General features: G+C 40.2%; 2 protein-coding genes across 2 annotated transcripts in view; one reads left to right on the forward strand and one right to left on the reverse strand.

Annotated features, from left to right (window-relative positions):
• Nucleotides 1-8,233: 8,233 nt before the first annotated feature.
• drd2b (dopamine receptor D2b) lies at nucleotides 8,234-44,035 on the reverse strand. Its single transcript, XM_048238159.1, has 8 exons — nucleotides 43,423-44,035; nucleotides 24,073-24,367; nucleotides 22,510-22,619; nucleotides 21,950-22,086; nucleotides 21,351-21,550; nucleotides 19,806-19,892; nucleotides 9,652-9,994; nucleotides 8,234-9,522 (listed from the first exon to the last, which is right to left on the reverse strand). Exons 2-8 carry the CDS (start codon nucleotides 24,343-24,345, stop codon nucleotides 9,326-9,328), a joined length of 1,347 nt encoding a protein of 448 aa, XP_048094116.1. The 5' UTR covers nucleotides 24,346-24,367; nucleotides 43,423-44,035; the 3' UTR covers nucleotides 8,234-9,325.
• A 26,414-nt stretch (nucleotides 44,036-70,449) lies between these two features.
• Nucleotides 70,450-72,089, forward strand: part of nrgna (neurogranin (protein kinase C substrate, RC3) a) — a 4,946-nt gene continuing 3,306 nt past the window's right edge. Inside the window, exon 1 of the mRNA XM_048237484.1 lies at nucleotides 70,450-70,603. Coding sequence (XP_048093441.1) covers nucleotides 70,589-70,603 — 15 coding nt within the window. The 5' untranslated portion in view covers nucleotides 70,450-70,588. The remainder of the gene's footprint in view (nucleotides 70,604-72,089) is intronic.

Here is a 72,089-nt window from a genome sequence, read left to right on the forward strand (position 1 = left end):
ACTGTCCTGAAAAAGAAGATATAGGCTAGCATGTATAGATCGCCATTACAATGACCAAGATAAGAGCTTAAGTAAATGTAAAATTACACTGAAAATAGCCTATACTTCAAAGGGCTAACTGATCAACTTTATTTGTTTCTTTTGAATCTACCAATCCTATGGAGGACCAAAATAACTTTAAATAAAAGCAAAAATAAATGATGAAATGTCATTTGGAGATCATAAAGATCATAAAGTAGTTGCTCTTAAAAAAAACATACATCAGAAAGTGATACTAGCCTTAAAGGTGCTCTAAGCGATGCCATGCGTTTTTTAGGCTAAAACATTTTATGTCACTTACTGCAAACATCACCTAATCAACCGCTAACTGTCTGTGTCCTGAATACACTGTAAAAAACATAACAAACTGTTCCAGCAAATCACAGACGAGATGCGCGTTTAGGAGAGTTTCAATTGCACAGGAGCAGGGAGGGAGGAGGAGGAAGTAGCGAGCTAGCTCTCTGTTTTGTTTAAAGGTCAACAGAAGTGACATTACCCAGCATCGCTTAGAGCACCTTTAATATGATGACTAACTTACCGTGGTTTGGTCATATAAGACTGCTGCCATGGCTGCTATCAGATGCTTTGCTTTTTTGTGCCTTGTCATGCCTCTTCCTTTGTCCAGGTCTCAGCCAGTTTTGAGATGACATCTAATCTCTTGAATTAGCTTATAATACAGAAGTATGGCGGGGCACTGTGACACAACTGGCTACAACACCAGTACCATATTGGGGTCCATGTGCCCACACTATCATATTGGGGTCCTTGTGCCCACACTATCATATTGGGGTCCTTGTGCCCACACCATCATATTGGGGTCCTTGTGCCCACACCATCATATTGGGGTCCTTGTGCCCACACCATCATATTGGGGTCCATGTGCCCACACCATCAAATTGGGGTCCATGTGCCCACACCATCATATTGGGGTCCATGTGCCCACACTATCATATTGGGGTCCTTATGCCCACACCATCTCCACTGTCCTACACATTCCATGGTAGGCTATATACCGTACTGGTCTAATTTACCTAGTGGAATAAAATGTATAGGCTACAGCAGCACAAAGTTAGCCTTGTGAACCATACTCTTGAGTCTTGACTACGTTCTGCTAGCACAAAGTGGGCATCCTTAGTGAAACTGCTATTCTTAAGATGGTTGCTTTACCTAGTCCTTAACAAAGAATAAGGGCATGTGTAACCTGGGTCAGTATGATGTGCTCCTCATGTATTCAGATATAAAACGAGCAGTAGGCCAAGGACCTGGTTGTACAGTGAGTGACAGTTCTAGGTCAAGAGGCTACCCACTATTACAGAGCCCAGAGCCTGTAGCTGATTATATGACATGTAACATATCTCTATTTGATGCTATGTAATTTTACCTCCCTTTGCCTCAGCACCCAAGCAGAGCATTGATTGTTTTATGTACTATATGCCTATATCCGTGGTGACTGACAGTATCATCACTAAGAGCACTCCCCACCCCATTTGGCCCCTTTGTAAATGAGTTTAAATGACAGAGCTGCAGATAATGTGATGTGTAGTGCCTGTGCCTCCCGCCAAGTGTTCTGAGGCTCATGAAGACATACCAAACGGAAATGCTCTTATAGTAGATCAGAGCAGGGAGCCTATTCTGACTCTGCGAGCACTGTTCAGTTCATTAAGTAAACATGGGCGCCGCATATTTGTTATATTGTGCATGAGTTTTCCATATGTTAAGCACACGTCACTCTGTGAAAATGAATGCTGGAATACAGTTCAAAGACCTGGGCCTCTTGTGGCATTAGCTTTGCATGCAGAGCAGCAGGTTTTAGGTTGACCTCATTTGTAGGCCTACGATACATTTGAAGACAATGCGTGCAGAACAGTGTTAAAAAAATTGCATTGCTTTGCTTGAAATAAATATAAAATATGAAGGTTACTAAAACACAAAGGGTACTTTGGACAAATTATACTGATAAGATGCATCCCATAGGCCTACATAACTTCATACAATTATACCCATACAATTATTATGATGCAAAACCAACACACATATTATTCATAGACTGACCCTTTTCCACTATGGGGTAAAACCCCAGTGTCCCAGTACCAAGTGGGGTAAAGCCTCGGACTTTTTCTATTTCCATGATTGAGGCCAGCCCTGGTCCTTAATGGAAAAGAGCCAAGAGTTACCATAGTGATATGGTGTTCACTGTTGACATGGTCTATTAGCCTGGGCAAGAAAGATTTAATCAAAATTCTGTTTTCAAAACGGTTCTGAATTTTGTTCTCAAAAAAAAAAAGTCTTCAATGCAATTTTTTGCTTTGGTGAACATAAAAGACATTTCTACTGTGCTCTGCAAAAAAAAAAATGAAATCTGTATATTATCATTGATATTACTGTTATCACCATAATATGAATTGTGTGGTTAAAAAAAAAATGGATAGGCCTACCATTGTGCATGTAGGTAGAGCCGCCAAAACAGTAGCTCTGTGAAATGTAATCGATCAGCGCTCTGAAGGAGCACCTCATCAGCGAAGGAAAATAAGTGGCTTTAAAACCCCAGTCACTCTCCCTTCACTGTCTTTTTAATTCCTCAAAATTGTAGCTCAGGGGAATAGCCGCCCTCTCCTCTCCTCTGCTCTCTGCGCTGGGCGAATGAGGGGAAACAATAGCGTATGACTAATTATATGACCCTGGCAGTCTTGGCTGCTCCTTGGTGCTGTCAGTCTGTACTGTAGATGTACGATGAGGATAAGCCAAGGGAGCACTTCCAGCCCCAACGTGCAGATGGGCTGCAAACCAGTATGGTTAAGCTATCGGGATATGAACGGGGGGGGGGGGAGGAGTGGGAGCGGAGGTTTGTAACAGTGATAAATCACCGCTGCCTTCGCTGAGATAGATGCAGTCCTCAGCCAAGCCCTCCACTGTGCTACCAACGTCACAGACACACAAAGCACATCCATGAAAAGGAAACATTTCTCATTATGTTCTTTACATAGTACAAATGAATCAAGGGAAATTATTCACTGCACTACCACTATCACAGACACACAAAGCACTATCTATGAAAAAGGAAAGGTTTCTCACTGTGTTCTTTTAAGAGGACTGCTGAGGGACTTGAGTGAAGACACTTATAGCCTAACACGAGGTCTCATTTGTTATTTAAGATTTAGGCAAAGATGGAATATGTTTCTTTTGAGATTCATCAGGATAAGAAGAAAAAAAATAGGTGTCAAGGTGTCATTAAAAAAAAAAACTATTCGAATTGACGAAATGATGGCAAAACATAGAATATTATCTATTTAATCCTTTTCAAAATTAAACTCTTTTAACTGTTGACTTGTTCACATCCTACAGAATCGTTCTTTATGTGGGGACACTTCAGAAATATCTAGGTATACTGTTTTTGCCAAGTATTCTTGCATTTTAATGAATTTACTGCAATGAGAGCATGCACTGATGGAACAGAGTGCTTTATTATAGCAGTAGTTTCTAGAGCTTGTAGAGAAATACTGTGTAAAAAGTTCACATGCTGCCCACCTAGGCTCAAAATTCTTCAGAATGCTTTGTATTGTAATGTTACATGCTGGAACGTTATGTGACTCGGACCTCCGGAGATGATCTGTTTGTGAACATTCACACAGTAACACAGATTTTAATTACAGAGATCATCCTGCAGCAATGGGGACACAGACCAAGGGGGCAAGGATTAGATGAATATTACATGAAGGTACATGAAGATACAGAAAGGCACTTTGTCGTGCAGATGTTAACAATAACGTCATTAGCAAATAATAGCTGTTGACAAAAACAGAGAAAAGAGTAGATTAGAGAATGAAGGAGGCCAACGCCAACAAACAGCTCTAAATGGCACATTGTCACAACCATGGCTCCCGTTCCAGAATTGGTTCAGGGTAGTGAAAATCATCTGTACCTCTCCATCACCTCATCACTCAACCATGAATTGAATGGGGGGGGGGGGGGTAGTGTGTAACCATGCCAATCTCTAAAGGTCATCTCTACCTTAAACCCGGCTCTCCTTCCTCCATCAGGAACAATAATGGGATTACGGACAAAACAAATTCTACCTCTGCAGGCAAAACGTGGGCCCACCACTCAATACCAATCACTTTTTGCAAGTTGTGCTAATCACTCCATATCCAATTATAATGTCATTTCCACTCCCAGTTTCCGGGGTTTGTGGGTGTTAATTGTAGTTAAAGGTTTGTGGTCTATTGCATTTGCTGCGGTTTAGAGAAGGTGATGTGTCGAGATGATGACACCGTGGGAGACAAAAGATGTCAAGTGTAAGATAGAAGCAGATGAAGAGCTAACCAATCCCTTGCCTACCTACATATAGTAAAGAATACCAAAAATAAAATAAAAAAAATCACTGCTGTATTTTGATATGAACAATGTTGATGTGGTGTCATATTTTAGACAAAAATGGATACCCTAATGCCATGGCTAAGAAACATAGCAATTATAAGAGAGTGCTTATTTAAAAGGTCATCTGTGTTGATTATAGACACTGCATCTGATGCAGAATGTGTATGATATTTTCTTTGTCAGACATTTGTATTTGTACTTCCTCCGCTGGGTAATTTACACAATGACATAACTGGCAAAAGTATTACTGTCTAAGGTTCACTCCTTATTCTGAGTTGTTTCATCTAGTGTTCAGAATTCGAGCATTGAAAAAAAAAAAAAAATCCAACTGACTCTATTAGAGCAAATTGTATATGTGTTTATTTGTTTGCATGTGCACATTAATATTAACATTCTGGGCGTCTTCATCAATTGATCTTTTGGTAATACTTTACTTGAAGGTATCTAAGAGTGACATGTATAAGGATATATACTTTTTTGATCCCATGAGGGAAATTTGGTCTCTGCATTTAACCCAATCGGTGAATTAGTGAAACACAAACAGCACACAGTGAACACAGTGAGGTGAAGCACACACTAATCCCGACGCAGTGAGCTGCCTGCTACAGCGGTGCTCGGGGAGCAGTGAGGGGTTAGGTGCCTTGCTCAAGGGCACTTCAGCCGCGGCCCACTGGTCGGGGCTTGAACCAGCAACCCTCCGGTTACAAGTCCAGAGTGCTAACCAGTGGGCCACAGCTGCCCTATGACACTGTCATAATCCTAACACTAACCCTAATTTGTCATGACAAAAACGGAAAGACACTTGACAGAATCAAATGTACGTAAGCGTTATGTCATAAACATTTGTGACTTGTTTATAATGTTTATGACACGTTCATGACAGTGTCATGTCAATCTAATGTACTGTAGATATCTTCAAGTAAAGTGTAACTGATCTTTCTGTAAGCACTTGTGGGCCTTCTGAGTAGGACACTGAATTTATTTTATTGTCTTTAAAATCTAATACATCTAACGTGATTGCAGGTGTTGCTGATTAAGTCTCAATTTATTTACATAATGGTATGGCTATTATGTGTCTTATTAATGGCCTGTCTAACACAGGGTCCACACATACAGAATTTGTCATACCCACTTTGTCCTACATGTTAATGCATTCCATTAGAACAGGTGTACAACCTGTAATTGTAATGCCAGAACTATCACAAATAACACATGCATGATATGCATAAATGATGAAGATGCAGTTAGGATGTTATGGCACCAAATATCCTCCCACCTCCCTATAAGAAACGTATGACTTATGTCACAGTGGGCTTGTCTGGAATTTGGATTTGGATTTTTCTCTCCAATGCTGGCAATACCCAGCACTTCTAGATTGTGTTACCCTATAGAGATAGAAATATACTACAGCACAAGTTTACAATGGAAATGCTGATTAGAAATGTTATCTTTTGGAATTGTGATTCTGAAATGGGGTTGTGTTCCAGGAGAGCTGTCACATAAAGTGCCAGCCACTTTATACATGTCTGTAAAATCACTGTCACTAAGCTACAACAACAAAAACCAACACTGTTTGCATAGAATGCAAAAATAACATTGACTTGGCATGGTTTTGGGTGGTCACAGCCAACTCAGTAAGACAAGCATGGTGTGCCAAAGCATCATTATTCCTTTTGCACTAGGCAAGTTACTTTGTTCTTCTGTGGTTTTTCTGACACCAAAGATGGCCAACAGTATTCTCACAGCCAAATCATTTATCAGTGCATCAGTGAGCCAGGTTTTATTTATTTATTTATTTATTTATTTATTTTTGTGAAATTATTTTGACTGTCTCCCAGTCATAGCAGACGACTGTGGATTGGAATCCTACCCAGATCTTTCCCAAATACAGTCCTGACCTGGCCCAGATCTGGCTGTTACCTGTTCAAATTCGCCAACATAGGCAAACATTTGGAAAAATATTTTTTTTTTAGTTTGAGGAGGCAGTTCTGGTTGGATGGAATATAAAATGTACTGTTTGTGCAATTAGTACATAACCTATTCGCTGCCATCTTGCTAGGATTCTTCACAAGATGGCGATGACCTGAGCCTTTAGTTTTTGACCCAGACTCATAGTGCTATACTTAAAAGCACAGATCACATTTGCTTCTTGGAAATGGCAACATGTCACCAGCTATTTTGAATGTGATTCCTTGACTGGCATAGTATTATGAAAGAGTATCATGATAGACAGATACATGTAGAGTATATGTGTGAACGTCTGGTAGAAGGCCTTGGAAGAAAGTCCAGGACTGTTTTTTAGTCCCAATAAATTCCTGCCCAGTGTTAGAGTTCAGCAATATATGTGTTCACATGCTACAATGTTTAGTAAAGGCCAACAGTCATCACAAACTGTTAATAAGCAATTTAAAATCAAATGAATAATGACACTGTATTTCTTGTTAGTAGTAGGTCTAGCTTGGATGTTAAGTTTATGAATGTATTCTTTATTTAGCTAATTATTGTACTTCAGACTAGCCAGTTGCAAATGATTATGAGTGTCAGTCCCTTTCAGTTAATGATTGAGTGTCAGTCCCTTTCACTGAATGCACACTCTATACTACAGGCACCTTACACAATATGCACACTGCAGAGACAATAACCAGAACAAAAAGAAATCCAGTCAAAAATGTATTAAGAAATAGAATTTAGTGACAAACAATTTACAATTTAAAGCACAGCCTTATGACTTTAGCTTGCATGTGTGAACATATGACCCCTTGCCAATATGTGTTTTTTTTTATTTACAATTGAAAATTATACACAAAAAAAAAAAATATATTATACATGATAGTGAAAATGGTCCACTTGTCATTTTACATAGTTCACATACAGTAGCTTCATTAAAATATCAATGTTTTTTTTGCTAGGCAGCTGTGGAGGGACTCACATTGGCCAGGATACCATAAAAAGTACACGTGTAACATGCATGCTTGTCTTTTATCATGGGCTTGAGTTCCCAAAATGAAACAATGGCTTTCTGAATTTACTCCTACATGGCCACAAAAGGCCTATTACACAAAGCCAACTGACTTCTGCTCTATGCCCATTCTGGTATTTTTTGAGTATCATGCCAAATATAAAAGTATTTGATATGATGCTTAATTCTACAGCTTGAAGGCTGTCCAAAGTAACTCTCTTTAACATCTAATTGTGACCAAAAGCACAGCAAATCTGAATGAGGAAAGTGAGAGAGAAGACTAAATGAAGCGTCTGTTTAAGGTTTCATTAATTAGGCTTGTAGGCTCATGGCTCTCCATTCGCTTGGAGTCACATGTAACATTCATATTTGCTTGTGTATTTTCCAGTAGCAGTTGAAAACAATTATCTTAGATTAAAAGTATTTAAAGCATTTCAACATAATGGTGAATTTTACATATTTTGGCACACATAGTTTTGAGAGAATTAATAATGAAAATCAATGTATGACATTTGTTAAATAGAAATTAGTAGACCATCACTCTGTAATTTCAGGTTTTTCTTTTATGACACTTGTCATACTTTTATACATTGTTAATAGTCCAACTATGCTGAAATATGTCTTAATGGCATTTCTAAAACAGCAGATTACAGCATTGTGCAAATTCTGCATTGTGTGATGTCATGATTATAATATAACATCATGTATATGTATGTACATATGAAGAGTTCAGATGCAAAACCCTCTAAATCCGTCTGACCACATTTCTTTTAAATGAGCATTTAAAATCCGGTTCCTATAGGTTTTTGCATAGAAATCGATATTTCAGACCAGGACGAGTTTAGTATTTAGTGTGTTTTGAAGTTAAATTATTTGATTAACGTATACTATGTGAGGAGAGCATTCACTCACCATCTTTATCTCATTTTTGACGTAGGTGGCATTTAGAGGCTTTTGCATCTGAACCCTTCATATATAGACATATATTAAAGGCATGGTCTGCAACAAAACTGGTTGAGCATTAGAGTGTTACCTTATTACTGCAAACATTTAGCAAATCATCACTAATGCTGGGCATTCACTCTGTCCTTCACCAAGACACATAAGATCTGTGAGGTCCAGTTTTTGTTCTGAGTCACAACAGACACAGTCCAGTGTGTGTATCTTCATATAAGATCTACTCTGTGTCCACGTCACCTAGTCCCAGTAACGAGGACTCTGCTCTATGTTCAATTAAAATGCTGTTCTCAAAAAACACATGACATCTGACATGTAAAAATGACTCAATACATGGCAAAGTACCCATTTGAATTTAAAACCCAAAGGACGATCCCCATTTAGAAAGCCATTATTTGATTTTGGGCCTTAATTTGCAAAATATACATTTGTCTCATACATCTCTTTTGGCCATGATTTCACTATACAGAAAGCTCTTTGTCTTATATTTACATAGCCTGACACACCAATAATTTAACACATAACTTAATACTGAATATTCTGTGTTCTGCACAATGTACATCAAGATGGCCCTTACAGGGACATTGTAACATCTATATTGCTACAGAAAAAAAGAGAAGCTGACCCACTAATGAATCCCTATGATCCTCCCCATAATGTGGGAGTTTCCACTGAGTGTTCCAAAAATGGCCACTGGCTCCAATCACCAGTCCATTCATCACTTGAACTGTTTTTTTTTTAACTATATGGAGGGTGTTTTTACTGTTGAAAGGGAAAACTGATAAAGCCCTACTAGTACATTCAACTGAGGTGTGAGCAAAGTGCCGGTGTGTAATGAATCTGTTTGTCAAGTCATAGCTTCAACTCGCCTAGCGTTGAAATCCTGAGGTGATTTGACCTTCTCTTTTCAGCATTTCAATGGACAGTTGGTTGTTCTTCCTGCCTCCATGTTGATTCCCAGTACCATGCGTGAGCAGTGAGCTCTAAGCAGTGCTATCAGCAGTGCAGGATCTTTAGGAATGCTTTTCGGAACTCAATGTTGAAGGTGGTGTATATGATTGGGTTGATGGCGCTGTTCACGTACCCCAACCATGTGAAAGCATTGTACATCTCCATGGGGACAACACAGCTGGTGCAGTGGGTTTTCAGGATGTGTGTGATGAAGAACGGAAGCCAACATATGATGAACACACCTGCAGGAGAGATTACACAATGGAGTTGACATCTTTGAGTACCTGCCTCTTCAGGCAAAAACGGCAATAGCTGCAGCAAGGCACTTAGATCCGATGACATTGTGGCTGCAAGCAAACACTTCCACCTACCCAGGACAATGGCCAGCATTTTAGTGGCCTTTTTCTCTTTGTGCTGCGACATCTTTTTCTTGCTTTGCGCCTTGCTCACCGCGGTGCGGGTTTTGCCATTGGGCAAGGCCTGGGTCTCTAGAGCTTTGCCAGCTGTCGGAGACTGGCCCTCTTTGGTGTGGCCGTTCTTCTCATCCCCGTTGACCTGCCTCTCGACCTGAGAGGGGCCGTCCGCGTTCACGGCAGATGGCCGCAGCTGGCCTGTTTCTGGGTAAAGCGTTTTCTTCCTCTCCGGTGGAGAGGTGCTCACCATTAAATCCATCTCCAGCTCACTGCCGTGGAGAGCAACATCCTTGACGAGGAGCTGCAATTACAGGGGCAAGCATACATGAGGCAATGATTAGATGAGCAATTTACCAGACCAAGGAAAAGAACCCTTGAGAATTTAAAGATTAAATAGAACTAGAAATGTAATGCCAGAGGAATTACAATAGTGGATGGAAAGCTGCTGGGTTAATGTTGGTGGGGAGATTCCTGAAAAAAAAACATTGAATCACTTGATCTTTGCGTTCATACAAACCCTTGTACCAAAAAACCTTGTGCGTCAGGCATTCTTGAGATATCACACTCAAGGTTTGGCCTTGACATTTGACTTCATCAGTGAGTCCATACAAATGTTCACACCAAATTTGAAGCATGTGCGTCAAGCCGTTCTGAAGTTGTGACACAAGCATGAAAGCTGGCCTTTGGAAAATGTAATTCAGAGTATGCAATGCAGGACTACTGTACTGTAAATAATTGAATCAACGTCGCACTGCAACATTTATTCTCCATCACTTTTGCACCCTTCATTAATATTAAAGCAACGTTGAAATTCTAACTACAAATCAATGGGATTTCAATGGTATTTCCACTAAAATTAATATTGAAACAATGTTGAAATTACAACCAAACTAAAGATCAACGTGATTTCAGTGCTATTTCAATTGATATTAAACCTCAGTAAACCACTATTAGCCTAATCTGGCAAAATATTGGGAAATTCATATCCTGCTTTATCTACAGCCAGGATAAATTTGGGCCTAGGTATGTCTTGTTTAGGCTACACAAGCTTGCATAAATAACCATTGACAACTTGTTATCAGTTAAGCAAGTGCATTTATTCACTCTTCATCTAGAAATTCACGTGTACTGTGTTTTCCTGCCATCCATAGCAGTTGCAGTCAGCCTGATCCTTCAGTAGCAGAGTGAAGAGGCACCTAACAGAAATAGAAGGGGGGGGGCAGCTGTTAGATAAATATGTTCAACTGAGCAACAAACTAACAGCTAAGCCTACAATCAAGTTATTTTTTACAGTGGTTCTCAAACTTTTTTTCATTCCCCACTTAGATCAAGGGGGCATTTTTAAACCCCACCTGTCCCTCATCGCTCTAAGAAAGTGGTAGGTCAAACTTAAAATTGTCAAATTTATTGAAATAATGACAAGTTCCAACTAGAAAACGCAATTCCAGGGAATTACCAATGCATGAAAATGCAAAACATATGGTGTGAAATATATTGTTAAAACAGATGATGTGCTAATTGGCAACCAACATGATGAGGTTTAATATAGTTGGAATGACTGAATAGTTAAATAGGTGGATGGCTTAAATGGTTAAATTATTTGCTAGGTATATGAGGTTTAATATAGTTGGAATGACTAGACAGTTAAATAGGTGGATAGTTTAAATGGTTAAAGTATTTACTAGGTAGATAAGGTTTAATGTAGTTGGAATGACTGAACTAGAAATGCAATTCCGAGGAATTACACGAGGGGATGCAGTCTGCTGGTTAGGGTGTTGGTGGGGCTGTTGAGCTTGCTGCTAGCTGAGCTAGATTGTATGCTTAGAAGCTGAGACAGTTGAATTCCTCACAGGTGACACCTGTGCCAGTGTTCTGATTAGCCTGGGAACTGCTCTGAGAACTACTTAACGAGCACAGCTGGCTCTATTATGACATCACAGCCTCCATTCAAGTCTATGGGGGAAAAATACACTTTTAATTACAAATATCTATAAACTATAAACTTCTCAAAAAATGAAAAACGGATAGGACGGTAAAGCCTTGGAAGATCTACGGAACGGTGTTTGAACCAAATTTGTACGTTAAGCGGTTTGGGCTGAATAGCGCGCACAAAAAGGTAAAAAGAAAAATAATAATAATAAGAAGAAGTTTTCGGATTTCAATAGAGGGGATGCATCCCCTCTAACTAGGTAGATGAGGTTTAATATAATTGGAATGACTGAACAGTTAAATAGGTGAAGAGCTTAAAAGGTTAAACTATTTGCTAGATAGATGAGGTTTAATATAGTTGGAATGACTGAACAGTTAAATAGGTGGATAGTTAAAATGGTTAAATTATTTGCTAGGTAGATGAGGTTTAATATAGTTGGAATGACTGAACAGTTAAATAGGTGAATAGTCTTAAGAGAATGAGACTGTATGCTTAAAGCCTGAGAAACTGACAGTTGATCCAGGTGGCCTGGCCACCTGGCATAAGATTCTAATTGCTATGATGTCATAAAGGCCAATGTTAAGTCTATGGGGAAATTGTCAATAGTTTTTAATTAATGGTTTAAAAAGGATAAAAGTTACAAAGATGAAATGTACAAAGCACCCATGTCCTAAGTAAGACCTACGTAACATAGTTTGAATGAAGTTTCTACGTTAAACGGTTGAAGCTGCATTAACTGCGTTAGAATATAATAACTAGAAAAGCATTTCCTGAAGGAAATACAGTGCATGAAAATGCAAAAATATTATGTAAAATATCATACAGAGTAAAACCAAACTATATTGGTTGCTAAGTAGATGAGGTTTAATATAGTTGGAATGACTGAACAGTTAAATAGGTGGATACTTTAAATGGTTAAATTATTTAGGTAGATAGTTGATGATAACTGATAACTGACAGTTAGAATGACTCTAATGTTTGCTAGCAGTTATGCTAACTATGTTAACAAAGATAATAATGTTAACCAAGTTACTATGCTAACTAGCATGTAACAATGTTAAAATGTGAACTATGCTAACCATGTGACTTAGCTAACCTAGCTAATATTTTTTAGTAGTTATGCTAACTATGCTAACTAACATGCTAACATGCTAACTATGTTAACCATGTGACTTAGCTAACTTAGCTAATTAATTTTACAGTTATGCTAACTATGCTAATTAACATGCCAACATGCTAACTATGTTAACCATGTTACTTAGCTAATCATTTTTAGCAGTTTTATTAAAAATGCTAATAATGTTAGCAATGCTAACCATGTTAACTATGCTAACCATGTTACTTAGCTAACTTAGCTAATCATTTTTAGCAGTTTTGCTAAAAATGCTAACAATGCTAGTGAATCTTAACATGCTAACTATGCTAACCATGCTAACTAGTTACAGTGGGTAGGAGTCATAGTTGATGACAAGTAACAGTTACAATGGCTGAACAGTTAAAAAGTTCAGTAGTTTAAAGGGTTAAATTGTTTAACAGTGAAATATATTAGTGAGGACTTTTATTTTGAAAGAGTTTTTGGCAGAGGAAGCAGTTGAACAAGATGTGTAGTCTTAACCCTTAGAACCCGATTGACGCAAAGTGCGTCAAAAAACACACCCTTTCTTCTCTGTTACATTGCTCCGCGACTGTTCATCGCAACGAGATAAAACCTGTATTGCATGACAGAGAAGAAGTGGGGCTTTCCAAAGAGACTACGCACTTGTCTGTACGATCAAGTATGAAAATTTAAAAAAATCATGAAATTAAATCAAATTGCATCATATTTACAGTCTATACTTCTCTGCGTTCACCTGCGCACCCATTACTCTCGTTTGAATTACTCGCGAACCCGTGATCGCATAGATATGGCAAGCATATCAGATGAAAGAGGAGAAACAGGGCTATCCATTGGCACCATGGATATCGATCTTTCTGGCTTATAAAAACAGACGAAGTGACTGCAAAATATTAACGTCATGTACACAAACCAACGCTGCACACCCATTACTCTCGGAGTAATTACTCGCAGACCCGTGATCAGATATATATGCCACACATGTTAGATGAAAGAGGAGACACAGAGCTATCATTTGATACCAAATACATCCTTCTGGGTTATAAAACAGACGAAGTGGCCGCAAAATAATAACTTCATATAGCTGGACTTACCCCACGTTTTGTCTGTTTTTGTGGCAAAGCTTGTTTTTATAATCCAACGCTATCGTTTTTCTCTATGGCAAAACATGTTCATAATCCGGTTTTGAGATCCTAAAATTCCTGCATGGCATCCAATTCAAGGCTTTGCATCCCAATTTGTTCAACAAAGCACCTTTTTTTCGTTCATGGCAATGCAGTAAAAGTTGAGAATCATCATGACTGCATACACCATAGTCAAAACAGGCAAACTTGGTTCATAATCAGATTTTGAGTCACAATATATGGAGCCTAGAATGGTAATTTTTCATCGCCTAAAAATGGCATTTATTTCCGTAAATCAACACCACATATTTCTGTAAATTGCTCAGCCCCATTGCATCCCCAACATGGCAATTTGTTTCAGCCCTACACACATGAAATGCATGTAGAGCTATGAGCTTGCTGTGGTGAGATACAGGTCAAAATATAAGAATTTTTATAATATGATTTTTATATTTTAATTCTTTAAAAATTAAAATTAAAATCAATGCTAGTACTAATACATGAAATGATGGCAGATCTGGATAGCCTAGACTCTGCCGAAAAAAACAATATATAATATGTGTGTGTGGCACTTACAATGACCAGAATAAATCCTTATGAATAAAGGTAGTGAAAATGCCCTAAAAACAGCTTAGGGTTCTAAGGGTTAATAGTGCCAGTTTGTATGCTTAAAGCCTGAGACTGGCAGTTGATCCAGGTGGCCTGACCACCTGGCATAGGATTCTAATTGCTTAACGGCTCTATTGTGATGTCATCAGCCCATGTTAAGTCTATGGGGAAATTTTGATTCGTTTTTAATTAATAGTTTAAAAAGTATAAAAGTTACAAAGATGAAAAATACATAGCACCCATGTCCTAAGTAAGACCTACGTAACATAGTTTGAATGAAGTTTCTACGTTAAACGGTTGAAGCTGCATTAAACGCGTTAGAAGGAAGAATAAGAAGAAGCCTAGGAAGAACAGTACATTTTCATGCACTGTAAATATATCCTCGGCAGCAGTTAAAATCAGCTGGTGCTGCAGATATAATAAATAAATACATAATGTGCCATTGTAAATTAAACACACATATTTCTGTTTTCCAGCAACATATTAGGAAGCATAGGCCAATATTTTACAGCATTGTACAATATATTCAATGAAATACCAACATGCTGCATTAAATGGATCACTGCTGGTTGGGAAATATTTTTTAAATAAACTTTGCAGGGATGTGATGTAGGCCTACAGTGGCTCCCGAATCAGACGTTTCAGTGATTTCACTCAGATTCTCAAAGGCATAATACTGTCACGATCGAGGCGCCTGTCCCATACCTCAAGTTTTTTGGTGAATGCAGTAATCTTAGATCTGCTAGGTGAGGTAGGTGCTTGTCTTATGGTGCTTTCTATTTGTCTTGTAAATCATCGTACACCCACTCGTACAACATGTACGAATGAGTGGCTATAGGAACACGTTTCTCTCGAGCCACAAGGGGCATTAGCAGGAGGCTAGTCATTGTTATTGTTTTGTGCTACATGTAGCCTCTAGCTAAACGCCTGGAAAACAAATCGTTACATTGTATTGCAGGCACAGCAAAACCGTGCAATGCATGAATTGGCGACTGGATTGAAGCAGCAATGTAATCTAGTGTGTAAGAACATTACATCAACATTAACTCCGAGGTACTCCGAGGTAAAGTGGGCGTGCCTGCCCAAAATGCCGCAAGAAAGCTGGGTAATTTACACTTTCCAACTCGGACGGCGGATTTACGAGACAAATAGAAAGCACGGTTAGCCTTGTAACTGGAGATTTAACTCATTGAGCCACTCATACAAACGTAGTTTAAAACGAAGGCTAAGTTTCAGCCAGTGATTGTTTGCCATTTCCCTCGTCAGGCCAGCTATCGTTACGAAAGGCGGCTGGCTGGCAATTTGAGTGCTTAGCTAGCTGCTACCGCCTCCACTGCACACAACCGCGAACCTAGAAACATGAACTTACTATGTTGCTAAGCTACAAGTTTAAAGCTAACGCCAGCTTGCTTGCTTACTTGATTAGCCGAGTCGTTTTAAACAGACTTCACACACTCCATTCAAATACAAAACACAAATAATTGTAACTTACATTGGGTGTGGTAGGAAAACGTCCGTTCCGTCGTCGCTTGTTGGACGAACCAGACAACAAGAACGTAAACTTTCTTTAAGAGGATGCTTGACAGCAGCAGTGCCTGTAGAATCGGTAGGAATAAATGAGGCAAGGAGAACGTTTTACTGCGCATGCGCACAAGTTAATTACGGGATGTGTAGTTTTAGGGAGCACCAGATTGTATGCATTAGAAGCTGAGACCGTTGAATTCACAGGTGACACCTGTGCCAGTGTTATAATTAGCCCGGGAACTTCTCTGGGAGCTTGACAAGCGCAGCTGCCTTTAGGCCATTATGACATCACAGCCTTTGAAGTCTATGGGGGGAAAATGAGCTTTTTACCATTTTTAATCCCTTATTTCTCAAAAAACTTTTTTAAAAATCTGAAAAAATAACTCTCTTGCCCCACTCCAGACCTTCAGAACGGTTATTTCAACATGTCTGTACGTTAAGCGGTTAGAGTCGCATTAATTCTTGAAAAGGTAAAAAGAAAAGGTTATAATAATAACTAGAAAAGCATTTCCTGAAGGAAATACAGTGCATGCAAAGTTATTGCTGGGTTGGTTGCTAGGGTAATTATGGTAGTTGCTATGCTATAAAAGTGGTTGCTAGGTTGTTGCTAAGGTACTTAAGGTGGTTGCTAGGCTGTTGCTAAGGTAATTATAGTGGTTGCTATGCTATAAAATTGGTTGCTAGGTTGTTGCTAGGGTACTTAAGGTGGTTTCTAGGTTTTTGCTAGGGTACTTAAGGCGGTTGCTAGGCTGTTGCTAGGGTCATTTTAGTGGTTGCTATGCTATAAAAGTGGTTGCTAGGTTGTTGTTAGGGTATTTAAGGTGGTTGCTAGGCTGTTGCTAGGATAATGATAGTGGTTGTTATGCTATAACAGTGGTTGCTAGGTTGTTGCTAGGGTATTTAATGTGGTTGCTAGGCTGTTGCTAGGGTCATTATAGTGGTTACCATGCTATATAATGTGTAAATAGTAAAAAAATTGGGATAAATAGAGAGATAGATAGAGAAAATGGGATAAATAGAGAGATAGATAGAGAAAGTTATTGAATTTGGGATAAATAGAGATAGATAGTAAGTGAGAGAAAGTAAAGAAAAGGAAGTGAAAGAAAGTTGGGATGAGAAGTGAGCTATTCAGTTGAATGGAGAGGGACACAGAGAAGAGGTTCCATTGAAGTTGCTGCAGGCAGTCAGTGAGAGAGCACAGGTGCAGTTGATTGCATTCTAATTCCTTAATAGCCTATTATGATGTCATAAAGCCAATGTTAAGTCTATGGGAATTTTTATTTAATATCTCAAAAAGTAAAAGTCGTAGAAATATGAAAAGTCATAGAACGAAAATTTGGTTCAAGAGCTACATGTCAAAGTTTGAACCAAGTTTCTACGATAAGCGGTTTGAGTCAAATTAGGGCCTGGAAGAATAATAATAATAGAGAATAAAAATAAGTCAGAAGAAGCCCGTGGAATAACAACCAAGTAATAATGCTAACCAAGTAATAATGCTAACCAAGTTACTATAATAATATAGTGCATTTGCATGCACTATAATAATGCTAACCAAGTTACTATGCTAACTAGCATGCTAACAATGTTAAAATGCTAACTATGCTAACCATGTGACTTAGCTAACCTAGCTAATCATTTTTAGAAGTTATGCTAACTATGCTAACTAGCATGTAAACATGCTAACTATGTAAACCATGTGACTTAGCTAACTTAGCTAATCATTTTTAGCAGTTATGTTAACTAGCATGCTAACATGCTAACTATGCTAACCATGTGAGTTAGCTAACCTAGCTAATCATTTTTAGAAGTTATGCTAACTAGCATGCTAACTAAGCGTAAACATGCTAACTAACTATGCTATGTGACTTAGCTAACTTAGCTAATCATTTTTAAGAAGCTAATCATTTGCTAACATTAAACTATGCTAACCATGTGACTTAGCTAACCTAGCTAAGCATTTTTAGTAGTTATGCTAACTGGCATGCTAACTATGCTAGCATACTAACTATGCTAACCATGTGACTTAGCTAACCTAGCTAATCATTTTTAACAGTTATGCTAACTATGCTAACTAGCATGCTAGCAATGCTAACATGCTAACTATGTTAACCATGTGACTTAGTTAACCTAGCTAATCATTTTTAGTAGTTATGCTAACTATGCTAACTAGCATGCTAACTATGCTAACTATGCTAACCATGTGACTTAGCTAACCTAGGTAATCATTTTTAGCAGTTATGCTAACTATGCTAACCAACATGCTAACAATAGTAACATGCTAACTATGCTAACCATTTTTAGCAGTTATGCTAACTATGCTAACTAACATGCTAACATGCTAACTATGCTAACCATGTTACTTAGCTAACTTTGCTAATCATTTTTAGCAGTTTTGTTAAAAATGCTAACTAACATGCTAACTATGCTAACATGCTAACTACGCTAACCATGCAAATTAGCTACAGTGGGTAGGAGTCATAGTTGATGACAAGTAACAGTTACAATGGCTGAAGAGTTGAAAAGTTCAGTAGTTTAAAGGCTTAAATTGTTTAACAGTGAAATCAAAGATAATGAATGCGTAGCAAGATGGGTCGTCCTAGTTCATGTCTATGAGGGCAAAGTGGAGTTCAGTCAGAGACAGGCTCTGGTTCAGTTCCCGCCTGCACAGGGGCGTGTCACTGACGATGACTTACGCTTGAACGCCGGTTCCACGCCAGACAAGCCGAGTACAAAAATAAACTTGGTGTACACCTTCATTAATGTTGATTTTCTCCCGACTGGAGGGTCATACTATCACGACATTCTACTGAAATAGGGAGGAGGGTTTAGAGATCATGATACCGTGTCCAAAATGTGCATCCATTGCTCAGAAAAATAAGGCTTTGACAAATTCTGGGAAATTCTTGGATTCGGCCATAGACCTCAATGTTAAAAAGAGAGGCATGTACTGCTACCCTATTTGCATAAATTTCCAGGGACAGGAAATGGCCTCTCATGAAGTATCTTCTTAATCAACCATCTTTGGTGAAATATTGTAGTGAGGACTTTTATTTTGAAACAGTTTTTGGCAGAGGAAGCAGTTGAACAGGATGTGTAGTCTTAATAAGGCCAGTTTGTATGCTTAAAGCCTGAGACTGGCAGTTGATCCAGGTGGCCTGAACACCTGCCATAGGATTCTAATTGCTTAACGGCCGTATTATGATGTCACAATCAGCAATGTTAAGTCTATGGGGATTTTAAAAAAGTTTTTCTTTAATAGTTTAAAAAGTATAAAAGTTTCAAAGTTGAAAAGACATAGCAGCTTGGTCCGTTTGAATACCTACGTTACAAAGTTTGAATGAAGTTTCTAAGTTAAACTGTTCAAGAGAAATTGCGTACGGAGTGGTAAGCGGAATAATAATAAGAATAAGAAGTTGTTGTTGCCTAGGAAGAACAGTACAGTGCATTTTCATGCACTGTAATAATAAGTCGGAAGAAGTCTAAGGAATAACAATACAGTGCATTTGCATGCACTGTAAAAAAATTATAATAAGTCGGAAGAAGCCTAAGGAATAACAATACAGTGCATTTGCATGCACAGTAATAATAAGTCGGAAGAAGCCTGTGGAATAACAATACAGTGCATTTGCATGCACTGTAATAATATGTCGGAAGAAGTCTAAGGAATAACAATATAGTGCATTTGCATGCACTGTAATAAGAAGAAGTCAGGAGATTTCAAGATAGTGGATGAAGAACTTAAGCAAATTACATCGCAATTTTGTACACATAAATGTTGGGTTATAGGTCAAATGGAGGCACATTTACATACACCTTTGTTGTTATTGCTGGGGATAGTTCCATTGGTCTTGACGATTACTGTGCATAGCTTCACATCCTCTGGATGAGTGCACTTGTCCTGAATTAGAAGAGACATACAGTTCACATCTTTCGAGAACTAAATTCAGTAATAACACAGGAGATTAAATTAAAGAATACATTTCATATCCAAGATAATCAAATCTGTCAACCACCGGACTGGTTATATTCTCATATGAGACGGGGATACTTCAGTAATCTTAGAAGACATGTCTTATTTCAAATATATTTAAAGAAAGTACAGTTACAGTTAACAACAAAATTATTCATACCCCTGGCAAATATTGATTTAATGTTGATTTTCTCTTGACGAATATGTTTGTTTTGACTGAAAATGAAACTGCCACATGGCGAAAGGTTGAAGGACAATGTGGTAGAAATATTGAATCAAAAAAGAAGCATTTTCATCTTTTTTAAAAAAAAAAAAAAAATGGAATAGCATGTCCAAAATTATTCATACCCTTTTTAAATAATCAGTGGAAACATCTGTATTTGCATTCACAGCTCTCAAAAGTGTTAATATCTACCATGCCTCTCCATGCCTCCACAATGATTCTAGACCGCACCTTTTTGGCAGCAATCTGGGATTTGAGGCAGGAACGATTCTTTGCCATCACTCTGGCCTTGTGCTCCCTTTTTTGACGGATTGAGGCCTGGATTCTGGCTAGGTTGCCCTAAAATGTTGATATTGTTCTCAGTTAACCATTTATTGCCATGTCTGGCTGTATGTTTTGGATCATTGTGTAGTTTAATGGTCCAATGTCATCTTTTGGGGTAGGTCTCTCAGCACACTGCATGCCTGATCCTTTCCCCCAGAATTTCATGTAGCCCCTTATTTTAGTGTTACCGTTTACTTTGAGAATGTCACCAGGTTAAAAAAACAACATTAAATCAATATTTTGGGTTGAATAATTTTGTTCTTAACTGTACTTCAAACAGGCAAAAAGCAAGGCAGTCAACTGAACCTATTGATTTATCACGGCAATTATGACGGTATGCTGCCAAAATCAATATAGAGATAGGTCAAAGGTCAGGAGGCTAAACTGATCATTAATGCTATTTTTGTGCAGGCACCACAAGACACAGAAGACACAATAACAGTTTAAAAGCTCAGCATCTAAACCAGACAGTGGCATTCTCCTAAAGTAATGGACAAAATAACAGAATTCAGCACAGTGCATGTCTTCAGTTGTCAGCGATATAAATTCTGTACATGAACATAAATTCTATGTTATGTTAGACAGAGCACTTTGATTTTCTTCATAGCACCAGACCTGGATTAGGCTTCTAGTTATCATAGACAAAACACAAATGACAAGGAACACACACATTAAGTAACAGAGTACCAAATTTATGGGAGCCACTACCACCCAATACATAGTGATACTGATTCTGTGGTAATGCAACCAAACTGTTAATGCAACGTAAAGAAACACATCCATTCGAGGAGCCCACAATACACACCCGTACACTGGCTGAGATGGGGATGGCCTCTCACCTTGGGAGTGGCATGAGGATCAATGTCTGTTGCTTGGCAGCCGCGCTTGGTGTTGACACGTTTGCGGCGCTTGCGGAGGACTACGTAGATCTGCACATACACCAGCAACGTGATGATGAACGGGACGTAGAAGGACATGATGGAGGAGTAGACCACAAACGCCGGGTTGGCGATCTCACACACCGCGCCATCTCGAGTCGCTGCAAGACAATATACACGAGTTGCACAACTCTGTTAAACAACTCTGTTCCCATCCATATACTGGAGACAGATGGCTGAATATAAAAAAGGTGAAAGGACCTTAAAGGAGCATAATGTAGTTCCTTCACCTTCAAATAATGACTGAAGTGCACTCTCATTTTGATGCTACACTGACAATACAGACAATGGAGTTTCTGCCAGGAACGCCTGGTACTGCACTATACTATTTAATGTTGTTGTGGTGGGTAGGAGCACAACACTCTTTGTCAGTTTTAAACTAATTGGTCAACCCCTTAGTGCTAAATTGGTACCCACTATGTTGATGTAAATTGACAAAAAGGGGAATTTCTGCATTGTGCTACTTTAAATGTTCTTTGAGATTCCTTGTTGTCGATTACCTGTATTATTTAACCCAAACAATAGGGGGCAGGATATGGCAAAGGACAGGACCCAAACCACAGAGATCATCAGCGTGACTCGTCTTCTGGAGCTGTATTTTGTGTTGTACAGCATTGGCATGGCAACAGCGGTATACCTGCAGGTGTAACATCAAATGCATTTAACGACTCTAGGCAAACTATGGCTAAAAATAGTGATGAGCCTGTGAAAAACTGATTAATTTTCACACTGCTTTGCTCATATAATTTACACTGTGCTGAATCTATGAGCTAAGTGTCCAAATTGATTATGAAAAGGGCATGGACATCAATATCTGCTTCATATTCTGCACTGTAAACAGCTGGATGTGTGACACTGCTTGATGACTGAGCGATGATTATGGAATTATCAATAACACATTATTGCCTATTTTGAGTTCATAACCAAACCATCATGGATCCTTCTCTCCACCATATTGCTCATTAAAAGGGCCACGTTGAACACTAATGCACCACAGCCTCTCTAAGACCACAGAACATTTTTAATTTCATATTGATTTTATTTTCCTGCGGAGGATTACCTGTCAATGCTAATAGCGCAGAGATTAAGGATGCTGGCAGTGCACATCATGACGTCCAGAGTGACAAAGATGTCACAGTGGACCTTACTGAACCTCCATTCTCCCACCACCTAGAACATGAAGACACACAAAAACGAAGAGACCACGTTTAGAGCCAGAACAAGTAATGTTGTTTGTTAGAGTACAGAGGTCAGAACAAGTGCATCCACCTGCAGAATGGAATGTTAAGGTAGCTTGCTTCCCTATTGGCCAGCATTGTCCTGACTGAGAATGATTTTCCCAATGCCTTAAGGTACAGTATAAGACCTGGAACTTTCACAAAGTTATGAAAACAATACTTGCATGATTCCACAAATAGAGGACATGTTTAGTGCCAAAACAGGACTGGCATAATTAAGGTAGCTTGCCAGCATGATGCCTTAAAGTATGAGACTCGAAACTTTAACAAGCTATGAAAACAATTTGCACATGCTTCTACAAATAGAGTCCATGTTTAGTGCCAAAACAGGACTGGTGATATTAACGTATAGATTTGAACAAATGCACAGTAGCCTATACCAAACAAAAGGGGATCTGGTCGTAATGTATAGACCCTTTCAACAATAAAAACAAAAACAATGCTTGAACATTCTATTTGGTTCCCAATCTACTTCCTCTGCATTAAGATAACATATGGAATGTCAAAAAGGAAGTCTTGTGGGGCCAACTATGATGGCCCTTTAAAAGTATGAAAGACATGGGGCGACACTTTAACAACAATTCTTCCTAGTATGCACATCCATGATCGAAAGCTCAGCACAAAATCACAATGTATGAAAACAATTTTTCTATCACGCTGATACGAGCAAGTTGGCAAGCTAATCTTTTCTGATCTGACGCTAGCGTGTAATAACCCTATGAATTACTGACAAGCTAGCATAACATGCACCGCATGTGCCTCCTGTAGTTCCACCAGGCGTGTGGCATTGCACTGGCATCATAACTCACTGGTGTGCAAACAGCCAAATCCACAAAGCCTTAAATAACTTATACAACCTCCACAGGGATAGATGGCTAAAAATTGTGGGGACAGAATGGTGTCATCCCATTGAGAAGCATCTTACATTTATTTGAATCACAAGCAAAGTGGTAAGTAATTTAATCTGTTGCCTAGAATTTACAATGTAATCATAGCACATGTCAGCAAACAACCGGTTTCATCTACAGGCCTACAACATGCTATTTGAATAATTCCAGGGCCTTATGAAACTGTCACCAACACTGGATGCAATTACCTTGAATCAGTTGTACTACTAGTATTTGGTATCTTAGTTACACTGAACAAGATTACATCAGCATTTCCATTTAATGTGTAAGGATGCACAAAAGCCATAAATCACTTGGGAACGACATCTAAGCTGTACAAGCTCAATTAATTCTGTTCAAATTATGATGTCGGGGTTTACAACATCATCTTCCAGCCAGTTCAGTTCAGATATGTTTTTTATTGCAGTCGTAAAGAAACGGAGGGAGCCAGCTTCGTAAAGTTGACTCCGTGTTCCAACACTGAGCGAGCAAGCTTACCTCCAGATAGACCACCCAGGGCATGACCAGTGTGGCCACCAGGAGATCGGCCACGGCCAGACTCACTATCAGGTAGTTGGTGGTGGTCTGCAGGGCTTTTTCTTTGGAGACGGCCATACACACCAGCACGTTGCCGAAGACGATGACGAAGATAAGCAGCGTGAGAAGCATGGCATAGTAGTTGTATGGATGCTTGGGCTGGCAGGCCGTGCCGTTGACCGTCCCATTGTCATAGTACGTGTCATTGTAGGCATACTCTGTGAGGAAATCCATGAGCTGTAGCCAGACAGAGAACCTGGAGAAGAGCAAGAACCAGAACAAGATAACTCTTCAACTTATACATATAAAACCTGGAGAAGAGATCCACTGACCACGTGGTGCAGGGACAACAACCTCCTGCTGAACGTCAGCAAGACCAAAGAGATTGTTGTTTACTTCCGGAGAGGTCACACCCAACACCTGCCACTGACCATCGACGGTGCTGTGGTGGAGAGAGCGAGCAGCACCAAATTCCTGGGGTGCACATCAGTGAAGACCTCTCCTGACCACCAACACTGCATCACTGGCGAAGAGAGCTCAGCGCCGCCTGTACTTCCTCTGAAACTCAGGCGAGCAAGTGCTCCACCAGCCATCATGACCACATTCTACCGAGGCACCATTGAGAGCATCCTCTCCAGCTGTATCGCTGTGTGGGGCGGAAGCTGCACTGAATACAACAGGAAAGCCCTGCAGCATATAGTGAACACAGCTGGAAGGATTATTGGTGCTTCACCCCCTCCCGAAGGACATTTACACCACCCACCTCACCCGCAGGCTTACCAAAATTGTGGAGTGATGCAAGTCACCCTGCTCACAATCTGTTTGATCTACTGCCCTCTGGGAAGAGGTACAGAAGCCTGTGCTCCCGCACTACCAGACTCACCAACAGCTTCATACACCAAGCTGTAAGGATGCTGAACTCTCTCCCCCCTCCACCCTCAGCTCCATAACATCCTGGACATTGGACCCACAATGGCCGCCTGCACTACTCCACTTGCACACTTGTACACTTTACAACTTGTTGTTGTTGTCCTGAAAACACAACACTTCTGCTGCTCTTACATAACTTGCACCACTATGCCACTTTCTTTCTTACTTAGGTCAAACAGAACTACCCAAGCCTTTTATTGGCCTGACTTTGCACTAGTATTTTATTGACTGTCTATGCACAATTTCAACCAAATTTTGCTGCTCTTATTTTTTCATTATTATGTTTACTTGAATGTTATGTTTGTCTGTGGACTTAAATTGGTAAAATATGTCTTGTCTTCACCGTGGGATAGTGAGAAACGTAATTTCGATCTCTTTGTATGTCTGGAACATGTGAAGAAATTGACAATAAAGCTGACTTTTTGACTTTGACTTTGACTTTGAGAAGAGATAAAGTAGCATATGATATGGGACCACAACAAGAAAGCTATTTAACTTATACATATAAAATACAAATAAAAAAACATCAATGGCCTTGTACAGCCATGGTGGAAGACTGGTATTTCAACCAATGTGTTTTCTTTCTTTCAGACAATCTGTGGCTGTTTTGCTCCATACATCATTGACTGAACATGGGCCACATTTCAGCTCAGCATCCTCACTGATAAACTAGTCATCTCACAACTAAATTGAACTACATTTGGCCAGGTAATTTCCATTTGAATTTCAAAAGTGTGTATCGAGCATTTAAATTGATTTATTTATGAGGAAGACATGCTTGCTTCCCTATTGACCAGCATTGTCCTGAGAATCATTTCCCCAATGCCTAACGGTATGAGACCCGAACTCTTAACAAGCAACGAACACAAATCTCACATGCTTTCACAAACTCCATCTGTTTTTATTGTACCATTAAAAGTCAGACTCTGTAGGCAGCCACCCCCGAGACTGTAATATCCCCATCTTTTTTAAACACAATACAATGGAGACATTATAGTGCCAGAAAGTCTGTTCTTATTTCGTGGTGACCTTTACATGGCATTTTGCAGAGGTGCAAGTGATTAAGTTAAGAGCTTTTCATCTCAAGGCCAGATGAGGTGAGGCAAGAGATTTGGACACACAAGTTAACCCACCTGCATGTGCTAACAACCAACCCTTAACATTTACCAACAAGCCATGAGTAAATGAGTAAGACTTGAGATAGACATTTCCTGGTGTACTCATTCGTAAGGAACTTAATTCTCACATGTGTTTTCAATAGAAATCTCCATTGAAGTCATTTAGTCTAGTAAGTGCAATCCATGTTTGGGAAAGCAGGCCTATGTGTTTGGTAGCAATCATGCTGACGTAACAGTACAGCGTTATGGCTTTGTGTTGTGCCGTAACAATGCTCTTATTTCACGATGCCAGCGTAGGTGTAGTAGTGGGGGAATATGCTGGACTCGCCCTGCCTCACGTGTGGAGGTTGGGACAGACGGCTGGTGTAATTCACCCTGTCAGCCTCTACTCTCACCTCTGCGGGATCTGGAGGTTTTAAGCCCAAATTGTAATTCTAAATGCCTTAAGCCATTATCGAGTCCTGTCGCCAACAGCACTCCATCACCCCCACCACAAGCACACACACACACACACACACACACACACGCACGCACACACACACACACACACACACGCACGCACGCACGCACGCACACACACACAGTCACCTGTCTCTCTCTTCCTCTTTCTCTCTCTCACAGCCACACACAATGTAATACAATGTAAGGAAAACAAATACAGAGGTCAAATAAATACAATAGCTATACACATGCACCATCTTAAAGAGGTAGACAGAAAAGGAGTCAGTCTCAAAAGCTAAATTAGATTTTATTTTATGGTAAGATACATTAAACTCCTGCTTTTATTTCATGGTTAATATTCCCACAGAAACATAATGTAAACGTGATGCAAAGTGGATTGGTATGGTTCAGGAATCCCTACCTTACCCATGGGAAATAATGTCTTAAAATATTGGCACACAAGAATTACAGGCTCACAACAATAGACTAGAGGAAAATAGGTAATTTCAACCCCTGCCAGGTAGCAATTACCAGCAGGATTCATGGGGCCAGTCGATAGTCTTTGGCACTTTGTCTTAATGAAGGCACAATTTGTCCCCTGTAACTTCTTTCCTGAAGGTCGTTGATTTGTAGATCTGGAATATTTGCTTTTTAGCTTCAAATAACAAATTAACTAGGATATAGTAACCATTGGGTATGTATGAAGCACCCATTACATACCTTGGACACTTAAATGTGTGCTAGTGCAGACTATGTGTTCCATTATGAGTACTAATTCAATGACCTTTGTGCATCTAAATGTATACTTATTCGGGGCAGGGTTTAAACCAAGCACATCTAAATGTATACTTATTCGGGGCAGGGTTTAAACCAAGCACATCTAAATGTATACTTATTCGGGGCAGAGTTTAAACCAAGCACATCTAAAATTGATACAAAATGCAAAACCCCCGGACAGAAGCAAACAGAGCAATGTCTTTCATAACGGACTGGTACAGGTGTGTTAAAAGACATTAAAGGTAATGAGATCAAATCTAATGCAATGGCTGAAACAAGCCCTAACACTGAGGAGTGCCATTAATATCCGCAGGGAAGCAGCTAATTTGTGATACAATATGTGTTAATCTGCAGGGAAGCAGTTCATCTGTGATAGAAAAGGAAAGGGAACTAGAATAAAGAGGAGAAACACTATCTGTCAGCAGATGAATAGCTCAGTAGAACACAGTGCTAAATGTGTATGGACTCATGAACTACATGGTGCATTTAATGCAATGAACAGTTGCATTAATTGCATTAGTTGAATAGCTTTGTCTATTGCCATGGCATGCCATGATATACAGCCATGACAAGACCTTTTCTAGCCAGAGACCTGGATGAGACAAATAGATTTGAGATTATTCAAAATAAACCAGGAAGATAATCTACTTTTTGGCTCATCCCAGTGACCAAAAAGGACAGATTTAAATAACAAAGGTCTGAGTTATTTTTATTTCACGGAATATATTTAACAACTTTACTCATGATCTGTGTTTGCAATGTTATTGGTCCTGGAGGTAGATCCTGGTTCCTAGAATTTGAAGTTCCTGAATCTGGCAAGTTGTGGAACTGAAGCAAGACTCAGGGCCTGAGGAAGGCAATAGCAGGTCATGCGGTATGACTCATAAATACCGCTGCTAGGTAGGCACGACATGGAGGGCATGACTATGGAACTGCTACTAAGCCAAGGCAAGCACACCACTACTAAAACTAGATGTACCGCAGAGCGGTACAAAATATGACCGCCGCCCAGTCCAGCACATTTTTTCCACAAAAATCACGCTGAAAGGCATATTTGATTCTAACTGTCTCACTGAATTGCATTATGCACACTCAATTCTCACTGGTATCTGCTAGACAACAAACACCAAAACATGATTAGTTCATAGATTTCACATGTAAAATACATTTTATACAACCCCACCCCCATCTTGCCTGTTCATACTTCTGAGAAATTCTTGAATTGTGTGCATGTGTGCGTGTACATGTTTATGTTTATGTGTGTGTGTGTGTGTGTGTGTGTGTGTGTGTGTTGCGCGTGTGCGTGCGCGTGCATGTGCTCGTGTGTTTGCCTGTGTATGTGCCTGTGTGTGTGCATATCAAAAAACATATCAATGGAACTGGTTACAGATGCATTTCAAAACTTAAGAATCATCCAGTAAGCAGTATTGGAGCCATTATCTGCAAGTGGAAGGAACATCACTGCATCATCAATCGGCCATGCACAGGATCTCCTCACAAGATTTCTGACCAGGAAGTCAGAAGTGTAGCCTAAGAGCCAAGGACCACTTGAAGAAAGCTCCAGAAAGACTTGGAGGCAGCAGGTTCAATTGTTACAGAGAAAATCATTGGCAATGCACTCCAGCTCCATGGCCTCTATGCACGCACACCCCGCATGACTCTATTACTGAAGAAAAACATGTCGAAACTCGTTGAAAGTTTGCTACACAACATTTGGACAAGCCTATTAAATACTGAGAGAATGTATTCTGGTCAGGCGAGAGAAAATGTTAACTTTTTGGATGTCATACTTCACACCATATTTGGAGGAGAAATGGCACTGTGCATCACCCTAAAAATACCATACCAACAATGAGTTTTGGAGGTGGAAGCATCAAGGTGTGGGGCTGTTTTTCATCTCATAGTACTGGCAGACTTCACACAGTTGAAGGAGCGATTTTTCCTGGGAGAATCTTGCACCAGGACGATGAGTATGAGACATGGCTAGACCTTCCAGCAGGACAATGATCCAAAGCATTCAGCAAAGGAAACTCTCAATTGGTTTCAGAGAAAGGAAATCAAGGCCCTGACTTGTAATCCAATTGTTGAAAAATTTTGAAAGTTACCTAAAGATCAGGATTTACAAGAGGGACCCCTGGAATCTTCAATATTAAAAGACTATCTGTTTAAAAGAATGAGCCAAAATCACACCTGAATACTGCAACTGATTAGTTTAGTCATACAGGAAATGTGTTGAAGCTCTCATTACAAATAATGGCTTTTCCACAAAGTATTTAAGAAATTTCAGTATGCGTGTTCAATATTTTTTACCTGTGGCATTCCATTTTTTTACTCATAACTCTACTTATGGACATTAATGTTTGGAATTTTTATATGTGTGGATTACCTAAGTTAATACTAATGTCTGGTGAAAATTTCATGCAAATAGCCTCACTGGAAGTACACTTACTGAAAAAAATGTTGACGTGTTCAATACTTGAATTGATTGATTACTGTGAATGTATGTGTGTGCGTGTGTATCTGTTTATGCACGTGTGTATCTGTTTATGCATATGGAATGGGTTTACATGACCCCTGGAGGCAAACATACGCAACAATTGGTCATCCTAGGCCCTACAGTTCTCAAGATATTCACAGAAAACTGTTGGTGTACGGTCACTAAATGTACACATAAATTAATTTATTGTATGGCCCCCCATCAACGAAAGTCCACGAAACTTGGTATGCATTCGGAGGGTGTCATAATGATCCTACACTTTCAATTTCGTGCAGTTTTGACCATGTCAGCCAGAGATATTGTGATTAAAACACCTAATTTTTTGCTTTTTAATTTTAAACTAGGTGGCGCTATACATGAAATAAGTGGTAATGGGATGGGTTGACATGGCCCCTTAAGACCAACATACAAAAAAAAGGTGGTCCTCCTAGGCCCTCTGGTTCTCGAGATATTCACAGAAAACTGTGTCCGGCCACCTACAGGCCAGTTGGTGTACAGTAACATAAATTAATTTATTGTATGGCCCCCATGAACGGAATTCCACGAAACTTGGCGTGCATTCAGAGGGTGTCGTAATGATCCTGTACTTCCAATTTAGTGCAATTTTGACCATGTTAGGTCACAGATACCTGCGATTACAACACCTCATTTTTACTTTTTTGTTTTTAACTAGGTGGTGCTATATATGAAATGACTGGTTATGGAATGGGTTGACATGGCCCCTTAAGATTAACATACGAAAAAAAGGTGGTCCTCCTAAACCCTACGGTTCTCGAGATATTCACAGAAAACTGTGTCTGCCCTACCCTCCTTTTGGGGGTCCAGTCCAGCGGGGGGGCTACAGATTAAAACAAAAAATGATGGTTCCATGCTATCCATGTGGGGCTACATGCCCACCAAGTTTCGTGTACCCCGGTCTTTCAGTGTCCCGGGAATCCTTGACGGAAAAGTGGCCATGCGAAAAAGAAAAAAGAAAATCTGAAAATCTGACTAAACCTATATCTTCGCTGCGCGGCGGTCATAATAAGCCCACTTATACAGTCAGTCAACTGAAAATCTGACTAAAGAAATCTCACTAAATCTCTAAATTAGGTGATAATTGGGTGATAACTATGATAATGATTAAATTGGGTGATAATTATGATTATGATGAATAGCTATGAACTTTATTGTAAAATCTTTCTATCTTTGAAATAATACATCTGCTACAGCTGTGGTTCATGAACATTTAATCAGTTATAAACAATACACGATATCCACTACATAGACTACTTTAAATAAAATACAGTTACATAAGTAATTGCATGATTTTTCACAAGGAATGTTAATTATTGAAGACCTCATCATTTTAAACGTCAACTGTCGTCAGTCTGCTGGACTGGGGAGATCTCTAAGATATTTATGATGGATTTAATGTACAATTCTGAATAATACATTGCGATGCCTAAAATATGCCTGGGCGACCCTGTTGAGGACAGGCACTGCTTTGGTCCCCTGATCTCGTCTGAAGTATCAGAGTAAAAGCCAATTTATTGGGTTTATGGGCTGGGATCCCCGGTCACATGATACCTCAGAATTGAGTGACTGTGATGGGTCACTAATAGAACTCTCAGGGCTCTCTTTTTCTCTGCCTTTCACTCATGATCTTTCTCTCTCTCACACACACTCTCTCTGACACACACACACACACACACTACATTACTACATGCACACTACTCACCAGTACCTACACACACACACACACACACACACACACACACACACACACACATCACAGGACACATTTTTATTCTGCTAGCTATGCCTCAAGGGCCACAGATCTGGCTTTGGCCTGCTGACGCCCCTGCTCTGTCTGCTTTCATTTGTCCAGTCAGACGGCCACACACACAGACACACACACAGACACACACATACACACACACACTCACACAGACACACACACATACACACACACACACACATGAGAGAGAGACAGAGAGAGAGTGAGCGTCCATCCACTCATCTCGGCTAGTGTCCAGAGACTTAAGGGCCCCCGTCGCATGAGCAGGGCACTCATGCTGCCTGACATCATTATCCATGTCCAAGGTGCTTCCTGGCAAATGCTGTAGCCACTTGAGCCATCGGCTAGAGTAACGACATCGGTCATCTGGAGTGGCACCATAGCACGACCTCTGTGGCCTAAACACACATGGCGTAAGGCGCTCAGTAAGTGAGACTGAGACAGTTCAGCTCGTGGCCAGTGTCTCCGAGCGCTGCTGGGTTCAGCTCCTGCTTGCTCAAGGGCTCTTGTTATGACATATTGCCTGAGCAAGCTGCTCTATGGGCTTGAAGTCTTCACACAGAGAACATGACAAGAGATGCTAGGAGAGCCAGATCCCAATCTCCAGAAAGTGGACGGCGTAGAGGTATAATCCTCACCAAGGGAAACCAGAAAGGTTAAAGGTTAACGCTTTTGTGCCCACTTCAGACGTATTTGTTTCGCAACGTGTGTGTAAAATTGTTGCGAGGTATGTACAAACAGGCCGCAATGATGTAAAAGCGCAAACTGCTTATTGCAGGAGCTGAAAATGGCAAATTGCGTTTTTCGTGTCATGCATATGCAGTCATGGGAGGATGCAGGCGAAAGTGGGAGCGCCTAATTATGTATTCCGCGGGATGTACAAAGATTGCTCGTCTATTCTGCGCCTAAATACTTCCGCCTTGTAAAAGCAGGTGTAAATCCAAATTGCAGTTCAATGCGTCAATAAGAGAACCTTTCAAAGACAACAGAATCGCTATTTAGAGCACCAGTTTTTGTACTATCAAAAGCAACCTTAACTCTCGTTGGCCTTTTGAATGTCTTACTTTCACTTTCACGTCATTCACTTAAACTTTCCTACTTGCTAGATTTGACCTTCCATAGGCCAAATAGGCCATCTTCCATAGCCTACGTGCACAAGTAGTTTGAGTAGAACTACTGATCTTCATGATCTCCCTGCTTGTTGACATCTTATCATGATTGCTAAACGTTTGATTCTTTTTAATGCTGTCATCAGTTAACTTCATTCAACTGTGCTTGTACATAGGCTATTCCGTTCAGTTGTGGACCTTCGTAAATTGTGGTAGGGGGCGGAGAAAGGCATAGAAAGGCGCAGATTACACTTAAGTTTGATAAATACGACATACACTTGGGTATTACTGCGTTCGCAATCTGCGTTTTTTCCATGGCGCTGATAACGCTACTTTCGCAAATGTACGTACATCTGTCCCAGAATGTCATATGTTATTGTGATGCCTCCTGACTGGAGATTCCCGAGGGCAGGAGAGTACAGGGTTATGTCAGAAGTACATGGTAAGAACTGGAGTCCAGGGGGGTCGCTGACAGAGCTCATACCATGTACAGGTCCGAGTGCCCACAGGGACCCAGGTTCATATCCGAGCTGCAGTAATTTCCCGATCCCACCCCATCTCTCTCTCTCTACTTCACACTTCACTTGTAAATACAGGCAAAAAGCCCCAAATCTACTTTACAAAAGAGAACTTGAGTCCAGCTACGAACGTCCTCTCTCCACACACCAGCACATACTTCATCATTAGGCTTCTGCATCCAGTAATGTGAACTGGGCATCTGTTAGTGGGCATCCGTGGCCTCCTGGTTAGGGACTTCAGGTAGCCAGTTCGATCGCTGACTGGTAGGAAAAATGTGGGTGGGGGGAGTGATTGAATAGCGCTCTCCCACATTCACATCCACGGATTAGGCACCTAACTCCCAACTGCTCCCCAGGCGCCGGATTAAGGGCTGCCCACTGCTCTGGTTGTGTGTGTGTGTGTGCTCCTAGTGTGCCCACTGCTCTGAGGGTGTGTGTGTGTGTGTGTGTGCTCCTAGTGTGCCCACTGCTCTAAGGGTGTGTGTGTGGGTGTGTTGTACACTACCTCCGGATGGGTAAAATGCAGAGAACTTGAATTTCCCCTTGGGGATCAATAAAGTATCTAAAATCTAAAAAAAAACCTGCTCTGTCCACTACCTATTATCTTACTAAAAGGACAGTAAAAGGACACAATTCTATTAGTTCTTACACTCACTGCAGGTCCTGCTCAATTGATTTAGCCAATGTAATATGGCATACGGTATGTAGAGTCTACTGAATAAATTTAACGCAATCTACAATATAATTACATATTGATTACATAAAACAATAAACAACAGAAACAATTAAAAACAATGCTTGTGTGTGCTTTGCTTGCCCTAAGTCTTATGAACAATATTTTCTGGCTTGAAGCAATGTTTGACCTATTAATAAAGGTTAACTGTAAGCATTACATTATTTTTTCATCTGTACTGCTGTAAGGCAGAATGTCGTACTGTAGCTATGAGTATTTTGCTAGACTGTTACTGGCCACCATCACCACCACCATGGCCTGCTCAGTAGTACTGTCTGTGGGCCAGGATAAAGCAGTTTATATGCTGTGGCTTATCTTGTGGCATTTACGATAAAAATGAATTAATGGCTTTCCATTTCATTTCAGGTACCACAATACAAGCGAATACTCAAGGTGATTTTATCCAGACATCACCAGCCTCACTTAAGCATGTCAAGCACACATAAAATACCACACACACACACACACACACACACACACACACAAACAAACACACACACACACACACACACACACACACACACACACACACACACACACACACACACACACACACACACACACACACACACACACACACACACACACACACACACACACACACACACACACACACACACACACACACACACACACACACACAACTGACTATGTCATAATTACAACCTAACCCAGAACCCGGTGGTATTCCTCCTTGTCAGCCTGTAGAAACACAGTCACAGTGAGGACAGCAGACAACAGCTCTCACAGCATCATCTGTAAAAATATCTTCTATCAGCACCTTAAGCTTTAACCCACCCGACCAAAACTCAGCACTGGAGATGATCCTCCCACGTCTGCTACAGCGACTGAACGTCCATGGGTCACTTCAAGATTTGCATAACGCAATTACATAATACTCTAATGGGCAGCACCAGAGGAGACAGGAGGCCGAGCCTGCTACTGTAAAACACGGCCCAGTTGTGTGGCCAAAGGCTCTGCATCATCCAGCCTGGGGCCAGTGCCTGCCACACAGAGAACAACTCAGGGAGGGAGAACCCTGTGCACTGTAGAGGGTGTGAAAAAGGTCCATAGTGCATTTATGGCCATTCACACCAAGAACTATAACAATAACGACAAAAATAAGTATCATTCTAGATCATAGAAATGACAACGTCCATACATGAACTGTAACCATAACAACTTGAAGAACGGTATCCTTAAGGATCACTTTCAGAGCAATTTTGAGAACGATAAAATCCATAAAAGTTTAGACTAAACACATTTGTCAACGCAACAAGAGACTTTCTCTAACGTTGGTCAGCATGGGCTGTAATGTTCTTATAATTATACTTATCTTTATAGTTATTGTTCCTGGCGTGAACGACCCTTTGCAACAAGTCCTTTAAAATACGTCATTTGGCTATGACATTATTGCCTTGAGCAATGTTCTGTTGTCATGGTAATTTTGCTCTTAAAATCCAGAGCAGAGATAAAGTCCCTGAGGGATTTTTTAGAATAGCCTACTCATCCGTCTATTCCACATACAAGAAGAGAACAACAGTAGGTAAACCTGCAACTCTACTGCACCAATGTGAATCCATAAATAAAGGAGTTTATCTTTCAGCCACATCAGCTCAATGGGTAAAATTAGAAAATGCATATGTAGGCCACGTCGACGGGGAATCTAAAACTATTATGGTGATTTATTACAAGGGGTAAAATGGCCAGCACTTAAAGATGTGATATAGGATGGTACTGTAGCTGCATGCAAACTATACTTTAATGCTCGCAATGACTCTGTAATAGGAGCTATAACTTGACTGTAATGAGAGTCGCTGTCATCTTTTTTGAAACAAAATGTACCAAGGTTATTGGACGTTTAAATTACCTGGCCTTGCCACTGGACACTTCATTAGCTAAACAACTGCAACAGCTAGGACCACAACAACAGCAACCACAGCCACCCACAGCATGTAGCTTCTTCACAGCTTCCCTTACATCCCAAATCTCATATATGTACAATGAGCACAACATAGTAATCATACAGTATCAGTATCAGCACAATCATCAGAGGATTTCTTAATTGAAATCTCTCTATTATCAGGAGAAGAGGACATTTTGAATAATGTGTGTGGTGTGTGTGTGTGTGTGTGCGTGCGTGCGTGTGTGTGTGTGTGTGTGTGGTGGTGGTGGTGGTGGTGGGGGGGTGTATCAGAGCTGATGGTACAAAGATAAGTTTAAGGATAAAAGCTGTGGATAAAAAATAAATGTGTTTTCATAGATGGGCAAAGGGTTTTTACCTCTATGCCTGAAGGTGCAAAGAGGCCCACATTTGAATTTAATCTACCAATTACTTCCATGAGGAAAAGTAATTATCTGGTTTCGGCGCGGTTCTGTTTCATCCATAAAATCAGCTAAAGGTCACAGCTCTATCACACACACGGCGTCCTTGCGGATAAGAGCCCTTTTGGTCGAAAAACAGCAGGCCACACCACTGCGTTACGTTAGAGGGCTTTGTGATAGCCCTGTGATAGTGCTGTGGTGATGCCACATCCGCGCGGTGCATTGATCTATCTGTCAGCCTATTCTCTGATGGCCTTACAGCCACTGGGGAAAGTGTGGAGCGTCTGTCTTCAACAAGCCTCCGCTGAGCTCATTAAAGCCCTGCTCAGATGCTCGCTCCTAACAACCAAAGCTCTCCTCAGCAGCCCGCCACCTCTTTACAGGGAGCAGGCTCGGCAGCCTTTTCCAGTTCCACTTCGAGCCAGATCTTTTTTGGTCTGCCGAGCAAAGGAAATGTGGCAAGAGTTAAAGGGCCGGCATGATATTCATATGTCCCCTGATGGCACGTTGGGTTGAGTGTTAAGGGCATTTCCCTGCTACAGCGGCTAGTTCGAAATGAACCTGAATTAAGCCTTTTTCCCTCATCCCATTTCCCCGTCTTTTTTCCTGTCTGAAATCCCTGTGGATCACAGGGACATGCCTGCTCTACATTCCCGGAAAAGGGGGTTGATGAGGCTGTTGGGTTTGTAAGGTCATTCAAGTGTTATCCATCAAAGGAACAGTTGGATGAGGAAAAAAACACACAACCTCAGAGAAAGATATAACCACTGTGAAATATACTGTAAACATGCCTCAAGATAAAATATTATATTCCATACACATTGGTTCTTAACTTTGTACAGCTGGAATAAGTCATCAAAACATGACAGCATGTCAATGGAGGCACCATAACATACATGACCTGTAAATAGAGTTAGGTTTGAATATGATCAGATTAAAGCAGGAAGTTGCTTATAGGGTGAAGAGTATCTGAACTACGTAATGTCATACTTGTGAGGGCTGCAAATAGTAAGGAATATCCTTGATTGATCCAGAGTGACTCAATGATGACTAATTGAGTATCAAGACAATGCCTTATATGCAGAGCCGGACAGTAACGGAGTACATTTAGTTGAGTACAGTACTTGAGTACAATTTTGAGGGATCTGTACTTTACTCGAGTATCATTTTTGGGGAGTACTCATGACTTTACTCAAGTACATTTGAGAGGCAAATATTGTACTCTTTACTCCACTACATTTCTATCCATAACCGTGAGTACCCGTTACTTAAAAAAAAGGAAAAAAGAAAAATCTCGGAAACCCTCAATTTGTTGTTTCCCTCTCAAACGTGATTGGATTGTGCAGGCGCCACTGATTGGGACAGCCTATCAGCAATCACCTTCAGCTTTTCGCCAAAGTCAACTCCATGGTCAGATTTAGATAAGAGACGAAACCACGGACGAAACAATGGATGAAGACACAGCAGGTCCATACCGGGAATGTGCCAACCTGTGGCCCCACCTCGCCAGACTATTTCAATTTTTTGAACAAGTTAATGATAGTTTTTGCTTCAAGTGTTTCAATTACAAAATAGTATTTTGTATTTGAAATATGTATGTTAAATACATGTATTAGAAATACTGCCCATCCCTGGCAACATGGTAAAAAGATGAAAATGACTTGATTTTACTTTCAATTCCTTTTACATTCTCCAAGGTATTAACATTAACATTTTTCATAACGCTATGTAGGACGTTTCTGTACATAAATGTAAGCACTGTGGCAGTAGTAATGCGATATTTAGAAAATGTAGGCTACTCTTGTACTCTTGATACTCAAGTACTTTTACTGAATTATACATCTGACTGTTGTACTTTTACTTGTACTTGAGTAAAATTTAGCAAAGGGTATCTGTACTTTTACTCAAGTAATGAAGCTGTGTACTCTGTCCGCCTCTGCTTATATGCCTTCCAACAATGACACCGAAAACTTTCCTCAATGAAAACTTTACTGAAAACTACTGAAGTGGACTAGATGAATAAGTCGGCATTCAGCTATACGGTGTTGTGACCTTTAAAGGATATAGTTTGGAGCCACCAGGGCAATGTTTCACTGTGAATGGGGATGGCCTCTGAGACTATAGAGTTGGCCAGGGCTAAATTAATCACCCCAGTCCCAGTGTCAGACACTTCCGATAGGTCTGCTATCTGAACTCCTCCAATTGATTGCCATTGTAACATACAAAAGAGTGCTCCTCTCAGAGCAGTAAGCCGAGACCTCTTCACAGAGGCTAAAGGCCCTGTATAATATATACAGAGAATGTGAACAGAAACTAGGCCCCTCATTCAGGACATACATTTATTCACTACATAGTGCACTACATACAGTAGTGAATAACCATCATACATTTATTCACTACAAAGTGCACTACATAGTGAATAACCATCATACATTTATTCACTTCACAGTGCACTATAGTGAATGAGTGGGCATCATGAACACAGGGTACTTGACTGGTCAAGTCTAGCAGCTTGCAGAAATGAAGATGAGTGTGAGGCATCGCCGTCTTATTGAAGAGCACATCTGCACTCCTGTTTTTTAATTATGATCATTTACACTAGCGCAGCAAGCCAGCTTATGGACCCAGCTGAATAGGTTTATTTTAATTGGGCAAAATGGAGCTATGGAGCTAGGGCTTGTGTTTAATTCCATTTAGGCTGCTGATAGCTGTATCAATGCTATTAAAAAGCTGTGACTTGTGTATGTACCACGTGTAGAAATAACAATGTAAAATGAGACACAGCAATTTTCGAGGCAGATACACACTTAGAGTTATATTCTCATGTTGGCGAAGCACTGCTATATACATGAGTTAAAAAAAGGTTTTTCAGCTGCTGCATGCGATCACTGCACTCAAGAGCGATGTTTTGCCAACATGAGAGTGTAGTTCCAAGTATGTCTATATATCTGCTTAGAAAATTGCTGGGTCTCATTTTACATTGTTATTTCTATGCGTGTGGTAAATGTGGTACACAAGTCACAACATGTACCCGTATTTTCCGGACTATAAGTCGCACCGGAGTATAAGTCGCACCAGTCAAAAAATGTGTCATGAAGAGGAAGGACCAGCCAAACTATGAAAAAAAGTGTGACTTATAGTCCGGAAAATACGGTAAGTGGAGTTGTTAGGAAGTTTATTTTGTGACTTCTGGGAGCTAGGTTGGTGTAACCTACTTCCAGTGCAGTGCGACTGGGTTACTGTACTGTACACTCAGAGAACAGAAGGCTGTGTGTCCTCCTATATAACTCTGGGGTAGATGGCAAATACGCTGATGTCCCTAAAAGGTTTGTGTGTTCCCTTCATTTTATGATGTAAAGTAATCAATCTTCAGTCTGCAGCTTATAACCAAAATGGAGAGCAAAAAGATATTGTTTATTTGATCACTATCATGGTCAACAAATAGACCAAACTCTACTTGTCATTGACTTGAAAATATATAGCCAGGGCTGTACCAATTTATCAGCCAAAAGCCACATTTCCTGACTCAGAAGCTGAGATATATTGCAATCAGATGCTGGCTTTTTAGGTTGTAAGTTTCAAAACATGACAGCAGTGGAAAGACATGACTTATTACTTCCTTGCTCCAGGTTCACATACAGGCCTAGCCTATGGTCCATTTGCTTTGTGCATTCACAGGGCCAAACACCTTTAGTGCAATCCTGTATGTGAGAGCATTGGGGAAATTGAACCCTGATAGGGTCCACCTACTGTACATCCAGGCTTGGTTTTATGTACTGTATTAAAGTAGCACTCCATTAACTACTTCTACTAAGTATGCACTCTGCACAGTATTATCTCTGTGAATGGAGATAATAGTTAAGTATACTTAATTGACAAGTAAAACGGCAGAGAATACTCCAACATACTCCCCCTAAGACCTCTGAGAGAAGACTGAAACAACAGATGTGGAAAGTCAGGTATTGCTGTGTAAGATCACAGGGAGTATGTCATCACAAATGACAGACTAATGACTATCATAAAAACATGTTCAGCATGTCATTCAGCATGTAAAAGGAAAAGACTCTTCTGAGAAAATGTCTCTAATGAGGGCAAGATCTCCCAAGCCGATCTCAAGGAAAAATACGCTCTGCCACAGCACCAGACAGAGGGTGCTCTGATACAGTCTCTTCTCCAGCCTTGCCCTCCCAGCTCATATATCACACTCTCAGTGTCCAGTGCAAAGAGCTCCTAGGCTCTAATATCATTTGGATCAACGCTGATTACCGACATCCCCCTAACAATAAGAATCTGATTCCAGACCAGCCTAAGCACAGTGAGGAGTCAGGAGTAACAGGAAGCCAGTGCCAGGCCAAGTTGAAGTAGGCAGATAGTACAAACTGTTCATGGTCAGAACTGCTCCTGCAGCTTGTGTTGTGGTAACTGAAGCATGGTTATCATAGAGACAGCGTTTATTCAGGCTCCTCTGTGATTATGATCTTGGAAATTATGCATGGTCTAAAGCCCCGTGCATTGTCTGAAGTAAGAGCAGGCCGTCCGTGCAGAGCAGAGGTCAGTGGAGGGGTGGGCAGCAGCCACATGGCTGTGGGGCACGCATTTGTTTTTTATGCAAGCAGGTCAAATGAGTGTGCCATAATCATGGCTTGCACTGGTGCCTGCTTGGCCAGGCGAGGCACCAGTGCGCTGCCCTCCTCAGAGCCCAGAGCAAGAGCACAGCGCCAGGCTGCGCTGACACCTCTGAAGAGGAGGAGGAGGAGGAGGAGATCATGCCGCACACGCTCTGAAGCTGCGCCTGCTACGCCCGCTCATCTCCATGTCTGTCTCTGGCCTTTTGTGTCTGCGTGCGGAAGGCTTTTTTCTATTCTTCCATTGCATCTCTCACTGTCCTGGGACACAGGATCATTGCATCATCTCAGTTACCACGGTTTCCTTCCTGTCAGCCTCATCTAAACTCTCTACAGTAGAGAGCTTCACACATTAAATATTAAATATTAAGTCCCATAGAGCAGAGAAACATAATAACACAAGTAATAACTGCCCTTAAATGGTCTGGAAAATATTCATATGCTCCTCTTCATTCACATTCACATTAACATTCATTAACTAAGCAGAAGTGGTTTTTTATCATGACGAGAGCACAGAATATGCATGCCATTTTAAGACAGTGGTCCTCAATAGTAGACTATTGAGATAAAAGAAAAACAGAGATTTTTCCATTTATGATGCGCCAGGAGGCTCTATTCACTCAATCTGACAGCTTTTAACTAAGCAACGACCAATAACTCCTATATAATAATGCCTATTAACACAGACAAAATAGCATCTAATCAATTATTCATGTAGGCATACATATGCATCTTATCAGTATAATCAGAGCACCTTCAAATGCCTTTGCTCTTAATGAATGTTCTTGTGCAGGCGGTACTCTAATAAAAGCTGTTTGCATAACGAGGTTGAGGGGGAAACAATATTTAAAATATCATTCATGAAAGACACTCTAGAATCTGTTAATAAACATACACTGAACAGTGGGGGGAATTGGTTAGGTGAGCCACTGTCTGTTTCTAAGCAACTACATACAAAATTGATCATGTGACGACCAAGGATCTTAAACTATAACTAATTATTCTAATGAAATAGTGGCTCTTTCTTTTCTGTTGCTGTGCATTTTCATAAAAAGGTGATATAACTTTCATTAAAATGTAAATTTGAATTAAAACTTTATGATGAAAAAACACTTGCCATTGGCAATATATTTACTTGCAGCGTAAGTGAGAGAATAGCTCTGGTGTAATACAGAAGACTGAATTGATGGAGAAGGTTTGCCTTGAAAGGGGTGTGACACAATTTCATGCTGCAGAACCTCAGACTCTCTTCACATGTTTGACACTGCACCATAATAAAATATTACATATCTGACATACATGTACTGCACAGTTTGACATATTGCTTCAATTTCTATCAACTTTGATACATTTAAAGGTTTTCCCATCTCTTCTTTGAGAGAGCTTTCATGGTTTTATATAAAGCTGCACAAAACTACAACACAGAAGGATTGTGTGAACAAAGACACCTATTTCTTGTGTTACGTGTAACAAACATCACTGTTACAACAACTGTGTTACAACAGCAGTGTTAGCTTTAGGAAAGGCATAAGGCGATTTAGAGCTCTACAACAAGCCCTTTCAGTATCAGTAACAAATATCCTATGTCAATATCCTAGAGTCCAATGGATTAAGGCATCTTAAGTATCACATTTACTGCTAAAAATAGGCACCTCATAATCAAAACACAAAGTGCAGTTAGACAGCACAGCTGAATTGAATCTAAGAATGCACTGATATAAACACATTATCAGCACAGATTCTATCAATGAAATGCTCATGGGTTCAGAAGGAAAGATATGGCTCTTTATATAAAAAAAAAACCTGAACAATTGGTTTGAAGGGTTTTGTGTGAGGGCGATTCCTAGCAAAACTGTCACATCCATAACGCCAACTAAATACCATGGCCTTGTGTTGGCGTTATGGATGTGACAGTTTTGCCTGGAATTACCCGTATAGGAATAGTTCTGCTAAATTACACCATGTGTCTGTTTATATCTTAATTTCTGTGTTGTGAACGGGAACCTATCAGATGTTTTCTTAGATAATATTAATGTGCAAGACGCAGCCAAAAACAACCAAATAAGTAGATGAATGTTCTCTTTCCATATCACCTAATCTATGACACTCACACCCAGCACTCCTGCGTGCCCCGGTTATATTTCTCTGTATCTATCCATTTATTTTCACGTAGGTTCTCTCACTCATTCACACACGCACACACACATACACGTCATATAAGTAGTTGAAGCTAATTGCCAACCTTGATTATGACTTTACTATTACAGTGTTATAGCCCACGAGCAAACCTCACAGCACAAACTATTTTGTCAATCATGTAAGTCCATATTCATTGTTCTAATGGACAAATAAGCTATTAGATTAATTAGAGCCAATCACTTATGTAATTTAAATGTCACAAAATTGTAAGCTATTAAGAGGAGGAGGTTAAAAAGCACTTAGTACTTTAACAGCCTACCTTCAAGCCATAGGATTGTTGTTTTCCTTTTCCTCCAGTCTTTGTTCTGCTTCCTACATCCAGCCCAATTTAAGACTCACTTCCCGCCGTTCGTACATCGTTTAAATGTTTTAAGCTAGGGTAAAAAACACATTAAAAAATCTTCATTGCACAGCCTATTGCCTCCTGGACAGGAAAGCGCGCTCGTGAGTTCTCCGCTCTGCTTGCGTACGCATGAAATTTCCTTCTGATAACTCACTCTAACGAGACCCTGAAGACCAAGTTCAAGCAAAATGTGAAGAAGTATTAAGTTGTTTTTGAGAACATCACAAGAACAAGCAGCTCTCTTGAAACATATGTTGTTGAGCCACTGGTTCTCTGGAACAACCCTCGCCCACCACGACAACAATTTTGCTCACGGTAGTTACCTAATTGTGCATGTGCAGGTGCTAAAAGGAGGCGGAGTTGAATGCAATCGATGGTTTTGAGGGTTTCATAATTAGGATGTTGGCTACCATCAAACGCTCATTTAACTTTTTAAAATCAGATTACGTTATTAAATCTAGTGCTGTGAATGATTGTGTCAGTTGCATCATAACACATCAGAAGATTTTGGCTGCTAAAGTGTGAGAACTGTTGTTTTAGGTAGCGTGTCGTTAGATTTAGAATAAGTGGTTGTCCCATTGCACAGATCTGAGGAGCGCATCATCTAGTTGACTCAGATGATTACCTTGGTGGCTGCTAAGCATTTGTCACAACAAGCACCAGCTGTTCATATGCCTGGCGTCAGCGCCTGCCTTGCATAACTACCCCAAAGGCATAGGGTATCCAAGACGCACGGAGCGATGTAGGCTATTAAGGCTTTGCCATTGCTTCAGTATGGAGTGATTTCCTGACGGTTACCTTCTACTTCCTTCCATGACTGTTTTCATTCACCTTAATTCTTTATATTACAGATATGAACATTCGGCACTGCAATTTGGCATTTGTACTTAGACCCATGTAATGCATGTATAAAAGCAGACCATTTGAGTGCAAAGGTCAAGATTTTTTAAACTCAGATTAGATTTAGATCAGAATTTCTCTAAAACAATTAATCATCTATAGTGTTTCCAACTATAGCTCTGTTTAAATTATGTTTTAGCTGAGAATAGCTATTAACAGTAAATCCCTTTTTATGTCTGCAAGGGCTCCTTGTTTTAAAGGGTGGAGACAGTGTAGTATTAGGTATAGGATAAGGTTTATGGATTCTAAGAGGAGATTCAATTGTCAACATAGCCATGACCGATTTGCTTATGTTCTTTGGCAAGTTACATAGTAATGCTAAGAAATGGTGCAGAAATTTGAATATCTAAAAATAAATTAATTTCCCATTCTTTTGTTCCCTGTTTGTTTCCCTGTTGAATTATATATTTCATGCCAAGATTCTGTCTATATTTATCCCTGGCTTCCAAGGAGAGCTGACATTTTCTCTGTTCAGTCCTGAATTGAAATAACCTTAATGCAAAAAAGCATTAACTAAAGCCATTTTTCCCCAACACATATTAGATGTCGGTGAAGATAGTACATAAGGCACAGGTAAGAGGCATTCATGCTATTACATCATAACAAGCACTAACAATAGCAATGCTAATGTGTGGACTTGTGTGAGTAATCACCATTTTGCCATGTTTTTTGCCAATGTTCTATCTGCATTTGCATATGTCATACAAACAAGCTGTTGGAGTGGTCAGTATAGAGCCAGTTTGAGAGGGAGATAGACAGACTGACTGACACAACTCAGACAACAATGGGTTATCATGTGAAGATATCCATCAAAGGGTTAGGGATATGGAGCTTCTATTCCCAGACAAAAAATTAATATGCAGCTGAGTAATCGTCTTGGAGATATTGCAATAAATGGCTGTAGGATGGGAAATAGAAATAGGGAACAGAATGGCAATCATACCACAAAAGAATAAAAAGGGAACAATGGATGTGATTGCACTGGGATATTGAGAAGCATCATTTTGTTACTGTTCCTTTGCAATAATGGTTCTAGACCTATGTGAATGAGGAGGGTGGGGGGTTGCACATATTCTATAGGTATTGCTATTATGTGTTGTATCTACAGATGTGATGCTAGTTATGCTATGCATATTTATAAGTCATATGTAAATATAAATGCATTTACAGAGCCAGCTCTCAAATCTTTTATCATCAACAATCACTCATACAGTATAGCTTTGGGGGGGGTTGCAATGTCCTTTTGTATGCAAAGAACATTCTTAAAATGAATGTGTTGGAAACAACACAAACTGTGTCATCCCAATATAGACATGTGTTAAAAACAATGCAAGTTGTCTTATTTTCAACACATACTGTGTACACTCTTGAAACGAATAACAAAAGTAATGTTTTGGAAACAACACAAACTGAATTGTCCCTATCTGGACCTAGATGTGTTAAAAAAACATTGCAAGTTGTGTTGTTTTCAACACATTCGTTGTAAGACTGTAGGTATTTTGTGCTAAGCCCGGTGGGAAGCACAACAATCTTTGGGACATTACCTCAACCAAGAGCAACCTAATGGTGAGCACAGCGCATGCCGCGTGTAATGTGATGTCCCCTTAAGCCAACAGAACACCTGACACCTTCAAACAAATATGTAGGTAATCTGCAACACTGAATCCAACTAAGAAGCGTGGAGCTGATGAAAGGTGAAATGAGAGACGTATTAGCAGCCTCACGCCACAAAAACTGAACCTGCTTAGGTTTGTTTAATTAGATAAGCCCACCCACCATGAAAAGGTGTGCCATTTCATAAGCCACACACAGGTAAAAGACCTGAGCCCCGACAGGACTGTTTAATCAGTCCTTAACCAATGCTCTTCCTAACAGTAAAAACTGGGTGTCCATCCAACTCATTTAAATTGAATAAAAATAAGCACAACATTTTAAACACATTCATGAAACTTCTGTCAAAGTAAACCCAAGTTTGGGCACAATTCTACAGGCCATATTATGCCAGATGAAAATGGACCCTCTCCCCATCACAAGAGGAGTTACAGTATGAACAGCTGCTTGTTCAAATACTGAGGTTATTTAGATCAGCTTTGATGGAAACATGTAATGAAATAATAACAACCCTCATTTTCATACAAATAAACCCATTTCCATCAACCTAAATCACACATTAGCCTAGTACCCAATGCAAATTGAGAGTTAATCAACCCACTCCCAGCAAATACATTTTGAAGTATCTCCCCTCAGGATTTCTTGTTTCAATATTCATAATTCACATTAACCCTTGTGTTATCCTCAAATCTTACCGACACTCTTTATCCTTGGGGTCAATTTCACCCCAGCTAAATAAACCCTCAGAAAATGATTATAATTAATATTGTTACCCAGTTCTTTTGTGACAGGTACTTAACAAGAGTGTAATAACCACCATCAAAAGCCCTACAAAACAATTCCACCCCCCCCACACCCCTTTATGAACCTTGGAGCCCTGGCTGGCAATATTGCCCATCCAGTGTCAGTAGCCCAAAGGCTTGCTGTTGCTTCCCCTTTTGACTTATACAGTCCTGCCAAAATGACTTATATGTACTATGTACTTGTGTATGTAATAATGATAATAATGTTCTCATACTATTCAAATAATAATATCCATAATGTGTCAAATATTTATGTATCCTATGTTTCATACAGCTGGGGTCAAACTGACCCCAAGGAACATCAATGTACAAAATATTTGTACAGGACATTGAAAACAAATTATTGTACAAATTTCATGCTAACTCTGTTGTAGGCCTACCCTTCAATTGAGGAAAAGTCATGAAACATGAAGCAAAAAAAAAAAAAAATGAACCATATATTTTATGATGTTAAACGTTGCTTGGGGTCAAATTGACCCCAAGGATAACATGAGGGTTAAATAATTTGGACGGAAACAAAAGCATAGAGTGCCTCATTCACCATCTTTGTATTTTGCTCCTTCAGCTGCAATGACTTATTTCCTCTCCTTCCTTTCTATGTGGGTCACAAGGTCGCTGAATTTGCCAACACAGCACAACACCTGTCAAAGCCGCTAAACAGGGACGGAGCATGGCTTGTGCCAAGTGTGCACGTGCACAGGGGCCCTCAGCCAATGGGGGCCCTCGGATTTAAAAAAAAAATTTGCCATGAATTTAGGCTAGATTATGCCCGGTGCTTCTGTCTGTTAATTTGCGGCACAACTGAATGGTGTTATGGAACCGCGGACCGAAAGAAAAATAAACTAAATGTTTTCCTGATCAATAAATACTTCTTAATTCATAAAATATAGAGGCATAACATTAGGTGGAAGTGGTAGGCTATGAGTGCTCATTCAATGTGTATGCGTGTTTGCGAAAGTGAAACTGACCCACTCGTGGGTAGGTGAATGAAGTGGATTCCTGCAATGTTCATGAAAACAACATAGCGATTGGATAGCCTAATAAATCGCGACTTGTTGTGGGCCTAACAGTAGCTTATATCGTAGCAAATAGCCTATGGCGATGCCGATGACAGATAGGCCTACACTTATTTCACTCGTCTCGCTGGAGTGAGCGCATAATGTGGGCTGTTGCGCAAAGAAATTAATTAGGGAGATGATCTGCATCTCCATTTACCAAACGCTATAGTTTCCACATCTCCACTGTTAACGTGAAATATGTATCCATGCAAGGTAGTGTCAAGCAGCAGTGAAGTGAAAACCTTATCATGCAGGTAGCCAATGTTCACGTCACCTGAGTCAGACAGAAAACGGGCCCTGCTTGCTCTGTTAAAGTTTGTATGCCCCTTCCAAACTGCGTTAAAAGGGTATATTTAACAGCCAGAATGTCGAAATTTTCCCGGGGGAGACACCCCCGAACCCCCCGTAATCAGAGTGTGAATTACCCCACCATAATTGGGGGGTACTGCTCTTTCACTTCTTCTATGACCATCATGGTCCACTACCATATCAATCCCCACCATGATCACCAAGTGCAACATGTGTTGTGCAACACACATACAAGGTCTAAACATGCGACAAACTGATAATCAGTAGTCTACAGAATATCTCATTGTTATATATCCAAAAGAGAACTGTTTTGATCAACTCTCAAAAGTTAGAAGTTAAGTGCACTGATATACCATTCTAATTACTAGTAAAAGTAATACCTTTACAAGCCTATTGCCTATTTCATGAAATATTGATTTGGTTTATTTTTAGATTTCATAAGACCTGGAGGTAAGACCCTAACCCTCTCATAAACAGAAACCAATTTTCCGTTATAGTCTATGAGTCCGTGTCAAATCAACACAATTGCTAGAGATATGTGAAACCTGAGCAATCTTTAATGTGATTAAGGAGCATACTATGAAAAAACATACTACCATAGAAAAACTAGCCTACAGAGCAGTAACCTACAAGAATCCGATAACCAGAACAAGCTGGGTGCCATTAACACTACAGTATCCTACTGTACAAATTAATCACATATACACATGCACACATACACTTTCCTTTTCCTCATAGTGTCTCTGTGAATAAAATAAAATCCTAGTTTCATTAAGATAGTATCAGGGTTCAGATGAAACTACATTTATTGAACTAAAAATATGAAATAATAGCTGTACTATTTAGCCTAGGCTACTTGGCTCTTTTTATGTTTCCACAGGTTTCACTGATGTTATGTAGGCTTACAGTAGCTACATCAGACCCTCTTGTGCTTAAAATAAAAACAACACAGGATCTGTGCCAAACTAATTTCAAAAGGTTACAATATTTTTTTCAAGATTAAACGAGAATGGACACATAGGCTATGGACTGGAGTTCATCTCCTTGGAAATGACAATAGATTTTACCTCGCCACAATGTAAAATAATAATAATAAATGATTTAAATAGAGAATTATCTTGCTAACTAACCTTGGTATCTAACCAAGGTCCACTTTACTAGCCTCAGTGGGTAAGTAGCAGGTAAGTAGCCGGTAATTAAATGTATGAAGACGTGACATGAGCTATGAAAGAACCAAACACGTTAATACATGAAGGTAGCCTGGCGGGCCATCCTATATCATTGAAATGTATAGTCTGGAATCGAACCATTCACCTCGCTTAATCCAAGGGGCGGGCAGAGAATTGTCTTTCAAACTGCCTAGGCATGCAATAGGCCAGCCTTCGACCATACCATTATCCGATTAGGCAAAACGGCAAATACATCCTTCTTCGAAACTTCGAACTCCTCCAAAGTTGACGCCAACGCCGATTCAAACAACCGCTCTTCGTTTGCTATAGCCAACTACCTTCCTTGTTGTTCACCGTCGCAGGACTGTCGTTATCCTGTTAAGCCCGCCTTAAGACTCTCTAAGAAAATAGAGCGCTGTGATTGGATGACGTCAACGGCGTCAGCCAATAGAAATCCCTATGGTTTGATACTAGATGTACAGGCTGAGCAAATTAATTTGCCGCCGCTAGGTGCGTCTAGATTTCTAGGCTAACATGAAGGTTGTAAAAAAGCACATTTTCAACAAGCTAGACGTCTGCTAGCAACTTATATTTACCCATGCACGTCAGCAGCAAACCGAATTTAAGCTACTGGAGGAATCTACCTACTGTAACGTTGACACTTGCTTGAGAAGTTGAAGTCGTTCTCTATCTCTGTTGCTTCTAGCGCCACGGTGGTTAAAAATGGTAAGGTCCATAATAGGGGTGTCTGAAATCGCTTTACATTAAATTTTCTCTAGTGAAAATATAGGAGTTGACTTGTATTGTAGCCAACTGTAATGATATTTTTTCACAATATCAGAAAAAATATCTGACCCCCCCAAAACTGATATTTCTGTCTCTTTGGGTCTTCATTGGGGGGTATAGTACCCCCCAGTACCCCCTGTAATTCAAACTATGCCAGTAATATGATCAGCACCACCTCTCACAAAATACTATCAACGTCCCTGCTACCGGTCCGTCAGAAATATGACAACTGTTGTCCGGTCCGTTAAGTGAAAAATGTTGCTGTAGACTGTATGGACAGCAAAGAGAGATTACAGCCTAATAATAAAAACAGCTGCTGGAATTCATTTCTGTGTGGGCCTGAGTTATAATATACTGTATGACATAATGTAGTACATTTTCATTGTGTGAAATTGTGCACCAGCCTGCACAGCGACAGCAAAGAGAGAAGCTGGCTGCACCGTCACTTACGCCACTTGCATCCATAAGCGGCGCCCGTCATGGGTCAGGGGAGGGGGCCTTTTGATATTGTGCACAGGGGTCCATATTTGTTTAATCCGTCCTGCCGTTAAAAGGATATGCATTCACAAACACATGCTTGCACAAGAGCAGTGGCAACATTATTCCTGAAGGAGCCATCTGTAAGTGTAGCCTTGTGATCAGTGTAGTCAAGACTGACGTTTAACACCAGATGACAGTGCTAAACATCAATTGGCTTAGCACTGTCATCTGGTGTTAAATTAAATTGATTAAATTAATTGATTAAAAAATCAGTATGCAGTTGGAATTAGTGTCTCAGAAATTGTTTGACCCAGTGGGTCAATAAACTGTCTCCATAACTCTTTTGTGGTTTATGTGGTGGTGGCTTCCTTGTTTTCGCTCTTCTGGCGAAAAGTATTACCAGTGCAAATTTGAGTCATCTGTTGAAAGTGTCAATTCTTAAGTCAAACACCCCCCTACATTTGTGGTCTAAAACAAGCAATTGAGGCCATTTAGAATGCCATTTGTGTCCTCTTAGGAAATAATGACACATCAATACTTGGAAATTGGTGCATCGCGCTGTCCTATTTTTGAGCATCATCTGGATGCGTGCTAAATCAAAAACTGTGCCTTTAGCTCTTTTTTGAGAATTAGAGTTATATGTACTTATAACTGGAGGCTAAGAAGCATATATATTTCATGAATGTAATCCTCGAGGGGTTTCAGGTACAGCAGTACACAAACCAGTATGTACTTCTCTCAAACTTGTGCCTCTGAAATGTTTGATATTATGTGGTTTAGATATAAATACTCGGCGGTGCGGGGCGGTGGTAGTGTAGTGGTTAAGGAGCTGGGCTAGCTGGGCACTTAACCCCAAGTTGCTCCGGGACAATGTGATCCCTTGTAATATAGCTGACATATGTAAGTCACTTTGGTCAAGAAGTGTCTGCTAAATGTAATGTAATGTAATGTTAAAATACTCGTAACATGAGCAATGGCAAACAAGCAAGTTGTTTCTATTGTACTTCATTGCTGACTGCGTTGGTATGTTTCAAAAGGCCATCAGCAAGGTCATAGCAGAATCTGATGGTAGCCCACACAGTCCAAACTGACCACGGGCAAAATGAAAATTGCATAAGGACCATTAAGGTTCATTCTCTGGCTGTTTATGACCCCAACACTCAGTTAGGGACAAGATCTGGGAGGCCATAATAATATCACGGCCAGTTACAAAAAAAGAGTGTAATTGTTGGACAATGATCTGTACTCATAACCAATGGGAGAACGTGAGACAAAAAGGGAGTTATTTCTGCTTTGGTTAGAATGCTTAGAAATAGGAAAACATCCAATGCTACACATTTCTTTTTAAAAAAAACATGAGAATGCCCATGACTATTCATTATGTACAGAGGTATGTGACTCAAAGGCCTATTCAGCAACTTACCTCTACACATTTCATTCAATTTCTATGCTAATGAATGGTGCGTACTGAGGCAGGTTGCTGTTCCATGTTTGTTGCTGTCGACTCTGTCACTATGATGAATGTCCCAGCGATTGTTTGACTTTAGGTGAGTTCCATGAGGGACCTAGATATGCTGAAGTGTTGTACTGTTCTCTCACCAGACAATCTCCACTGACACAGTCAAACAAGCCAGAGACACACTCAGATCCACAACATTATCAACCACATCCACACAAAGCAAATACAGAGATCACACCTTGGTACATTCACTACATACATGAGAAGGTTTAAAGATGTGCCCTCTATACTGTACATCATGTGTTTAAACTAGAACTTGGCATATTAACATCAGTGTTTGCAAGTGTATGGTATTCAGTGTAGAGAGAAAACCTTATAGGTGCTCTCTAGGGCATGTGTTATATTTGGTCTGATTCTTGGTTATGTTTTATTCAGGGCAGCAGTTCACAGGAAGTTCAAATAGACTTGGTCCAACTAAAAATATACTGTAACCAAGCCAGTAGGCCTACTAATATCACCTCCGGACACACCATTCTTCTCTGTTGTTTTTTTACAATGGACATTATGTACATAATGAGCTCTTGAAAAAACAAAATCTATAGATGGTGCAATTAATTAATTAATCAATTAATTAATTAATTGATTTTATTTAAATTAATCCAGGGCTCCCTTGACAAAGAGATGCAAGATCTCAATGGGACTCTCCTGGTTAAAGCAACACAAAAGAGCTTTTTGTACCTTAAAATAATGTTTCCAAAATCGTTTCAGTGGTTCATCAACTTGTAACAGGGTGAACGGCACTTCTGCATTTGCTTCGCAGCCCTCTATCGGCTATAACCGCACTATGTAAGTTTGCCAGATCGGGTAGCGGATCTGTAGTTCGATGGAATGAGACATAAGAAACTACAAATTTGACTTGCGTTTGATGTCGCAATAGGCCTACATCGTACTTTCATAAATCATGCAACATATTCTACCTTGTCTGTGGACATTGTTATTTGTAAAGCCGGTGCTGGATAAACAAATAGCTTGCGTGCGACAGAGGGAAAGTTCTTTGGCGTTGCTTTAAATAAAAGATAAATAAAAAATGAAACTATTAAAAACGTATACTAGACCTACTGTATAGCATGATGGAAACAGCTGAGGCAAAGTGACCTGTCAAACAGGATATATCACGATGCTGAACCACCCTCGTTTTAACTACCTTCACATCTGTCAAGTGACTATTCAGTGCATGCAAATGAAGCATGTTTGGTTACAGCAAGGCCATGTTGGTGACAAGCCTGTTTTTCTTTCTAACAAAAAAAAATGTACAAATTACTTGTTCTGAAGATTACATTTTGTTTGTATAATTGGATTTGTCTTTTTATTGTATTGATGTCTGAAAAGTTATTGATTCGCACACAAAAAGATGGGATAAGACCACAATCAAATAAACTGTTATAGTGGCAGTCAAGGTGTTGAGGCTTAACTGTATATAATCTGCATGCAAACAGCTCACTCTGAAGGGATTAGACTGGTCTCAGAGCAGTTTGATCATAATGGAAACAGAGGCCTTTGTCTCAAGAGGATTCTGACAACAGCAATCCAGCACGAGATTAGATTGTTTGATTATTTTATATATCGGAAACGACAGTGTTACGTGGGTTGGTAAATAATCTTGGAAATGGTCCTGTCAACATAAGTATTGTTTATTCAATTAACTTGTTAGAAGAATGATTGGTTTCCCCTTCACTACTTTATTTCTTTGATACGAAATATCTTCTCCACTTTGATGTCACTGAAAAGCATGCTCTCAATGAGATAATGCTCATCTTCAGAAGCACAGCCCCAAGGCAACACACACAGCTTTGCTATCGACACAGTTGGATGTGAATGGAGGATTTTATGTGCCTGGGTGTACACTTTAGAAAATAGATCGGTAATGCCACTCTATTGTGGACACATCATACCTATGAACCTGTGACAATCCCATAAAGGAAGGTTGTACAAACATTGATTCAGAACTGTATTAAAGCTCTATTTGTTCATTTTGGATTGTGCCATAAAGTCCCAGTGGTGGCAGGGTCAGGAAGTGATGGTGTTTTGTGAACTGTTTAACTGACAGGCTCTCCGGGTCACACAGTTCATTACCCAGTGCTTAGGGGCAGATGCCCTCAGCGTCCAGAGAACTGATTCAGCTGTGTAGGCATTTGGACGCCAATGTGGGATTGAAAGGAGCCAAATCAGCTGAGCTACAGTGCATCAACGTATTGCTCTTTCAGGCTAATCACATTTGGGCAAGTTCTCTATTTCTCTGACCGTTTTAACCTCCCATATGGTTGCAGCATGTATTTTCTTTGATCTTAGACTATTATGAGAATATAGCATCAAAGTGGAGCTTTTCAGAGTCAAGGTGCAAATCCTCAGCACTACCTCAAGGTGCACATCCTCAGCACTACCTCAAGGCTCAGCAGGAGACTGGATAATCAGTCCCTCCAGGAATTTGCGATGATGATGCACCAGAGACTTCCCTATAACTTGTTCACTCCTCTGCAGTTTTGATGACAATAAATAGAAGGCTAACGTTAATGACCTGCTTTACTTGCATCTCTCAACCTGGTGTTGCTAACCTAGCCTACCTAGGCTATGAAAGTAAGTTAAAGGAACCATATGTAAGATTGTGGCCAAAACTGGTACTGCAATCACTTTCAAATTACTGTAGAGCGATGTATCCCCTCTCCCTCCCCCTCTGACTGGCAGAGCTGGCAACCCGGATGCCGAAACACTACTGACTTTGTGATTAGTAGATAGGTGGAGGGTGGCGCATATCAGGCCAAAACACAACATGACATGACAAAACACAACATCAGTTGAGGGCTGCAACTTCACTTTTTAAAATGACAATATCCTGGCCGGACTGCTGTTGTCAGTGATATAAGTATTTGAAATGAACATGATTTCTTAATGTCTAGTGACATACCAGGGCCATTTTATGATTAATTGAAATACATAAATACATTTCTTACATACGGTTCCAAAGGTTTTGCGAGATCCCGCAAAAGTACATCGTTTTGTTTTTTTTCTTCATGTTTGTTTTTTTTTTTTTTTTTAACCCATGTTTTTTTCCCCATGTCACCCGGAGGGCTCCGTACTTTTCTGGTTTCTAAACACCAGAATTATCTTTTAAGTTGTCAAAATATATGTGCAATAATGCATTTGGACGAGAAGACATAGATGGTTGGAATGCCCATGTCATTCCATCACAGACCAGCTCATGAAGCATTGTTATGGCGGGATCCCAATATTGCATGGCTGAAAGGAGGAACCTTTTCCATGGATTTTTCTCTCTGCAGGAAGAGGCAAATGCTTCCTGGCTTTTTGTTATCACAGAAGTAAGGACCCAGATTAAGACGCCACAAAGCCCCTCGAGTGAGGACAACGACCACAGCCAATCAGCAGGGGAGACAGATTTATCATGTCTGCCCACCTCGTCACCTGCACTCTCTTCATGTGTCAGAAACCTCTCTCACCACATGTGGAATGGTGCTGCAGCAATGGACTTTATCTGAAAAGGGAATGTCACAGAGATACCCGTATGTTTTTCAGTCTGTTGGGAACAGAGATAAGCCTCTCTCTATGTCTGCTCTCTCTGAGAGTGAGTCCCTGAGGGTAGACCAAGCTGTTTACAACCAAAGCCCCATATGGGCATTCTCAAACCATCATGCTTTCCTCAAGTTAGACCAAATCAAAGTCAACATTATGGTTATATACATCTATGGGGATTACATTGTATACCTGCAACAATTTAGTTCATATTTACTTAATTCACAGTAATACATTTGTGTAGGCAAGACATTGAAAAGACGTGTTGATAGTAGTTTCTTAGTGTGTTTTAATGGTTATGGCAGTGTGAACCATCTGGAAAGAATCTCATTTATATGCACAAATGGCTCTTTGAAATTTTCCTCGATAAAAAATCTTTTAATCCAGTTTAACAATGGGGGGCTCCCAAGATCTCTTTTTAGAGGCCCTTCTAACCAGAGGCTTCAGTTTATGAGCCAATCAAGCTTCCAGAACAAAGCCTAAAGTGGAAGCATGGCATTGCAGGCAGGGCTTCTTTCATCCACGACTTTCCCCTGCATAGCCAATGAGGCTAGTCTGGATGCCAGCCGAACCTCGCCCCACCCACAACATTTGAGTTCGTGAAGTTCGGTCTGGACTTGTTCCGTTGTGGAGCAACTATGCCCGAACCAGAGGGGTTCAGACCAGAAGAACTCCTGAACGGTTTTGTTCAGAGCGGAAAATGCAAATGTGTTTGACAGAGGACAGATGTAGGTTGCTAGTTATAAAATATTAGCTTTCAGTATGGTACGATGTCTTTGTAAATTACGTTTAATTACAAAGTGTTTCATTCATCCCGGTTCTCCCTAACAAAAACGCTGTTGCTATGGTAGACATTAAGATTTCGCCATCACATCTGAGAAAATATTGACAGTGCAATAACTCTAAAAATGACCAGAAAACAATGTTAAGGCAATTGTGGAGAAGAAGGATTCTTCCTACAGGATTCACCCCCTGTATCGGTTAAAACACGCCCCCATAATCACATCCCAATGGAGCAGTATCACACTCAAACCCGACTTAAAAATCCCGACCTCCGAAAAGAGAGTGTTCATGACATCAGCTCGGAAAACAAATACAAGAAATGCATAAACAAGTTTTTAAAACTGATTACTATGGTTTAGCAAGCGGAAAATGTCTCGGGTGAGTGTTTCAATCTGTAGTGTTAATTTAGTGATAAATGACCTTGCCTATTTGCAATGAGAGTGAAATTTGCCTCTTGTGTTGTTGCAGGGGAGGCTGCTGTGGTTGCAGAATATGATAGTGATGTCAAGTCGGATACCTCGGGGCACAAGACTTCCGCACGAGTCTTCAAGTCATTTTTCCTCTATCAGAGATCGGAATTTTTGAATATCCGAGGTGGCATGAAGGCCCTAATATTCTGACTAGAATTAGAGTATGACGACGTCAGGCTACAATGAGGCGGGATTGTCAGTAAAAGAAACATGAGGTGTTAGAAGTAGGAACGCAAATTGAATTAAATGGCAAACAAATGTAGTCACGTCACGTGTGAAGAAAGCTCAGCCCAGCTCACATCACAGTGTTGCACCTGATGTGTCCATGCTAATGTCTAACCATTGTGCAGAAAAGAATGTCCGTAGAATATTAATGCTGTTTCTGGATCAGTGCAACCTGCTGGAGAGTACTGGGGTATTTTCTTGCACTGGGAAGATGACAATGACATGGATTTATGTGGTCAAATGAATAGAAATTCACTCCAATATGTTCATCTACAGTTCTACAGTTTACGTTTCATGAAATTATAATCAAATACAAGACATTGTGTTGTCTTGTGCACATATGCACACTGTGAAAATCATTATCTGTGGACTCTTGGAATGGCAAACGAAATGACATTCTAAAATAGGGGCAAACAAAACAAAACACAGCAACACTGCTCAGTCACATCCAACACTGGATCTTGTGACTTGCACATCACTCAAAATATTTATAGTTAGAGGACGTCATGGAACAACTGTATTTTCTGGCATCCAGCTGCTTCCATAGTGATGCCAGGCTGTAACACTGAACAAGAAATACTATGGTGTGTTTCTACACAATTTTCCCCTCAAAGCTTTTCACAACATTACTGGAGCACTGACTGACATGCGGCAGACAAGGTTCACTGACAGAAATGGTTTCAATATCTTTTTAGCAACATATCAGATGGCCAAAAATACAACATCTTGACTGTGGGGCCAGGCATCGGTGGTGTATCTATCAGAACATTGTAATATTTAGCAAATTTCTGATCTAGTCAAGAGTCTCTGTCAATACAGGTGATGCCCTGAGTGACAATCTCTGGTCTCATAATCTCTCATAAGATCTGCAACTAGGAATGAGGCAGACCCTAGGATCTAACCAATCAAGATAGCATGTTTGCAGGCAGAGAGGCAACATAAATTAGCCGCTATGATTCAGTGTGTAATTTGATTTAATGCTTATCCAGCGTGATTTAACTTCTTACTGTATCTTTAGCATAAACTCATCTTTCAGGTGAAGAATGTTCCATTTAAAATGGATTGTGAAACAATGCAGGTCATCACAGAATTATTACCAGCAGTTCAAGTGGGGATGTCCTGGGATAATATTACTCCTGGAATGCCTCTTGTCCAATCAGATATTGATACATTGTCACAACATGCAGTATATATTCCAACAGTTAGGTCCGGTTGAACTATTTATCAATATCTGATTGGACAAGAGTATATAGAGTATCTGATTGGACGAGAGTACAAGTATCTATCTGTAAAGGCATGTAAGCATAAGGACCATATCATTTCAATATTATTTGCAAAAAAGACCTCTGATTGGCACTAGGCCTTATTTTAATAGGTTTCACAGTTGTACGCATATTTAACCTTCATGACTGTAATTTTAGGTCAGACACGTAGTTGGAAATGGGTATTGACTGTGAGGTCAATGCAGTATAAGTTATTATTTATGGCACTGGAAATAATTAGCCTGGGTGAACCCAGACAAACCTGTTGACAAATATGAATTTGCTCTGCATGTCGGTCTGGAAAGGAGCCCATTGGTGTCCTTTTCCAAATCACTAAAAATCCAGGAATGTGTGCACAAATTTAATTTAATTTCACTGCAGGTTACGCCCGTGGAAGTCATAAAACGAGAAGCAGAGCAAATTCAAATTAGCTAACAGGTTCATCTGGTATCACCAGGCTAGGAAATAATACTATTCCTTTCCAGAATAGGTTAAATAAAAATCTGTTTAGCAGAGGTATGCATCTATTTATTTCTAGGGAATGTGGATCCCCTGGGCTTTACCTTTTTTCTAAATTAATTTGAAACATTTTCAGACAATTAGGTTTCCACCATAATCATTAATGGTGTTCCAAACGCATTTATGAAAGTAACATCAATTTCTGACTCACAAACCACTTGTATGTGACAATGACTTCTCTGTCATTGTACATGTTGCACACACACACCGCATGCTGTGTTGTCGGACGATTAAACATGTCAACAAAATTGCTATCCCCTGCCCCTTGAGCCATTGCTTTTTCCCCCTGTGTTGTGGGATTATCACTGTGGAGATATCCAGGTGTTCATTTATTTAACAATAGCCCTTGCGTCACAGGGTCCTCTAGACCATTTAGCTTTCTCAACATGCATAATTAGTGCCACAGCCTCGGCACGGCTCTCAGATGGAGGCTCATTAATGCTCTTTTTGTTTAAGCTTTCACTCTGTATGCACAGAGCTCACCAGGCAGCAGCAGCAGCACTCAAAGTCCTTCACATCAAACCAGACGCTGACCCACTGTAGCTGGAGCCACATGCATTCAATGGGATGCTGCTGAAGGACAGACACACAGACAGGCTTCAATCTGAGACGAGTTCACACTCTGTGTTTTATGTGTTTTACTTTATGAGATTTTTTTATTCATAGAAACTTAAAAGACTTAAAAGAGAAGAATATAGTGCGATTTTATCTGATTATATTTTTTGAGACAAAAATCTACATGCTCTACCTGGCCATATGGTAATGTTTCTTTGCTCCTTCAGAAGTGCCATGACCAACTGAAGCCTGCTGGGTATCTGCGTGGCACAATGAGGATGAACAAGTTGTGTTCTTGCATGTGAAGGGTAATGGTTTTTGACATTTATAGTGCTGACCTTGTCCCTGTATGCTCCTCTCCATTGTGTGGTCATGGAAAACACACTTTTACATTCACAAATGACTTCTGTCAATTTTGCCATTGGCAAGGTTGGGACCGAGTGGTGGCCACTCGTGCAGTAGGTGCAGCGTGACATTGACTGAAATGGCTATTTACGGTTCAGTCTCCTTTTACTCTGTGGTGAAGGCTACTCGTGAAGTCTACTACATAGTCAAATGCAAAGCTCACAGCTGATTATTCTATGTTTCCTTTTGCATATAGGCCTTGGATTTCCCAGAGCTTCCTAGTGGTACAGACACAGCTAGGTTACGTTGTTGTAAGCAACATAAAGATGACATACATGAATGGAATAATGTGATTTTTGATTCATGTATTGAAAACAAGAAAAGACTGCACTTTGCATGATGAGATGTAAGATGATTTTTTTATTTGATTTTCTTTCAGGGTATAAGTATAAGTATATATACTCTTTTGATCCCATGAGGGAAATTTGGTCTCTGCATTTATCCCAATCCATGAATTAGTGAAACACACACAGCACACAGTGTACACACAGTGAGGTGAAGCACACACTAATCCCGGCACAGTGAGCTGCCTGCATCAACAGCAGCCCTCGGGGAGCAGTGAGGGGTTAGGTGCCTTGCTCAAGGGGCACTTCAGCCGTGCCTACTGGTCGGGGTTCGAACCAGCAACCTTCCGGTTACAAGTCCGAAGTGCTAACCAGTAGACCATGGCTGCCCCTATTACCTACCCCTGGGTAATACGTTGAGTAAGGCCTTCTCCCATCCTTGTTTTTCCTAAGATCGTATACTTACAGTAACAACGCATTTTTTAGACTTTTAGTTAGTTGCTATGCTTTCCAGAACATAAATGTGGTAAAATGTTGGCAGAAGCAGGACATATGTCCAAGTATATCCGTATATAACCGTATGACCATATGATGAGGTGTTGTTGGACAACAATACACTGTGTGTGTGTGTGTGTGTGTGTGTGTGTGTCTGTGTGCGTGTGTGTGTGTGTGTCTGTGTGCGTGTGTGTGTGTGTTTGCGCATGCATTGAAGGGGGCATCAAAAGTCTTATTACTAGCAGAGATAATATCACATAGTTTTTCCGATGGCCATGCGGGAAGAGAGATATGCAGACAGCAGTTCTTCACTCTAAGCCTTTCAAATGAGTGCAGGAGATGAAATTGACTGAGGTTCATAGAAGATGATCCCGTTAAAGATAATGCCCTCATCTGAAGGGGCATAAAGTATTGTTAAAAAGTGCTTACTGAAGGGGCATAAAGTATTGTTTAATAGTGCAGTGTATGTCAAATCAATCATAAACTCTGTTGTCATAAAAAAGGATGATTAATATTAAAAACATCACAGTTCCTAAAAATGACTCAAATTTTATTAAAGCAACACCAAAGAGTTTTCTATACCTTAAAATAATGTTTCCAAAATCGTTTCAGTGGTTCATCAACTCGTAACAGGGTGAACGGCAATTCTGCATTATATCTATCGGCTATAACCGCACTATGTAAGTTTGCCAGATCGGGTAGCGGATCTGTAGTTCGATGGAATGAGACATAAACTACAAATTTGACTTGCATCTGATGTCGCAATACAGTCATGCAAAATATTCTACCTTGTCTGTAGACATTGTTATTTGCAAAGCCGGTGCTAGATAGCGTGCGTGCGAAAGAGGGAAAGTTATTTGGTGTTACTTTAAATGGTTTGGGCAAAATCAGATGGCTTTGAAAAATGGTGAAATGGCAGTATTTGTACTATTGTGCTTAATCTCATCACCACTAACACATTGAATAAGCATACACATTTGTATGGGAAATCTGCTCAATTGAAATATTTTTGCAAATGGGATTAGTTAGAAACAGAACAATATACACTATTGTCACATACAGTTCACATCCAAAATGATTTTGAGCCACTCAAACGACTGAGAAATTGGCTAAGGTGTGGTCTGCTCTCTGTCTGTTGATATTTCATATCTTTGAGTAGGCTATTATGATAAAGTCTCCACTCGAGTTTGCAATTTCTCAGCTTTGGTCCAGTCGATCTACAAAAGGTGAAGACCTCATCACACATTATCTCTGCCAATTCAGCCAGTCAAAATTGATTTTAAGATTTTATTGATCTCTGTTTAGGCCTTGCATGGGCTAGCTCCTATTTATATCCATAAACTGCTTAGCACTAACAAAATCATTAGATGACATAGATTCTAAACAACAGGTACTGTTTGTCATTGTATGAAGAGGTGCTTACAGCTCAGGATGCTTGTGTTCAGAAGCCTGTGCTACATGTCCTTTTATTCCCTTTTTGTTCTGTTTGCATTTTCTTTTAAAGCAACACCAAAGAGTTTTTTGTACCTTAAAATAATGTTTCCAAAATCGTTTCAGTGGTTAATCAACTCGTAACAGGGTGAACGGCACTTCTGCATTCGCTTCGCGGCCCTCTATCGGCTATAACCACACTATGTAAGTTTGCCAGATCGGGTAGCGGATCTGTAGTTCGATGGAATGAGACATAAGAAACTACAAATCTGACTTGCATCTGATGTCGCAATACATCGTACTTTCATAAAATCATGCAACATATTCTACCTTGTATCGTTATTTGCAAAGCCAGTGCTCGATAAACAATTAGCATGCGTGCGACAGAGGAAAAGTTCTTTGGTGTTGCTTTAAATGTGCAGTTTCATCTCATCAATCCTCATAACATTTTACAGATTTTTAGAAATGTGACTCTCCTTGTTTGAGGGCCATTCTGAATATGATGGGCTTGTTGCCTTGTTATGGAAAAGACCTGAGGACAAAAGGGTAGAGACTCCTTCTCTTTCCCCTCTCAGACAGCCAGCTGATGAACGAGTGAAAGGTAAATCCTTTCCTTTTTTATTTGTTACCCAATATGTGTTGAAAATAACACAACTTGCGTTGTTTTTTAACACATCTCTGTGCCCAGATAGGAACAACGTAACACATTAATTTTATTAAGAGTGTACTCATAGTCATATCATGACAACACAATGTTCAAGGAAAAGATTCATATCACAAATCTAACATGTTAGCATGCATAGCCTGCCATAGCCTGCCATTAAGATCATTGTGTATTTGTCAATTTGTTTATTGTCAACAGACCTGTCTCAGGCACATCAGATGAGTCCCCAAGGTACAGCTGTCTTTGATTCAACTCCTTTAATTGAAATGCGCTCAATATGAATGTGTCCCACTAGTGCAATTTCACCTGAATTGACCCACTCTTAGTTAAGATCTGCCTCGATTACAGAACAATCCACTAATCCTATAAGCAGGTCAACCATTTAACAAACAGGATATGACATATGTTGAGTGCCTAGGCACTCTGCCTTTCCTAACGTTTACACTGGAAAAAAGCCTCCGGGCCAAAAAAACAAAACAATTAGATGCTTTAAAGCGTTTTTAAACATCTGTTCCCATTTTAGTTGCTGTTCCCCATGGCCGTTCAGATGAACAAGGCAAATCTGTTTACAGCTATTCTTACAACCTTTTCTCAGGTGCCTCACACAAAGCTGGCATGACATCCTCAGCCTCCGTGAGAGAGGAGGGAGGAGAGAGGAGGGAGGGCATGTCATTGGATGGGGTAAAATGAAGTGTGTCAAGATGGATGTAGTGATCATATCCTGCCTCCTCCAACCCAACACACCTGACCAAAATGAAATCTCTAAATGAATAGGCTACAATAAAGCAACATTAGGCAATTATCTAGGTAGTTTAAAGATTTTAAGGTATGTTTTATATATAAGGTATGTTCTTATATCCTTCACCTCAAATCTATTCTGTGTTATGTTACGAGAAGCTGAACAAAAGCAGTGAAAAAAGCAGGGTATATGAGTGCAACTCATAACACTGTCAGTGTCCACCCACTCCTCACAGAGCTGTTTTGTTTGTTGAGCATCCTAATAGAAAGCCAAGCCACTCACACATACAGCGGTGTGGAAACTGTTATCATGGCATGTCTCAATCAGTAGAATCATTACCATACATCCAAGCATTTTCAACCAACCAACCACTCTGTCTACTGATTACATGCTTTCAAATGGAACAGTGCACACTGTTGTGGAGGTGAACACAACGCCTTCAGACTGTTGCCGTGGAGGTATGGCCATTATTTCTGTCTACTCTATGTGAGGAGCAGTCAAGGACATTCAGACTGGCGTGATTCAAGAAATGATACATACTGTAGACTACTTCATTGCGTGCACAGGATCACTCCAAGGCAGGCCTACAGCAAGTACCATAGCAGGTATCACTGGGCCAGACACATTCCAGATGCTTCTGGGTTAACTGTACGCAGGTGGGCCATCAGCTTCTGATGAGCGTATCTCCTCATAACAGTTCATCTGATGACTCTCAGTTTCTCGCTTTCCTTGTTTGCATCATCACCATTACACAAGAAGAAGCGTCTCCATTAGCGATTATGATGACTATCTTTCCGCTGAGAGAATGTCTAGAGAATGTTTTGGTCCTTAGATGTCTGTGGAACAACCATTCACTAAATGCTAATGTGGACGCATTCGTTCACTGAGTGCTATTGAAAGCTGGAGCTCACAGCCCTGTAAATCTGTTTGTCCCATCATGGCTCATTTGCTCTGCGGAGACCTTCACAGTGCTGGGGAGGCCCGTGCAGTCCTCATGGAAATCTGCTGCTCAACAAAGACAGAGCAAAGTAATGAAAGGACAAACAAGCTCACACGGGTGCAAACACACTTGGCTCTGTGTATCACAACAAGACACAATACACACATGCAGACTGAGTCTCTCCAATGAAATGACCGCCACATAATATCAGTGTGTGTCAAGTCAAGTCAAGTCATTTTTATTTATAAAGCGCATTTAACATGTACATAGTATAATCCAAAGCGCTCCACACACAAGACATTGACACATAAAGACAAACAATGCTGGACGGAGCGGTGTAGTTGCCAGCGTACCCGTGACATCAAGACATAAACAAACAATTTACAAAATAACAAAATATTGTGTGTATTCTGCCCCCTGGTGGAAAAGAGGCTGAGTTGCAGTGGCGTGTGAAGTGCTGCTCCCCCGAGAGGCTGCTTGTGTTTACAGTAGAGTTGGCGTTAGAGCTGCACTTCGCATCGCCATGCCAATGTCTCCCCGGAGGTGTCCATATCACGCCACACTTGGCTTCAGGCGTGTTGTCAGGAGAGCTGCCGCTGCCTGCCCCGCACAGGAAGTGATGGAGGGAGGCCGTGGCTGATGAGAGAGGTCCCAAAAGCCCAGGGCCTGGGGAGAGGTCAGACGTGAGAGGTCTTGGCACGGCGACATAAAGACTCAAAGCATGAATTCAGTAGAGCTTGGCATCAGTTGGTTCAAAGCAGAGGGTTTTCCCTTGATGCTGGAAGGGCACTGTGAAGAGAGTGCCTCGTTCCTGCAATGTCACGTTAATGATTAAATTGTTTGTGTTGAACATCATTTAAATATCACTGGGATCACATTTAACCCCACATAGCAGTGTGTTTAACACAGAGTATTGTCCAATGATTTTGGTTGTAAATGTCATTTGTAATTGTGAAGATATATTGCATTCCATAGATGTATATTTCCATTGGTTGCATATATTTATTACCATGGCTTCTACGCTTGTGTGAAGCTCTGTCATTAATCTAACTCAATGCTCAAGCCACTGTGCACATGATGGCTCATAAAGCATCACTGTCACACCACCTCTCCCATTACTGCAATAGTGCTCCACAGCCCTAGCCTAGCAGTAGCACTGGCTTTTGTGTTTGAGCTACCGGTACTGACAATAGTCTACTATTACCACTGCTGGAGGCTCTCTCCCAGGCTATTGTGGCATTACTGCATTGTTTTGAAGATAATACAATTTACCTTTTTGGGAGGCCTCCCAGATGTCTTTTGTAACTACTCAAGTTGTGCTGATATTGTACGGCAAGGGAGTTTTTATTGCACCTGAGAGTTTGAAATGGATTGCTTTATTTCTGGGAGGCTATTTAGCATAGAAACAGCGTGTCTCATTTCAGCCTGTGCTGTGCCTACTCCAAAAGGGCTTTATAAACATGCTGAGACCCCACATGCCCTCGCACACTCTGAGAAAGTGAAATAAGGGATTCCAACAGTACCAGACTGTTAAGCCCAAACAGCAACGAAACACATACAGAATGCCAGGACCTTTTCACTGAAATGCCTCATATCTCGTGTGTGTGTGTGTGTTTGAGAGAGGGAATGTGAGAATGTGGTGGGGGTCTCTGAGTGTATATTTTTGTAGCCTGTGTGAGAGAGAGATTAGGGGGGCGAGAGAGAATGAGTGGGGGTCTCTTTGTGCAGTGTATGCATTGTATGTATGTCTGTAATTTTGAAAAAAAAGGGAATATGAGTGTGTGTCTGTGTATGTGTTTGTGTTTGCACTGTATGTGTGTATGTGTATGTGTATGTGTATGTGTGTGTGTGTGTGTGTGTATGTGTATGTGTATGTGTATGTGTATGTGTGTGTGTGTGTATGTGTATGTGTATGTGTATGTGTATGTGTATGTGTGTGTGTGTATGTGTGTGCGCCCATCAGAGACAGACAGGGGTGAGTGGGGTGAAGGTGATTTAGTGGAGATGTGGGAGGTAATGGCTTTTATTAGCAGCATTTATCATCACATCCTCCTACAGAATACATATAGCAGAACCAAACAGTAGGTACCTTCCAGCCAAGCCAAGTCAAAACTGAATGGGTAAGCAGAAGTCATGTCAGCACAGAGTCTCCAAAACCGAAAGTGCTCGGAGCAGTCAGCTGCTTCTCTCTGTCTAACTTCACCTTAGAGATGAGGCCCTGGACACAAACACATAACAGGGCTGAAAAATGGCAAATCCCAAATTTGTGCTACTTTTCTTCGTTGTGGAAGGTAAGAGCTTAAGGCTGTCCATGCCATGTTCGGCTAATGATGTCTGATGCCTGAAACCTTAACATATAGAAATCACAGACGTGCAAAAAGGAAATAGGCTACACAATGTTGTATCGCTAAATATTTGATGCATATACAAAATATTACAGCTGCTTTTCGACTTCAGTTGGCTTCACATGTCAGTACTAATGTATGTTCATGTGTTTGCACCTCTAGTCACTGCAGTAAGGGTCTACTCTCCTCTCGGACTGATGGCTAGGCTTCCCTGTGAGTATGAGTTTGAGATCCTGGAGGACCTCAAGCAGCTTTCCCTTCAGTGGAAGAGCCCCAGTAACGAGCTCCTCTGCCACTTCATCAAGCACAAGGCCTATCAGAAGTGCACCCCGGGTTACTCGCTGGAGTACAGCCCCAACAACGTCACTCTGACCATTAGGACGGTGAGGCGGACAGACTTCGGGACCCATGTGTGCTCTGTCAGCAAGAGCCACGAGTTCTCCGACTTCAGCATAGATCTCATCTTGAAGTCTGGTGAGTGTGATCACTAAGCCACAACCAAACATTCTAGAGTGCTAGGCTGTCATCTGGGGCCACCAGTGCACACCACAGGCTTAAGTCATGTGAATGAAACATGTGAATCACATTGACCAAATATACTATGCACAAATATATAACAATATTGATAAATACTGTGTGTGTGTGTGTGTGTGTGTGTGTGTGTGTGTGTGTGTGTGTGTGTGTGTGTGTGTGTACAGTATGTATGAGCATGTGAGGCATCTTCAGTGCAAGTAACAAAGCTTATGTAGCATAATATATTTTTGTCTGTTTAGAATCATCTTCAAATTCTTCAGTGGGCAGTGGATGTGATTCAGGTAATGTGTAGGCTCTACTGTTACAATGAATTTTGCTGCCAAAGCAAAGCAAAGTCAAAGCAACATTAGGCCTACAATATCCACATATCTTTTTCCTCTTCTTTTAAGCTGAGACTCCACCCGAGTCCATTAGATCCGTATAACAGGGCACCTCGAAGGCCGTTATCCCCCTCATCACCTGGTTGCCACTATAGGCAATAGTCATGCCTTTATAGCACGCAAAGGAAACAAGCGGTTCCATTTAAAAAGAAGCCGACTTGTTCAGTTTGTTGTACAACTTTCTTTGGCCCTAACAGCGATTGCATGGACAGTTAGCTTGTTTACATATGACCTCATTGTTGTCCTACTATGGGTGATAAAGTATATTTATCTACAGTATGTATATATATATATATATGTATAATATTAATAATAATAATAATAATAATAATAATAAGCTTTATTTGTATAGCACCTTTCATACACAGAATGCAGTTCAAAGTGCTTTACAGTTGGAGCATGTAACACAATAATAGAGAAGAAGCAGTCATTCCTCTTTGTTGCTGTGGCCGTTTATGATCCAATCAGCCACATGTCAGAAATATAGATAAGAACATGTAACACAATAATAGAGAAGAATACATATCAGAAATATATAGGCTTTACTAACAAATGCTTAGGTCCCGTTGATGCGGACACTAAGCAGTTAACCTTAGTATGATCTTTTGTGATTTGTTCTTTTGAGTATTTGTTGTGATTGTATGACTACATACAGACGTTTATTTCGTACACAATTAGACAGTATGATATGATCACTTGATCACTTTGTAGCCCATACAAACCAACTCAGAAGAACCACTTAATTAATTAAATATGCTAAACAGATGTCTTTAGACCCATCTTATAAACACAAATAATCAAGATTCAATTTCAACGTGTGTAATACTTAAACTATAATGATGACAAAATGGCATAACTAACTCCCTTTGTTCTCTCTCCTCCCCTTACTGTAGGTCATGCACATCCTCTCTCCTCTCTCCTCTGTTTGTTTGTGATCATCTGGCAGTGCAGATGTCACAGTCCATAAACACAGTGACATCCCTAGTGCCTTTAATTATTGTTAATATTATTTCTGCTGTTTTATGTTCAGCAATACTTTTTTTATAGACTGCATGACAAGTAGGCCCCTTGGGTGAATGTTGTGTTTTCACTTCCAGAGGAATTTGTGTTTAAAATAAGTGTTTTGACTTCCAAAAGAATTTGTGTTTAAATAAGTGTTTTGACTTCCAAAAGAATTTATGTTCAAATGAGATTGTTGGCTTCAGTTACTTGTGTACATGTATTAACTGTTCAATTTAGTGCACAAATAATTCTACAGAAAACATGCTTGTGTTCATTATACATTGTTCCAAAACGCTATATCTCCATAAAAACATTAAAAAGTCATGTTATTTCATTGTGCATTTCAGGTAATGTCAATCAAATTGCAGTTGTGTTTTTTTTTTTGATTGAGTAAAGATAAATCAAATAATAATAGTTAATTACAGTTCTACTGAAATTACTAGTAAAACAAAATGTAAACAAATTATTCATTATGATGGAAGATTTAGCGTTTTGGATATAGCGTTTTGGAACCAAACTCTTCACATTATAATGATAATGTTATTGTGTGAATGGGGTTGGTTGATGATGCTGATTTGCTGATAGTTGATATCTTCTGATTTAAATGTCACCAGTAGGCTTTATCAGGCCTTTCTTCAGAATACCACTAGGTGGCTGCAAACACATCTCTGCATATGCTGGGTTGGGTTTCTCCTGAAACAGACTGAAAGATGCACTGTGTCACTTACGCACCCCACATACATTATACTGTTGTGTTATGCTTGAATGTATTTGTGAATGAAGGGTTTATTAAGACATCCAGTTCCACACACTGACTCCCTCAATCTGACACTCAGTCGGGCGTTTCATAGGAAAGCAATTCAGAATTTGCTATTGAGGGACGACTTATCTGAGTATTCAAACCTTCTCAGTTGAAAGACCAACCCTTCTGGTGCTAACAGCACTTCTCCGGGACATTTGGAAGGAACGTTTCAATGTAACACCAGGTCCAGGTCAAGATCACAACTGCGAACAACAAGTTATATTAATGATCAGATGTTGGCTGGGCCTTGCCCTGTCAGAGAAGGTGAAAAAAGAAAAACATTTGTGCATGACGGACCGAAATACAGTATAGTGACCCTCCACCTTGTATGAGAATTTGAAGAGTGGACACACACACACACACACACACACACAGATTGATGGATAAATGGACTGATCTGATTACAACAGGCTACCCTCTTCCCTGTTCTGAGGGCGAGAGTGTGTTGTGATCATACCTGTGAGAAGATTTAAAGAAGGTTTAAACTCTTCAGGTACCATCTCTGTGCTCATGTCATGTCTGACAAGTTGTTGGACTATATGGTTCATGTGAACACAAACATTATTGTTAAAGTAGTGGTGAAGTATTGCATGTTGATATGTTGGTGTAGTATGTAGGCCTAAACATCAGTATTTCCATCAGATACCAATCAATAAACGACTTCATTATCAATTATAGCCTACTCTTTCCATTCTTTTACAAAGACCAAAACTTGTTTTGCTAAAAATGTAGGCCTAGCAGGATGTGTATAGGCTACATTTACACTAGCAACCAAACTGAAGCATCTCTAAATCAAAATATCCTAGAATATATTATTGATGAAACCACTTATTTGTCACCTGAAAAGTGTTTGCAGCGTTTCAATCTTCGTGATACATTTTCGTGCAAATGTGGAATGATGAAATTACTGCCTGTCGTTGTGATTGGTGCCTCAGGTTGTTCTCACGGATGAGGGGAAAGAGCGAATGGGCGAGAGAGGAAGGGAGAGATATAATTGTCAGCGAGAGAACAAGAGAGAGAGAATTGTACAGTAACGTTGGCAGACAGGCTTACATTTGACCGCAGCTGTTAGGATCATCCCATAGCAATGGATTGTCGGAACGTAAGTACATTTTTGGATATCTATCTGACTTTTTGGTGTTCAAATCTATGCGGAATTGAAGTTTGTGGCCATAGATCAACTTTTATGTGAGCGACTTCGCCACATCGTCAATTTAAACCAACAAGAGGACGGTTGAATCAAATAACAATCAACCTTATCTTTGAGTCTGAAGTGATTTGACGTCTCCAAACTGTTACTGCGTTAAATTGTTCGTAACTTTCTTACGAATCACAAAACATAACTGATGAAGACACTTAGTTGTTTTGAATTCATATGCGATTGTAACTCCGTTTACAGAGCGTATTTAGGCTGCTTCAAAGCAAAAGCGCTCTGGGCTGAGCCAGTGAATAGACTGAGATGTGACACTTGTGGTTGCATGCAATCTACCAGTGAAAGTATTTTCCACATTCAAATGAATGCAAATGTATTACAACAATGCTTTCATTTCTGAGGAACAAGTTTGCAAAAGTATAAATTATCTGGAAAGTTGACTGTTTTAAGTTATTATTTAGACCCCATTAATAAGGGAATCATTAATCTGAGAAAGGAGTTTGGCATGTGTTTGTCCTGAGTGAATGGTCATAACAAATGTTTAATCATTTTTGCATTGTTTTCATAACATTGTGTAATCTAGCAAATTAATGATTTAGATAAAGAGGTGAATCTGAAGTCTAATAATACACTGGCTCATCTTGAACCCATAGCTGAAGCCTGATTGCTATGGAATGTTATTATGGTCAAAGTAATTGGTAAAAATCTGTTATGTAACCACAACCTCCCAGTGGACTCCAATTGGCCGTCCGTCCGTGCTGTTCTCTGGAATCTTTCTAAATTGTATGTGCAATGGCAACTAATAGGTGATGCTGAGTTTGAGTGTATACATCAGGAATGCATGCATAATTGTAATGTTTATGTTGTTGAAAGCGTTTTTGTTGTTGATTGTTACTGACCAGAATATCCCATTAAGATTGTCAAGGAACAGACAGATGCAAAGCCATTTACCAACAGAGAGCCAAAACAATCACACAGACATCACAGTTGATACAGCAATGTGTCTAATTGCATGAATTCTATTCTCCTCCACTTGATTAAAACATATGACCTGTAATGATGTGAGTGCCATATCCTGGTGAAATGCCAAGAGGAGGGCCTATTTAAAATACCAGAAAATATGAATTTATTCGACATCAGCAAATCCTAGCGACTAAAAACATGTTGTCATTTCGCATATTCAATTGTTATAACAAGGAGCTAACTACACCGGTGTACTGATTGCAATGTGCAGCTATACGATAGTGTATGTCACGTCGGATGAAAGTGCCAGATATGTGAATACATGTAGAAATGGCCCTCTATAGTCCTCTAATGGCCCTATGTGGTCAGGAAGTGGGCACTGATGGGCCCCAAAGAGTCTGCATAGGATTATTTTAATATCCAATCATCAGTGGAAGAAGTGTGGTCTGCACACTGCAATTGCTCCAAAAAT

Source organism: Alosa alosa, chromosome 2 (genome assembly GCF_017589495.1).
Source record: "Alosa alosa isolate M-15738 ecotype Scorff River chromosome 2, AALO_Geno_1.1, whole genome shotgun sequence".
NCBI lineage: Eukaryota > Metazoa > Chordata > Actinopteri > Clupeiformes > Clupeidae > Alosa > Alosa alosa.

Coding starts and splice junctions, on each gene's coding strand:
- drd2b (XM_048238159.1), bottom strand. CDS start 24,345: ATGGATTTCCTCACAGAGTATGCCTACAATGACACGTACTATGACAAT. Junction 19,893..21,350: donor ATCCTCATGCCACTCCCAAG/GTGAGAGGCCAT, acceptor CTTCTAATTCAG/GACAAGTGCACTCATCCAGA. Junction 9,995..19,805: donor CCAGCAATAACAACAAAGGT/GTATGTAAATGT, acceptor CTGTAATTGCAG/CTCCTCGTCAAGGATGTTGC.